Source organism: Saccopteryx leptura, chromosome 1 (assembly GCF_036850995.1).
Source record: "Saccopteryx leptura isolate mSacLep1 chromosome 1, mSacLep1_pri_phased_curated, whole genome shotgun sequence".
Taxonomy (NCBI): Eukaryota; Metazoa; Chordata; class Mammalia; order Chiroptera; family Emballonuridae; genus Saccopteryx; species Saccopteryx leptura.
In genome coordinates, this window is record NC_089503.1 from 131,597,898 (window position 1) to 131,669,986 (window position 72,089).

Below are 72,089 nucleotides of genomic sequence, written 5' to 3' on the forward strand. Positions count from 1 at the left end.
CCTCCCACAGCCATGGCTCTATGTCTATTGGTTCAAGTGCATCAGCCTGGGAGCTGAGGATGGCTCTGTGGACCCTCTGCCTCAGGTGCTAAAAATAGCTTGGTTGTAAGCACTGGCCCCAGATGGGAGGGAGGGGTTGCCAGGTGGATCCCAGTCTGGGCACATGTGGGAATCTGCTTTTCTAGCTCCCCTCTCACTTGGTAAAGAAAAAGATAAGGTGAAACTCTGACCTTAGACATGTGCAATTGTAATTAGGTAAGACTCTTCAGTTTGGGACAAAAACTGGGTGGCGGTTTCAGCAAAATTGTTGATGCCTCAGCCTCAGAAAGCAGCAGAGGACTGAGAATTGAGAATCAGAACTGGCCTGTCACAGGTGATGACACTTTGCCCCAAAGGGGTAACTGTCTTGTATGGTTGTTTTAGGCAAATGGTAAAATGGTGGATATGAGGGTCCTTAGACTACAGTTCCCACTCTGTCACTCAGCACTGAATTTGTCTTCTCGGTTATGCGAGCCATATCCAAGTGTCCTGAATTGCTTTAGAATGTGTATGGGCCTAGTTCAGTTGGCAAACATTTTCTCAAAAGGGCCAGATAGGATAAATCTTTTCCATTTTGGGAACCATATTTGGTCCCTGACACCAACACTTTGCTGTGCTGTATTGTGAGAGCATCCACAGATAGTACACAAACAGGATTACAGCTGAGTTCCAATAAAGCTTTGTTTAAAAATGGGGCTGCAGGCCCTGGCTGATTGGCTCAGCGGTAGAATGTTGGCCTGGTGTGTGGAAGTCCTGGGTTGGATTCCCGGCCAGGGCACACAGGAGAAGCGCCCATCTGCATCTCCACCCCTCCCCCTCTCCTTCCTCTCTGTCTCTCTCTTCCCCTCCCGCAGCCAAGGCTCCATTGGAGCAGAGTTGGCCCGTGTGCTGAGGACAGCTCCATGGCCTCCACTTCAGGTGGTTGAATGGCTCTGGCCGCAATAGAGCAATGCCCCAGATGGGCAGAGTATTGCCCCCTGGTGGGCATGCTCGGTGGACCCCTGTTGGGAGCCTGCGAGAGTCTGTCTGACTGCCTCCCCACTTCTAACTTCAGAAAAATATAAATAAGTAAATGAATGAATAAATAAAGATGGGGCTGCAGCTTGCCCAACTCTGGGTATCAGCGGCAACCCCACCCTCCAGGGTTTCCTCAGAATCTCATTTTCCCACAATCAACCCAAATACTAGTTCCCAGCTTCTCCTCTTGTAGTTAGCTCTCTATTTTGATTGCTAACCCAGTCCATTCCAGAACTTATTTTATTTCCTTCACCAACAGAGCAGTCATCATTACCAATATTCATTTCTTTATTGTTTTAATGTTAAAAAGTGCAGTAGGAGAAGTTTTGTTCTGCTTGCTGTACATCTTGCTTTAAAGGGGCTGTATTCTTAAGAAGCTTCTAATTCAAGAAGTAGAGTCAAGATGTTGACTTGTATGCATAAAATCACATCAGAGGGTGTGTACTAAGTGACAAGGACTACCAGCCCCAGTTCACATGAGGAAATTCCCCTGAGATACAGGGGGTCAGGGTTAATAACACTGTGAGTTATTGTAATAATGCTAATGTTAACACTCTACATAACAGCATGCACCATATACCACAACCTGGTGACTACGTGCTGTGGGATAGGCATGTGCTCCACAGTCCATATACATTCTATCATATACCGGTCACCTGGCAGGTAGGGGGTTGGCTCAACTCTGTCTTTGCTGGTGCTTTGAGTTATTGGTAAGACTTACCAAATGCCAGCAGTGCAAGGAGCTTTGGACACATTTCAGTTCCTGGAACAGACCAGGCAACAATGCCACAGTGGAGATGAGACAGGTGGGTGCATGTGAGCAAGCAGGAAAGGGCGCAGATGTGTAGAACAAGGAAGTGCTGGTCCCAGGGTGAGCTTCGCTTTACCTCTGCCAGTCAATCTTAGAAAAAGTACTTACTTTTGAGGTTCATGATCCAATTCTCTAAGACAGGGATAGGGAACCTATGGCTCACAAGCCAGATGTGGCTCTTTTGATGGCTGCATCTGGCTCACAGACAAATCTTTAATAAAAAAAAAAATGTTAAAAATATAAAACATTCTCATGTATTACAATCCATTCATCTCCTACTGCTCATGTTCATGGTTGTGGGTGGCTGGAGCCAATTACAGCTGTCCTCCGGGACAACACCAAATTTTTATTGGATAATGTGTAACGTATATGGGTCATTGTATGGCTCTCACGGAATTACATTTTAAAATATGTGGCATTCATGGCTCTCTAGCCGAAAAGGTTCCTGACCCCTGCTCTAAAACATTCTAATGTTGTCTGGAGCTTCTACAATCTATGATTTGAATGTTCTTCCAACTCTGAACAATGAAACTCTTTTAGAAATTAAACCATTTCATTGAGGCATTTGGTTAACTATGCATGAGTAACAATGGTTTAAGGGTCTTGTCTGCATATAGCTGACCCCTGCCTGTGCCCAGATCCCAAACTGGCCATGGAGGTCTTGGATGTGTAATTCTTACTCATTCCCTGATTTCAAGCCCATGAGCATCTATTCTCAAAGATCAACAAACATAAGTTACATAAAATAATGTGGGAAAGAAATGGAAGTGATTGCATGAACTAATGAAGAAAAGCACACAGGCCATCATTGGAAATTCCCCACTTGGACATTTATCCTCTCAGGAGAACTGCATTTTGTAATAGAATTTTTCTGTACATCTTCATAACCATTAGCAACAAAATTTTACCAAAACATGGCTCCTTCAAGTGCTAAGTTCTGACATTTAGGATTTAAAGATTGAAGAACTAAGGTATAGAAGAGATAAGAGCAGCCATGGGTCACTGGGGAGATAGACACTAAGTCCTGGCTTATGAAGTTCATGCTTATTGTGTTCTTTAGCATCTGCCATTTGTTACTTCATTCAGAACATAGACTACTGTAGAAAATGGTCTACTTAGAAAATATCTTATAGGGGCAGAAAAGGTGCCTCTCTGTCAAGAAGTGATGGAAGCAATGTCTGAGTTTGGGAGAAACGTTTTACAAACAGGCAAAGGTCCTGGGGCTGGAATGGCCTGAGTGTAAACTTCTGTAGACCAGCAGAGGCAGTGTGGCTGGGACAGAGGGAGAAGTCAGAGAGGGCAAGGCCAGATTCCAAGGCCTTGCAGGCTGCAGTGGGAATTCCAAGGGCCTTGCAAGCTCCCAATATTATGAGGAGATTCTGAGGCCTTCCAGGAGCAGGGGAGAGACATAAATGTGGTGGATATTTCACAAGATTCTTCTGGCTGATGCAAATGGTGATGGAGGTTAGTAGGAGCAGAAAGGTGGGGTGGATTGAAGTTGGAAGGTATGGTAGCAGCAGAGCTCATGAAATGACTCCAATTCTGAAGGCCTTTTGGAAGTGGGTCGATCAGGACCTTCTAAAGTGGACTGCATGGAGCTGGGCAGACAGTGAAGGCAAGTGAGGATTGAGGCTGATTCTTAAATGAGGGGCTTAAATGAACAATTTGGGAGGTAGTTGTTTATATCTACCAGGCACTCCATGAGGGATGAATCTATAAATTAATCATAGCAATAATTCACTGATGGGATGGAGGTCAGACTCTGAGCAAGAGAGAGAAAGAGAGAGATACAGAGAGAGAGAAGTACCTTCTCAATTTTAATATGAAGGGAAAGAAATGCGTGTCAGGAGCCAGAGTGTGAAAGGTGGCTTCTGCAAAGTGAAAAATAAACACCAGGACCACAAAATCAGCTTTCTGCACCCCCTCTGCAATCCTGGAACTGTGTGGCATTCCCACATAACCCTGGTCATGGGGTGTACAGGTGATGTCTTTTGCCTGCGGTTACATTTTGGAGGATCCATATCAGGGGTCCCCAAACTTTTTACACAGGGGGCCAGTTCACTGTCCCTCAGACCGTTGGAGGGCCGGACTATAAAAAAAACTATGAACAAATCCCTATGCACATTGCACATATCTTATTTTAAAGTAAAAAAACAAAACAGGAACAAATACAATATTTAAAATAAAGAACAAGTAAATTTAAATCAACAAACTGACCAGTATTTCAATGGGAACTATGGGCCTGCTTTTGGCTAATGAGATGGTCAATGTCCGGTTCCATATTTGTCACTGCTAGCCGTAACAGGTGATATGACGTGCTTCTGGAGCCATAATGCGTGTGTCCCGCTTCACCGGAAGTAGTACTGTACTTGAGCAACGCTGCGCTTTGCCGCGACGCCACATTCAGTACTCCAGGAGCACAGCATGCGACCCGCGAGCCGTAGTTTGGGGATCCCTGATTTACAGGGTCTTGATGCAAAGAACAGATGCAAAGGAATAGCGCCTGATCACATTTGCCTTTCCCTTGTTGTTATAGATCAGGGGTCCTCAAACTACAGCCCATGGACCACACGTGGCCCCCTGAGGCCATTTTCCGGCCCCCGCCGCACTTTCGGAAGGGGCACCTCTTTCAATGGTGGTCAGTGAGAGGATGCATCCTGTGCTCCTGGAGTACTGTATGTGGCGGCGCTGCAAAGCATGGAGACACTCACGTACAGTACTACTTCTGATGACACGGGATGCACGCGTTATGGCTCCAGAAGCATGTCATATCACTTGTTACAGCTATCAGTGACAAATATGGAACCGGACATTGACCATCTCATTAGCCAAAAGCAGGCCCATAGTTCCCATTGAAATACTGGTCAGTTTGTTGATTTAAATTTACTTGTTCTTTATTTTAAATATTGTATTTGTTCCCATTTTGGTTTTTTACTTTAAAATAAGATATGTGCAGTGTGCATAGGGATTTGTTCATAGTTTTTTTTATAGTCCGGCCCTCCAACGGTCTGAGGGACAGTGAACTGGCCCCCTGTGTAAAAAGTTTGGAGACCCCTGCTGTAAATTCTTGTATATTACTTGTACTTGATGTCAAGTCACATGCTCCACTGAATGCCATGTCCTAAAAAGTTCCTGCTGTATAAAGAGGGGAAGCAAATACCCAGGGCCTTGCCCAGCCATAATAAACCTCCAAGAACCTCACATACCATTAGCAACTGTGAAAAATCCAACGTCAAAGCCAGAGCTAGCCTACCGGATTCGAAGTGGGAGATGTAGAAGTTTTATCCTCCTGTGTGGAGGCAATAACAAAATGACCTTGGAAATTGTGAAGGGGGGCCAAGTGCTACCCATGCCCAATCTAAAGTGCCACCATTGTATGAATAACCATAGAAGCATCCCTAATTGTGATCACCACCGAAACCAAATTCCGGTAAGGCTGAGAATTTTCAAAGCTAAGCGTTGAAGATTCTCTTCTGCACAGAGGGCCCATGGAAACCATGTCCACCCTGCCTGAACAGTTACTTCCCCCAGGCCCCAGCTGAATTTGAGGAAGAGGCTCTTATATTGATTCATAGGTAGGGTGTGGAGAGGAGAGAAAGCTGGCTGGGAAAGGAAACTGCACTTGGAACACTGTGCTTGTCATCGAAGGTTTGTGCTGGGGGGACTTCAGTCTCCATTACTCCACCCTGAAAATTCAGTTGGTGTTACCAGGCCCTGCGGTAATCAGATGTGCCCATCAAGCATGTAGCACAGCCAATCCTGTGACAGGAGAGGCTGTACAGGTATATGAATTAGATTTTCAAGTTGCCTTTCATGACCCATCTACCCTCGTATGACTCTGAGCTGTGTACATGTGATCACATGCCATGAGTTTAACAGAGAGGTACACTTGGCTCTAACAGATCACTGACAGGAGGGACAGGGGTGAATTTTCAGGACCACAGAGTCTTGGTCAGAGACTGATGTAACAGTAATGGCATTTACGGTATTTTGGATGTTGTTGTTTAGAGAGCGATTTTCACATTAAGGTGAAGCACACAACTGTTTGAATGAGGAGCTGATTCATCATTCAGAGTTTTTCATAGGGCGCATTTAGGTGATAAAAATCAACGACAAGGCTGGTAAATTGCCTGGGAGGGTTCAAAACAGATTCAAGATAAAGGAGGGAGAGATTAAGTCAAGACAGCATCTAATGCGTTTGCCAAACACTCCAGCCTCCCGCAGTGGAGGCTGATCTAATGGCCAGCCACTTAATTTCCAGAGCCCAGTGCCAATCTTTTGTCACCTCTGTTGTCCCATATCAAACTTTCAGGAAACAAGACCCAAGAAAGCAGATAATCAATAATGAGATCAGGAGATGTTATCCTAAGAGAAACAGTGCTGCCTGCTTTGTTTGTGGAAGGTGGTTTTGCCTAGGCTGCTGCTTGTCAGTCCTTGACTGTGATGTGCACAGCAGGATTGAGTGTGCAGAGATAAAGCCACAGGAGGAAGGTGCCGGGAAGCAGGCAGAGACACTTAAGGGTGAAATGCAGCCAGAAGGCCACTGCGCCTTCCCCATCCTCGCAGTGGCACCTGGAGTCACGCCCACTTCAATATGGTGTCCATTTCTTAGGTGTCTCTCCTAGGACACTTCTTGGGGAGTTTTCAATGCTGTGGCAACTTGGAGTACCAATGAGGGAAGAGAACGCGGCTCTTCGGGGGACCAGACTCATACGTTTCCCCTGTGATGTAGGCACCATAGGCTCCCACTCCTCTTCCATATGATAACGGCTACATCTACACTTTGTCTATGTTAGGATGGGAACACCCACATATCCTCTATGAGATAGTAGGCACACGTTCCTTCTCTATATAATAATGCAACACCCATAATCTTCTATGAATAACAGGCACACCCACACACATTCCTTGTGGTAATGGAAACCCCCACACCTCTTCTATAGGATGTTAGACATCTATTTCTCTGATATATGACACTAATCCCACCCACATCTCTTGTACTATATGACATTAGGCAGCCTTTGTTCTTCTATAGAATAATGGGTGCACACACACCTCTCCATGATGGCAGGTGCACACATGCCCTCTGCATGGTGTTGAACATGCACACCTGTGCTATGCGATACTATTTGCGTACTCCTCTTCTATGTGATACTAGAACACTCCTCTCCTATATGATAATAGGCTAACCCATGACTCCCCTGAAGGAAAATGGCCACAGTCTCCTCTATGTGAGTGGACATACCCACAACTCCTCTCTGGAATGTAGTCACTCATCTCTCTTGTGTATGACAATACACACACCCACACCTCTGCTCAGTACCAGGTGCAGGCCCACGCAATGGGGCCTTTCTAAGGAGGCAATCAGATGAGATTCAGAAGCATGGCCTCAATTCTTTGTCTAAAATAATGTAGCAAGAAAAATTACTAAAGAACATAGATATTAGTCATATGCATAGTTCAATAGGCTTAAGGATACAATAAATAAAATTGTTCTATTACCACCATGATCAATCTCAAAATTAAAGTACTTTTTACTTTTTCCAAAATAGTAACAGAGATCACACAAAACAGTTGCTCAGAGGATAAAGCCATGTGACAAAAATAATATTGCACTCACTTAGACATCTGTATTTTTTTCAAAACAAAATTTCTAACAAATGAGAGCAGTCCCAGAAATCTGCTGTTGACATTTGAATAGAAATAAACTGACATTTAGGGGGTGACACTTTATTTTTCAAATAACCATGAATTTTGGTCCTCGAAGGTTTTATTCCTAAAATAAGCCAAGTAACATGTGTTTTAATGACTGACAGATCACATGGAGGATACTTTGATGAGAGTGTGTTTCCTGTGGAGCAGACACAGGTCTCCTGACTGCACTGTCTTCTTGGTCCAGGCTCTGCCCAGAACTCCTGTTGGGCAAATGCGGATTTTGCTTTGTGTGATCATGAAACTGTAGTTTCTTATAAGCACCAGAATCAGATCATTTAAAAGCTGGGTTGTTTTTTTTTTGTTGTTGTTGTTTTGTTTTTGGCGGGGGGAGGCAGCTGAAACCTTAGTGGGGAGAGAGTTGGGAAAGCATGAGGTAGGTAGGGGAGAGGGAGGAACAGGAGAGGGTGTGGACTTGGGGTCAGGGCGGATGTGAAGGCTTCCGCCCCAGGATCCCCATTCCCAGGTCGTCTTAGTTATGGTTTCCACAGAGGGGAACCCTCAGCTCATCCTCGGGCCTCTCAAATGTCTCTTTTTGAGGACTGTGTAGTTATTCTGAGCTCCAGGCTGACTTAAGAAGAATGAGTGCCGCGGGGAAAGGCCCCTCTGGCCTGGCAGTCCATTACAATTCCAAAGGCAATCACAAAAGGAGATGGGCTGCCGGAGTTAATGAGATTCCTCGCCAAAAACACTAATCTGGGTTAAAACTAAAAGAATGCTGATAAGGATATTACAGCTCACACTGAGAACAAGGAAGGTGCTTCCCTCAGATCAACGGTGCATATTAGGAGGGAGCCTTTAATAGTGTTTTAAAAAAAATCTGAGAAAATGGATGTTGGAGACAAAGCCTCTTAGATGAGGAACAGCTGAAATAGAATAAAACATCCCACTTCCACTTTTTTATAACGTTCCAGGTATAAATAGTAGCAGAAGTTTAACATCACTTTAAAAGAGAGTGACTGACCCACTGAGAAAGTACATAATAAAATGTGTAGCAATCCACTGATTAGCCCTGTTTCCCCTCCGGCAAATACCTGAGCGTGTGCACTGGAACATTTTGTTTTATTACCTTGTGAGATAAGTGGGGAAAAAAGCCTCCCGTGCCTAGGGAATTCAAATATTCAGCTTTGTCGTATCAGGGCCCAGCTCAATTTCATGCAGGGCGCATAATTATAGCAGTGTTTAAAGGGAGCCCAGAAGGAAGATGGGTTCAAGTGCAAATTAATTTCAGATTATCACAACAAAGGCAATCATATCTCAACAAGCTTGCCAGCAAAACACTTTGCAAAGGTCCCCAGGTCCCTCCCCTCCCCAACTTACAACAAAGACCTTTCAGCTCAAATTAAGCTAATGATCTCCAAGAGCCCTCTGCCTACCTTTTTTTTTTTTTTTTTTTTTGGTTTTGACTATTTGCACAGTAGAATGTGGCAAACTTGCAAAGAGACAAAAAGGAAGGGGGACAGGGCCGGAGGGAGGAGGTGGGGGAAACGAGGTAGCCGGAAAGGTCAGGGCTCCTATCCATCAAGTGACAAAACAAACAGTCAGCGGTTTGATGGGGCCTGCACATCGTCACATCGTCTATTCGGCGGAGACAATCCGAGTGCGATGAGGGTGCTGAGAGAAGCTGCCTTTATCTGGACGTCTCATCCGAGCGGCCTCCGAGCCCAACAGTCCGCTCACCTCCTCCAGCCGGCTCTTCTATTCTTGAAACCCGGCATCTCGGTCCAGCCTGTGGGAACCTGCCGGGAGGGGAGGAGGGGCTTGCGGCTGGAACACTCAGGTCAAGCCTCATTACTTCCTCATTACCTTGGCAGAAGTGGAGGGAGAGGGTTTTCATCTGGGGAGCGAGGTGGCTGTCGCTGTGACTTCTGTCTGGTTACTGCACAGCCGACCGTGGCGCGCGGCCGCGCTGGGACCCTGTTCTTCCCAGGCCTGGCCGGCAATGATCCACTCATTAGAAGCTTTAAGGCAAATGACCGCCGCTCCTCTTTGTGGTCGCGGAGTCAGGTCGGGCTGCTCCAGCTGCCCCCGCGGATGGGGGCAGATGCAGGCCACGCATTTCAGACCTCGCTCCCTTACTCCCTCGCTCCCGTTTTCTCTATTATTGGCCCTTCACTGTTTTTAGTAGGCTCTACCCCAAAAGCAAATGCTTTCGCTACAAACACAAATGCAGACTTGACAAACAGCTGCTCGGCCAGGGCCGGACTGGACCCGGGCCCCAGAGCTCTCTGTCTGTTCATTTGAAGCAAGCCACCTCAGCCCTCCAAGGTGGCCTCTTCTTGTTTGCTTTCTGAGTCCAACAATCTTTAGTGGAATCACTTTCCTTTGACCTTCAGTGTGTCCTCTTAGGAGTCGGTGGTGGGAGCCCCACCCTGCCTCTCTGTCGACGCCGACACCCGGGGCTTCTGGGGTGACATTTAGGGTACAGCCCTGTCAGGGATGGGGCCAGAGCAACCGCAGACACGAATCTATCTTCCAACACAGGCTACTGTGAGCAAAGGGCCCGAGACTTAAGCTGTGCTGCTCGGAGGGGTCGGCTTCACCGTGTGCCCCTCTGGAACCGATTGGGGGACAATAAGCTAAGAAAATTCATCATTTACTGCTTCGAGCCCTTCCGCACTCCTGCCTACTTCCACCCCAGCTTTGCTGGAACTTGGCATCCTACTCTCCCCTCCTCTTTCCCTTTTAGAAAGTATATATATGTATTTACAATACACAGAGGGCCGCCCCCACTGCACTCCCAGGTGGTGCCGGAACTTGATAGGGAAGTCTTCCCCCAGGTGCATCCCTCCCACGGGCTCCTCTCCCCCTCCTCATTCAGGCTGCTTCAAGTCCATTGTATTCAACTTCCAGATCTTCTCCAGGGTGGCCACTTACAGTTCCAGATGCAAACAGAGTGAGGCAGCCCTGTGGAGGGGGAAAGGGAGAAACACATCCATCCCCCCAGCCTCCGGCTGCAACTGCGCAGGAATAGGCCGGAAGCCAGGAGTTGACCAGCATTTCCAGGGAGTGGTCCAGAATCAAACATGAGTCCCCAGCTGGGCAAGTGGGGGTGGGCTTCAGCAGCAGGTGCTGGAGGGAGGGGCTGGGCTGCAGTTCATTCCAGAAGGTGCTAGAACTCCCAGGAGGTACATATGGAGAGAAGGTAGGCATGGTCAGTTATGGGAACACATTTTGACAGAGCGAGCTCAGTGCTTTGGATTTTGTTCTGTGACCAGAGCGCTTCACTAACAGCTTAGATGTTGTTTCTTTTTCTCTCTGTTATCTGCAGGAGCCCGGCATTTGGAGCCTGAGGGTTGGGGGTTAGGGACAGAAGGCTGGCCCCCCTGGGGACTTTGGAGATAGGGGCAGGGTCAGTAGGGACAGTAAAAATGAAAACACTTTCTAAGAGGAAGGGAGCTAACAAGTATAAATTGACATCCTTAGGGATCTGAGCAGGCCTGGAAGGCAAATTTTTAACCCTTGGAGAGGGGCCTTAGGCTCTTTCTAGGGGCTGGGTTCCCTATTTCACATGCGAATGATTGGGTCAAGAGAAGTCCAGGCCCTCCCAGTTGGAGGTGTCTGTGTGACTCAAAAGCAGCTTTTTTACACTTGAAGGTACAATTGAGGGGTAGGGATACATTGTCAAGGGACCAGCTTGCTAGGGGAGGAGAAGGAAGGGGAAGAAGGGAAGTAACAATCAAAAGCCCTGGGCCTGGGGTGCTCCTGCCTTTCTTCCTCCAGTGCTGTTGGTAGGTAAGCCCCTCTCTGCAGGGTCTTCAGCGCCCAGTGCCTTGTGGGCCCTCCTGGGGCCTTTACCTGCACCCCAGGAGCCAAGACAGAGTTGACAAGACCTGTAAGGGTGTTTATACCACTTTGTTCCATCCTTAGGAATTCCTCCCTGAGGACCACAATGACAGCACCCATCTGGGGCAGAGGCACAATGAGGAGGCGTGAGTAACAGAAAGGCAGGAAGCCCCAGGCCCTCACCTAGAGGCAACTACAACCTGGTCCTTGGTCCCCCATTCACTTCTCTGTCCATCTCCCAGAACCAGCCAGTCCCTGGGTTTCAAACAACCCACACAGAGAGAGGTCCCAGGTTCTCCAGGGATCCGCAAGCCGCCTGCTGTTTATCTACCTACTAGTACACACGTGTGCACATGCACACACACACACACACACAGAAAGGAAGGAAGATGGAGAGATAGAAAGAGAATGAGGAGGAGAAGGAGAAGGGGGGTGGGGATGGGGATGATGATAATGGTGAAGAGAGCAAGATGTGTCAAAGTGATGTTACTCAACATTACTGAGATTCTTCTAACACAAGTCATCTTCAGCACTGAAAAATCTACACCAAAATTTCAGATTTCAAAACTCTAATTTAAACCTCTATTTTCTTCTTCTCTTTTGGGTGATCAGTCATGGAATCTTCATTACATTTGACTTCACCTACCCACAGAGACTTTCAAAATCCCCTTTCTTCAGACTCCCCAGCGGGGCCTTCTTGACTCACCTCAATGGAGGTGCAGTCCAGGGAATGACTTCTCCAGGTCACCCATTCACTTCTAGATCCAGTAAGCAAGCAGGTATCTGCTGAGCCATCACCCAATGTGAACTGAAAAGATGGCTTTATAATAATAACCACAATGTCTGTAGAAACAGGGCTGCAGGTTTAATCTGGATAGACACTGTACCTTTGAAACCCAGGTCCAAACGTAGCTAGACTTTGCTAGGCCCAACCAGAACGTAAAGGGTGTGCAGACATGGTCCCACCTTGGGAACACCTGCGGCATTCTGCACGTGTGCTTATTAATCAGCATCCGTCAAGACGAAAAGTATGTATTTTGACTTTGTGTGCTTTATCTAATCATTTTATTAGATTTACTATAAGACAGATGATTGTGTCTTGCAGTCATTTTGATTAATTGTTAACATAATTTAAAGATTAATGACAATTGCCTGCTAACTATGCACATAATAATTAACCAGCATTAAGCTAGTATGCCTTTTCAAAGTTTTTCGTTTACAGAAAATGTTTATTCTGAATTTTCAGAAATAAATATTTGAACACATACCTCTTAATATGCTATCATGGTTAACTTGTCAAAACAATATAAGTTTTATGTGAGGCCAACAGATCTAGTGCTTAGTCCAGCAAAATTTTTTAGTTTTTCCCTGAAAAATATAACAGCCCCGAGGTTATTGCTTATGAATAAAGCCCTTGACACCATGTAGTATATTAGTCTTTATGCTTCAGAAATTAATTTCCAAGAAATTCCAGGCCAGTCATGTCAGGATAAGTGGATATATTTGAAAGACGCCTGAGTATCACAAGTGCTAAGGTAAGTAATTTCAGAGAAAACAAACGGATGGTCAGGGTAAGGGTCTCATTTGACAAACCCATGTTACATTTTCTTCATAGTTTATCACACTTAATTTTGCATAAGAAAATGACTTCTGTTTACTTTGAACCAAGAGAGGAGGGGACTCTGGTCCAGGGTTGCAACGTTACCACTGCCTAGGGCTATCTATGCAGGCTGCCTGTCTGGGGACCCTGGAAGATGCAAACAGGAAATCACAACCCCAGAGCAGGTACATCCTCAGCCTAAGTCCAAGGAGAAGTGAAATTAAGAAGGCCATGGTCATAGAGTAGCAGAGCCGGCGTGTGAGAAGATTCATGTAAGCCCCCAAAAATGGACAGGAAGTGGCCAGGAAGGTACAGATATTGGGAGAGGTCAAATATATATGCCATTCTTTGGTCTATAAAACAATTAAAATAAGCACACTGAAATAAAGGCAAAATTATTATGCTGTCTATTACCATGAGAAACACTACAAATAAAATCAAATAAGGTTTTCATTAATAAATACAATATTTAACTATCTTAGGATTCTGATAAAGGTTTTCTTATATCAGCTACTAACCTTGGCTATGTTTTCTGAGGTTTTAGAAACACTGTGCTGTATTTTGAAAGGTTTCTTTAATAAAAATACTTAAATATTAGTTCAAAATTTTAAAAAGCCACATAATTACACAAAACACAACTTTTTACAGCTAAGTTACAAGCAGAACTGTCAAGAGTGAACATTGATGGAGAAAAAGCAGATTCCTATCACGTGGTTGGAGACACTGTTGCTGTCAGATGGGCACAGAGACTTGGCAGAGGTGCTCAGGAAAACTGCCCTGTGTTCTTAAGCCGGTCCACAGAAATCCCCTTCCACTCTCCACCAAGCCAGCCCATCACTTCTCAGAGCTCTCCATGGTAACAGAAGCAGGGAACCAGTGGACCACTCTCTTTTAATGGCCAGCAGAAGGGGCTCCCCAGTGGCACTCCACCCAAACTGACTCCACTCTATCCATCCATGCGGGGGTGAGCATGAGATGACGCACATCTCCCAGGCCAGGCTGTAGTCAAGGCGCTGTCCCAGAGACACCTGTCCCAATAGGAATGTGATATGCATGAAACCAGAGCCAAAGGTGCAGGCTGTGAGATGCCGCTGGCTCTCAGAGCTTGGCTGCCTCGCTGAGGGGCTGCTGTTGGTGTGGCTCAGATAAACTTATTCTTTGTTTTGCTTGGTTTAATTTTATCAACCCAAATCATGTTCAAGTAAATGGTTGTCTGCCCTCGTGCCACTGCCTGTGTCGCTGTCTCAAGGCTAAGGGTCAAGAGTAAAACACACACATTCTATAAAAACGTAAGAGGTACTGGAAACCAACAGCTCAGTCCAGGGGAACCACAGAATGAATGTCCAGGTACGCGTCTTTTTCAAGTGAAGTGGGGAATGATTTCAAAATGTGCCCAGCCACTGCTTTTCAAGGGAGAAGCAAAGTTTACAAACCTGCTGGCGGTCTGTTTCATCAATAGCCCAGGGTGGCATCTGGCAGAGGAACTGAGGCACAAGAGAGTAGAGAAGGAGCAGGACAACAGGAGGGGAAGAAGGGCCACAACGCCACCGATGAACAGGCCTCTTCCCTGAAGGAGAAGAGGCCCAGCAGAAGGCGGTGTCAGGACTGAGCCTGGTCAGCCCACAGGCAGCCAGGTGGACAGGTCCCACTGTGAACTGGAGGGTGCAGGGCTCCCCAGCTGCCAGCACTCCGAAAAACACTGTTTTATCACCTCACCAAACTCAGTGTGAGCACCTGGCTCTCAGCACATCACCCTGTGGCTCCATCATGTTCATGCACTCAGACCTGAAGAGGAGAGTGACCTATCTCTTTGTCTGTGTGACAGTCCAGTGGCCTTTCCAATGCTTGGCTTCCCAACAAGAATTCAGGACAAGATCTGCCATGTGTGTCACTGCACAGGAATGGTGGAACCAAGCTTTTCTCTCACAGGGAAGTTCTGCGAAGTCCAGTGGATACTTATCAGTGGAAGTCCCTTGTCCCTCCTGCCCAGGCTGGAGACCTTGAGTCTTATGTGACAGTACCTCTGGCTTTGTTGAGAGCTGTCCCTTCATTGCCAGTTTGTGGCAACCAGTTTAATGCTGTGTCTCTAACCCAAAGCTCTTCACACCTGGGCTTTACAAATTTATGCAGTCAGCAGCTCTCAAATTTTGAATGCGTTCTCTTAAGGATTCAACAAAAGAAAAGCAGCTGATAATGGGAAATTATGCATTTGGAGATAGATAACCCAAGGTTAATCTTATATGACAACAAATTGTTATTGAAGTATCAATCACTTGGAGGAATTTGATAGCTGCCAGTTGAGCCTAAAGAAACAGTTGAGGGACATTATTATAGGAATTTTCTGTTGTTCATGGGATGTTTGACACACCCGAAGTCAACAGTTCTGTGAAAATTTTTTTGACTTGTGTGAATTCTCTGGGGACATCAAATTTGAGTGAAATAATCAGGCACGTCCAGTTCACGGACAGCACCCTGCCTCTTCTAACAAGCACTGAGTTCTTCAAGTGAACTGCTTCCTGAGAACTCGGTGTCTCTGTGAACCCTTGACACCTGCACGTGCTTCCTTAACTACTGCGCACAGATGTTGGGGCCAGGGTACACACACAGATAGCACCTTTCAGGAAGCAATTTGGTGAGAGATTTCAAGAGACAGTGACATTTGTACATCTCAACTTAGTACCTCACGTGTAATCTTGAAATCCTGCACTGTAACTCTAAGTCCACAAGAGCTTTAAGCATAAAGACATTCGCGGAAGTGTGATGTATCATCACCACATTTTATATGTCTACCCATTGGAGAATGCCTCTATACATTTTGCTAGAGTTAGGTGAATAAACATTTTTCAAGTGATGAGAATGTTCGATAATGTTGGAAAATGCTTATGTGGTATAAAGTTAAAAATAACACAATGTAAGAAAAATACAAATGCAATATCATTCCAATTATGTAAAATACATAACTAGTAGATGAAAAAAAAGGAAACTCTTAAACTATTAATGCTGAACTCTGGATGTGAGATAAAAAGGTATATATTTTTCTTTATACTTCTTGATGTTTTCTAAATTACATTTAAAATGATAGATATGGAGATAGGGATGGATATAAGTATATTTATGACATATAAAGACATATACATTGGTGGAGGTATAGAGGACATAGATGGAGATGTGGACGTAATCTGAAATAGTAAGTAAAACAGAGCTGGGCAGGCTGAAAGACCACAATGAGGAGCTGTGGAAAACCATCAGGCTGGAAGGAGTTGTGCTGCCCTCTGTGCATTCTGTGTGACTCGTCTCTCTGTTTTCCAAGGCATCTCTTGCCCTAAGTGTCACCATTCAAACTCCATGGGACTTCACAGCTGAAATGTACACTTATGCTCACTTACATTCACATACATGATATGTGTGCTCAGACCTGTGGCCTGGAGCCCAATTCAGCCGGACTTCTGTCTGAAGGCCAGCATCACCTCACCTTGCAGTGTGGTTGGAGTCAGGCTGGGCCTGGCTTTGAGGAAACCCTCTGAGTAGAGGCCAGTCTCCCATAGGTCAGCTTTCAACAGTGTGTCCGTCCCAGGATGACACCCCGTCCTGTGTCCATGCACCCCAGCCCTCGAACCCCACTGCCTCAGTTCTTTTCAGAGGGCAGTGGCTCCCCCGTTGTTTGGGGTCAGGTCTTCCATTTGTGGGAGTGTAATGAGATGGAATTTTCAAGGGATTAAACAAACAAAAACAAAAAAAGTAATTGCAACTTCAAATATGTATCTATGTGTTACATGTTACATGTAATTTGTAGTTAGATGTCCTTATAGTTTTCTGAAGGTAGACATTCTCTTGTCTTTTCTGCTTACTCATTTTCTTTGGTTTGATATAAAAATCCTCAAAGTGAGTCCTGAATATTGTACTGAATCTCAAACTTAGTCGCCAATTCTAAATTTTACTTTTCTGCTTTCCATTTTCTTGCCCTTGTAAGCATGTAGGTGCACACCCACACACACCTGCCTCAGAGCAGATAAGCACAGGGCTCATGGACACACCTTGATGTGGCTATAGAGGAGCGTAATTCAGTGAGAGAAATGAATAGCTTGTCAGCAGGAAAGGCAGTGGTGACCTCTCCCTGCTTGCCTGCCCTGGTAGTGGGTGAGCCGGAGCTTGAGGTCATCCTGATTGGAAGCTGAGTGGAACCACAGTGTGTGCCAGCAAGGGGAGCATGAGGCAAAAGAGCCTGGCTTCTCTGCTTACCTCCATAAGAAAACAAGAATGAAACCAGCTCCATAGCCACCTTCCTGCAGCCCCACACCCCTGTCACTATTGTCCCCTGGGCACTGGGACACCAGGAATGTTAAGCCAAAGCACTAACGAAGGTGTCCTTGGCTCGGGCCAGGTAGAGCTGTGGCATGCACTGAGACTTCAGGAACTTGAGGCCCGTCCATCTCTCACCAACCTGAAGGCTGGCATTGTAGGACGCTGTGCCCTTGTGGCTTCTATTGTGGTCTTTATTTCTCTCCAGTAGCTCCCCACATGGGAATATTCCCCATGAACAGGTTCTGGTACTGGTTGGCCTTCTTCCTTCCTCAGCCATGCTCCCTATCAGCCCCCCCCCTTTGTGCAAATCCTGTCAGGGTGCACTTTTTAAGGTCATCTTCATGGTCAGATGGTCAACCTGCTGCACTCCTCAATCAACAGTCACATGGGACCTCCCACTGCTACAGAACCAGAGGCTGCAGGACAGAACCCAGAGGTGGAGATCCCTCCCCATCAGCCCCACATGAGGGGGGACAGCACAGTCCAAGCATCTGCATAGTCAACCTGGCCTTCAGGACCTGATCAGGCTGCAACAAAACCAATGGGGAAATCACGTTCCTTTGCTTACTTCTGGCATTTGAGGCCATGAGCAAAGCCAGCTTTTACCTCCTAACATTTTAGAAAAGTAAAGCAGGGTATTTTTCATGCAAGGTCACAGCTGGGTTCAGTCTAATGAGCTGGGGCACAGCCTCCAACCTTTTCAAACTCATTCTCCCCGGTGGCGGAAGGACAGATCTTTCCATTTCCCCGCCCTATTCCTTTGAACTTACATCATAAAATGATCTTTTCTGCTGTTTTCTGTATTTTAATTAATGTCATTTCATTTGTACTCGTACCCTCAGGCTGTTTTAGCAATAAACTATAATTTTACAAATTGGGGCAAAAGTTCTCTTTCACGGTGTGCATTTGGAAACAGTATTTTATTTCAATAGAGTTAGTTCATTTTTAAGAATTCAAAGCTGCACAAATATGTCACCTCTCAACACCAGATTCCCCAATGGCAGGCAGGCCCCAAAATCTATGTAAAATTTGTGGTGTCTAGGAAGATGCACATGGCCTGGACCGCTCTTACCAGATGGAAACTCAGCCCCAGCCCACTCCGGCAAATCATGACTACCTCTTCCTGCTCCGATGGGAAACCTGGCCCTACATCTGACTCACTGTCAGAGGCTGTTGTCCACAGCCAGTGAGCAGCACTTGCTCACTTCACACTTTGCCCCCAGCTGGCTTCTTCCAGATAACCTGAGTGTGATGTTGTGAGCGCTGATAACCAGAGGAAGCCACAAGCCTTCCTAAAATAGACAAGACTCCTGAGCCCTCAGCCACAGTGTCCCTTGAGGCAAAATCCAATGCAAAAGTGGGTAATCTCTCTTGCCACCTGACCTGTCAAAGATTGTTGAGAAAGCTGAGCACACTTGCTTCAGAAATACTGCTCAATTAAAGATGTCTAAAGAAAAAAAGTCAGTTGCTTATAATAAGGAAACCAAGGGATTTTGAAGTTGGATCCTGACAAAACAAGCTTTGGAATGTGATTGTGTACTATTGAATTTGAGAAGTTGGCCATTGCCCTTGCTCTGTTGGTGAAAAGAGGAACCAGGAAGGGTAGAGAGTATGACCTACCCGACTTTCCTTACAAACTGTGGTTCTGAACTTTCATTTGAGGTCCACATGGATCTGCTGACCAAGACTTGAGTGGCTTCTCAGAGACCAAAGTCACCAAAGCAAATCTTGACCATTCGTGCTTTTTGAGGTGGGGGCCCTTCCTCTTTCAAAACATCTGCAGATTCTCGAGACCTGAAGCCAAAGCCTCCACATGTTGTCTGTAGAGCAGAGAACAGATTTCACGAGCTTCACAAATAGCCCTGGAAAGTCAATAATCCAACTTCACTCAAAAATGTCACCTTCTCAGTGTAAGGGCCACTGCACTCCCTGGTTTCTGGTGAGAGAGAACAAAGTATGGAAAGTATCTAGGTTAGGATTAAATGCAGAATTCCCTTCATTATCAATCGCTGTTTTTAAAACCATAAGGAACTCCTGTCACTCAACGTCTTTCTTTCCAAATTTCCAAACAGCCTCCAGACAAGCTGAGGTTTTTTATCCTATTGAAGAGTCTTCTTTATAAACTGGGGTGTAAATAAGAACAGTGACAGGTCCCACAGGACGAGCCACTTTGGTCACATCCAAGCACACTTCAGCACATCTCTCTCCTCACAGGCTCTTTAACTGGAATGCTGTTTCTGACTTATGAACACATTATAGGAATATTTCTCTTCACTCTTCTCACATGTCAGTTTTTTTTTCCCTCTCATCCTCTGGTAACTTTGAGATCTAGCTCTGACATCGATTTATAACAAGATAAATAGAGAAAGTTAACCTCCAGACATATGGCTATTTCATAGCATTGAAAAATCTGCTATATAATTGCAATAATTTAAAAAAGTACGTACTTGATCTTCTCTGGTTGAGTGGGGGAGGGCGGGTGGCACAGACATGATAAGCAGCCTAATGTCATATCAATACCCCTGACAGCAAGAGAGTGCAATAAATATTTCCTAAAGTGGTTCCTTCCTGCTAAGAATGACCTTTTGAATAAAGCCATGTGGCTAGAAAGCCCTTTTGAGAAATAAACAATAAATGGTGGGTTTTAGAGGTGAAGATAAGAAAATTCAATTTGTGGACATCTAGCACTCTGAGTAAGGAGAACAGAAATGAGTTGGGCAGTCATGGGAGCCCCTGGGGACTCTGTCTTTTTCCTAGACATACAATTTCAGACTTTTTTTTACTAAGTGAAAAGCTTGCAACATATAATCTACTCTGCCTTCCACTGAAAAAGACCAATCTAATGTATTTCCTAGAGAAAGGGTCCAGTTAGAACATTGGCAAACAAGGCAAACCTGGGGAAGATCCCGGAAATGAAACCTCTCAACAAGTTCAGTTTGGCTTGTGAAAGGTATTCCTAGACAAAATTAAAGGCCCAGAAGTTATAAATGAAAAGATGGATATAATTAACTATAAGAAAGTAATTTAAAGCTTTTTTATAGCAAAAGTCACCATAAACAAATGCAATAGTGGTTTCAGTCAGAATGAACCAAATCATGCTGCATTAACAATCAACAGTCAACTCTCTGTGGCTTTATTTATTTATTTATTTATTTATTTATTTATTTATTTATTCAGTGAGAGGAGGAGAGGCAGAGAGACAGACTCCTGCATCCACCAGGACCAGGATCCACCAGAAAAGCCCACTTAGGGGTGATGCTCTGTCCATCTGGGTGTTGCTCAGTTGCTTAGCAACCGAGCTCTGAAGTGAGGCCATGGAGCCATCCTCAGTGCCTGAATCCTGCTCCAATAGAGCCATGGTTTCAGGATGGGAAGAGAAAGAGAGAGAGAGAGAGAGAAAGAACTGAGAGGGGGAGGGGTAGAGAAACAGATACATGATTCTCCTGTGTGTCCTGACCAGGAATCAAACCCAAGACATTCACACACCAGGCCAATGCTCTACAACTGAGCCAGCTGGCCAGGACCAACTCTGTGGTTTTTTTAAAAGACTTTATTTATTCATTTTAGAGTGAAGAAAGAGCAAGAAAGAGAGGAGGAGCAGGAAACATCAATTTCCACATGTGCCTTGACCAGGCAAACCCAGGGTTTTGAACTGGTGACCTCAGTGTTCCAGATCAACACTTTATCCACTACACCACCACAAGTCAGGCCCAAATCTCTGTGATTTTAAACAACCAAGGTTTATTTCTCACTTATGCCCATGTGAAGTTTATAAGGCGTGTCACCACCTAGAACATCACTGATCATATATCCTGGGAAACAAATGTGACAAACCATTCATTAGTTTTTTTGCTTGCTTGTTTGTTTGTTTGTTTGTTGCTAGAGGGAGAGGGAGGAAGGGACAGAGATAAGAAGCATCAATTTGTAGTTGTATCTCTTTTTAGTTGTTCATTGATTGCTTCTCATACATGCTTCAGCCAAGCCAGCGACCCTTGGGCTCAAGCTAGTGACCATGGAATTATGTTAATGATCCTACACTCAAGCCAGCAACACCACTCTAAAACTGTTAAACCCATGCTTAAGCTGAAGACCTTGGAGTTTCAAAACTGGGACCTCAGCATCCCAGGTTGAGGTTCTATTCACTGCATCACCACTTGTCAAGTACCATTTATCAGTTTTTAAAGGCTCCTTAAAGACTTATCTCAAAGTGCCAATAATGGCTCTGCTTAAATTTTATTGGCCAAACAAGTCATAAGCCTATCCCTGACTTAGGATAAGAACATATGAGCTCAAGAGGAAAATGAGAAATATTGGTAAACAACAGTACAGATCACATATTCTGCCCTCTGATTACTAAGTATTTGGTTATTTTTTATTTACACAAAAGATGTTTATCTTCAAATTCAGTTGTTATATCAAACTGAAAGTTGAGGATCACTGCAGAGAAGTGATAACCTCTATCCCCAGTCATGAATGATTTAATCTAAAGAGAAATTTATGGTGACTCACCACATCCTCATCATCCCCTATTGCCCAAATGCACACATGCCCAGTATATAGTGATGGAACAGGAAGAGGATAGTCACGATAAACACTTCCATTTGGAAAGGGAAAGACTAGGAGATACACAATCAATAATGGACTTTAGGCATTTTGAAATCTCTTCTAGACAGATATTTTGAGATTTTCCTATCCTAGAAAGTGAAGGATTTTTCTTGATTAGATCCTGATTCTGAAATTTAGTAGTAGCTTCCTGTACATTTTCCCCTCTTATCCCCCCCCCCCCAAGTTCCTTTAGCTCCATTCCTTGGGAGATTTTTCTATTTCTATTTTTATCCTTGACCACATTGGCGACTTCATTGTCCTGGAAACTGAGAATCTTCTCATCCACTTGTTGCCCATAACCATCTAGAGCTAAAGATTCTTCTAAATCTCAGCCCAGGCTGGTGGCTCTTTTGACAGTGGAAGTGTTTTACAGACTTGGCGTATTTCCCCTTTATGTAGTTCAGATTCCAGTCAGTTCCATGGGCCAAGAGCCATACCCAGGGATTCTGCAGACACAGGTTTTCAGATTTGCTTTACCTACTCAATCTTCCTCCCTAAGGAAATTTGAGGTGCTTAACGCTTATCAGGCTTGGAGAAAGACTCATACCTTTAGTATCTTTTCTACTTTTCTTATTTTTTTTCCAATTTAAAGTATTTTTTGGCTGCCACATCCTCAATTGTTCCACTGAGGACTTTCTGGAATGTGCATAATGACCATATTTGGAATTTGATCCTTGCCGCAAAGCTGAATTTTAGTTGACCTTGATAACTCCAAGACTTTCTTAATCATATTTCTATGGTGTGTATAATCTCTTTAATGGGCTCTTGAATTATGTTCCCCATCCACTTATTAAGGATTTTTGTATATATAGTAGGGATATTGGTCTAGTTTTCTTGAAGTGTCTGTGTCTGACTTTGTTAATGTCCTCATAGAATATACTTGGAAATATTTCCTCTTCTTCAATTATTTTATTTTATTTTATTTTTTAAAATTAAAATTTTTTTTTTTTTTTTTTTTTTACAGAGACTGAAAGAGAGAGTCAGAGACAGAGACAGACAGACAGGAATGAAGACAGATGAGAAGCATCAATAATCAGTTTTTCATTCTGACACCTTAGTTGTTCATTGATTGCTTTCTCATATGTGCCTTGACCGTGGGGCTACAGCAGACTGAGTAACCCCTTGCTCAAGCCAGCAACCTTGGGTCCAAGCTGGTGAGCTTTTGCTCAAACCAGATGAGATCGCGCTCAAGCTGGCGACCTCAGGGTCTCGAACCTGGGTCCTCCCAGGACCAATCTGACACTCTATCCACTGAGCCACTGCATGGTCAGGCTCTTCTTTAATTTTTGAAAACAGTTTGTAGAGGGTTGGTTTTAGTTCTTTAAATATTGATAAAATTCACCAGTGAAGCCAGATGGTCCTGAACTTTACTTTGTTAAGAGGTTTTACATTAATTCAATTTTCTTATTAACTAGAAATCTGTTTAGATTTTCTATTTCTTCATGATTTGACTTTGGTTGTTTGATTCAGCAAGGTGTTTTGTTTCTAGAAATTGTCCCATTTCATTTAAGTTTTCATAATTTTTTTAGGTACAATTGTGCATGATATTCTCTTATATTCTTTTTTGTTTCTGTAAAATTAGTTGTAATGTCCCACTTTTAATTTCTGATTTCAGTTATTTGAAGCTTTTCTCTTTTTTTCTTGGTTAATCTAGGTAAAGGTGTGCCAATTTTGTTGACTTTTTCCAATAACCAACTCTTGCTTTTGATGATTTTATCTATTGTTTTTCTATTCTCTATTTGTTAAACTTGCTCTAATCTTTTTTAAACCAATTTTTTAAATAGCTGGATTAAAGAATTTTAGAGTAATGAAACAAATGAGGTTGTAGGGGCCAGCAAATATTTTAAATTGGAAAAAGTAACCAAAGTAGAGAAAAGATGAAGAGTGTGGGTTTTTCTACAAGCTTAACAGGCATTAGGCATCCACAATTTCTTTCTTTTTTTTTTCTTTTCTGCACTCTGGTGCTATTCTTCATGACCTTGGCCTCTGAAGCTACTTTTGGTTGATGATTTTCCCTCAAACACAGGACTGGGTCCTTAGAAATGAGGTATCGAAGAGAGACCAATTCTTTTCTGAGATCTTCTTGCTTTTAATAATCTCCAAATGTGAAAAATAGTAACCAAGTCCTGGCTGGCTGGCTCGCTGGTAGAGCATCAGCCTGGCATGCGGTTGTCCCAGGTTCAATTCCCAGCAAGTGCACATAGGAAAAGTGCCCATCTGCTTCTCCACCCTTCCCCCTCTCCTCCCTCTCTATCTCTCTGTTCCCTCCTGCAGGTAAGCTCCATTGGAGAAAAGTTGGCCCAGATGCTGAGGATGGTTCCATGGCCTCCACCTCAGGTGCTAGAATGGCTACAGTTGCAATGGAGCCAACACCCAAGATGGACAGAGCAACACCCCCTGGTGGGCTTGCTGGGTGGATCTTAGTCGGACACATGTGGGGTCTGTCTCTCTGCCTCCCTGCTTCTCACTTCAGAAAAAAAAAAGTAACCAGTATACATGAAAGCATTCTGATTTTGTCTTGTTCCCTTAGAGCTACACAATTGTTATTACCTCACAAATTTCCACAGGGAATAGTTTTCCAAACATCTTATTCATTGGCCAAATAAGTCACAAAGATACAGCCAAACTCAATATGGTGGGTGTACAGTCTGACCATGTGCCCAGATAGGAAGAATGAGAATATGGAACAGCCTGAAAACTGCCACAAAAGTTAGCTAACAGATACAGGGAAGTGTCTACAAAGCAGAGAACACAAGAGGTTATCCATAACTTCAAAGGGTGAAAAAATGACGTCTAGAAATAAAAACGGGGTAACCAACCAATAGAAAAATCGGCAAGGAAAATACAATGTCATTCATAAAGAAGCACTCTATATATCCAGCACACCTGTGAAAAGGTGCTCAAACTCCTTGTGAATTAGAGCAACAGTGAAGCTTCACTCTATGACTATTTGCTGGACAAGATGGAGAAAATAAACCAGAAAACACTCAGTGCTGCCAGAACATGGGGCAAAGGACGTTCGTTGTTACAGCCTTTGGAAAGCTCTCTGGCCCCATCCGTTAACTTTAGAAACCTGCACTTCAATCCAGCATCCCACTCCTGCAGGACAGACATAGAAAGGACAGTTATATAAAGATTTAAGTGCAAAAATGATTACTGCAGTGTTGCTTAATGTCCAATATCAGAAACAAAGTGAGCATCCAAATATAATGAGGACTGGGTGGACATGTTCCAGTGTGTCCACATTATGAAACATTAAAATGGGCTATTAAAAACGAATTAGAATTATGCCACGAGATATAATAAAATAAGAAAGCTAAATAGAGGTACTATATGATTTCTTGTTTCTGTAAAACAAGAAATTGTGTGTGTGTGTGTGTTGTGTGTAAAATGTAGCTTGTATGAATTACATGAGAGGCTGAATACTAGGCAGTTACACAGGACTCCCTGTGATGGACAGATGGGCTGATTTGGGAGAAGGTGAGGAGAGAAATAGGTGTATATCCATGACAAACACAAAAAGAAAAGAAAATCTACAAAATAATAATATTACATTACTATCATATTTATGTTTTGATTTTGAAAAATTATATGTATATGTATTAAAGCTTCTTTTTTAAAGTTAATCTTTAACTTTTTTAGCCTGTGCTACTCTATGCCTTTTGAATTTGAAAAGTCATCTGTTGAATTTGAAAGCAGAGTCTGGACACAGCTGTGTTAGCAAGAGAGTTCATCAGGTTTGCTGCCCCATCTTCTGCAGGCACCCGTGTCTGGTCCCCTGGCTGCTGCTGTGGCTGTCCAGGGTGTCGGAGGATGTATACTGGAGAGAGGCGCCCTTACCAGTAAGGCATGGCCTTCTCCTGAGATCTGCTTTCACAGACAGGCCCTGCACAGCTGATCTTTAACTCAGACAATTATGTTTTGTGTTAAATTTACTATATAAATAGTTTTTGAATGGTATTTTACAAGATGTAACTCTAGATACAAAAATAATAAACATCAATGGCCTCCATTGACCCACTTCACACATAGTTACAATTTCTTTCATTTTCCAATGTTTCTTATTTTCTCTTTTCCTAAAATATTCGGAATTTCAAATCTGACTGATTCATTTCTTATATAATTGCTCTGATTTTGTATTATCACTAAAGTTGGAGGGCAGCCAGGGCTGTAGGGCTGATGATTTATTTTTAAGGAGAGATTCACAAAGCCGAGATATAATGGACATGGCGGTTATTTTAAAAGGAGCAACATTGGCACCAGGCTCCAGTGGCAAGAGCAGTCACTGCTCAGCTGACTCTATCGATGACTGTATCATCGACCTGCCACTCAAAAACACCGAATCAATTGTTCTATGGTCAATTGAGGCCACACAGCTTGGATTACATGCTTGTCACTCACATAGATATGGATTAAGTCCACTTAGATTTGTATGTCTATTGAGATACCTATTATTTAAATAATGCTGAACAATATTCATATCCCTTCAGATGGAGTAAGTATATACTGCTTGGCTTGTCAATACATAACTGAATTATTATTTCATTCTCCGTAGTAAACCATCTTTCCAGGTGCTGAAGACGCAGGGACGGATAATTCATAACATTGGCCCAGAGGTGCAGAGCCATATATTAATGGCCTGTAACAAAAATCAGACACCTGCCAAACTCCTGGCAGAAGAAGAAGCCCTTGTTCTTTACCTGTGTAGCTGCATCTGAAAGTTATATTTTTTCCCAAGTGTGCCTATACTGAGCCTGAAGGAAAACACACTAACGTCCATGTGGCAAAAGCAGCCAATTTGTTTTACTAGAACTTTCATTTCATGACAAACTTGGGCAAGATCCATCTTCACTGTAACTGTAGGTTACAGGATACATTGGAAACAGACACACAGGCTGCCAGACCACTCTGCCCTTTCTTGGAGGAGGGTCTTGGAAGGTCATTGAATCTCCTTATGCAGCAGTTTTCTTATCTGTAAATTATGGGTAAATTTGAAGGTAGGTAGTTAGATAAGTGGGTGAATGGGTGGATGGATGGATGGATGGATGGTAGATAGATAGACAGATAGATATAAAGAAACATATTCAACATCTCTATAAAACAGTCTGTTCTCCCTGGCTCAGTAGTCCTGGACCAGCCACCCCAAAGGGCAGACGGCCCAACGTGGAAGTGCAGAGAGGGAAGATCCCGTAGGGTGAGCACTAGCCAAAGAGTCAGAGTCAGAGGGGCCAGTGGGTATATTTCTGTCTTGTCTCCTCAGTGTAGGCTGTTCTTGGAATTGTGGTTTTACCACACCCACTCAGAAATACTCCTCATGATGGAGCAATTGTCTTTTTCTTATGAGGCTGTCTAGCTCAGGGACACTCTATATAGCCATTTCCTCTGCTCCCTATCCCTCTGTCTATTGCCCTCTCTGCCCATACTCTCTGTGAGGTTGGTTAGCAATGGGGGAAAGTCACATAGAGAACTAGGTCCAGGGACTTTGGTCGAAACTACCCATGCCCATGACCGACAAAAGAAATGGCCCAGGAGTATTTTGAAACTGTCTGTCAACCAATGAAATTTCACTACAACCTATCATACCACCACCACCCTACCAATGCTATAAATGATCCCCGGGTGGCAGAAGCTGTGCAGCTTCCCTGGCCCCTGTCTTGCGGACCAGTGAACCTTGCCCGGGAGTGCTCTAAATAAAGCTTTTGCTTGTCCACACTTGGTGGCTACATCCTTCTTTCTTCCACGGCAGAAAAGATCTTACATTTGGTGCCGAAACCCAAAAGGAGCTTGAGTCTGCAAGGGCCACTCCTCTCCCCTTCTCTTCCAAGGAAGACCAGGGACTTCCGACCTCCCACCCACTTTGGCACATGGTGCGGTAAGTCCCCTGTCTCCGGCCTCCCCTCAATTCTTTCCAACTCCAAGACTCCCTGTCTATAATTGCAGATGCGTCAGGAACCTCCTATCCTTTCTGAGTGCGTGTGTGCCCATGGAGACATCCCGGACACTCTCACTCTGCCTGACACTCCAGTGGCCAGAGATTAAGTTGCCGGATGCCAATTCTCATCTCGGATCACCCCAAGGCTGAGGGTGGCCACAGGAATCTAAACCTGACTCAAAAACACCCCTAAGGTGCCTTATCTGGAATCTCTCAAAAATAGATTCCTCCCTAAAGAAGAAGAAATTGATCTTCTCCACTGTGGCCTGGCCACAGTACCCACTGGAGAACCAGACCAGATGGCCTCCTGAAGGGACTTTCGACTTTAACACACTCACCAATTTGCAGAACTATTGCCAGAGAACTGGGAAATGGTTGGAGATCCCTTACATTCAGGGCTTCTGGTATTTGCACTCCTGTCCTAATCTCTATGCCACCTGCTCTATGGCACAGGTCCTTTTAGCCAGAGAAACCTCAGCTAAACCCTCCTCTCCTAATCTTTCCTCCTTTGCCGACCCCCTTAAGGAACTCTCTTCCCCTCCTGCACAACCCCCTCCATCCTATCAGGATCTTCCTCTCCCTTCACTGGATCCTTTTTCTAATCTGCCTGCAGATACCAGTTTCTCTCTTTCCTCCCCTGTCAGTGCCCACACCAAATCTCACTCGGAGCCACAAGAGGGAGACAACCTTCTCTGCCCTCTCCGCGAGGTGGCCGGAGCGGAAGGAGTTGTTCAGGTTCATGTTCCTTTTTCCCTTTCTGATCTGTCTACAATAGAAAGGCATTTAGGCTCCTACTCTTCTAATCCTACCGCTTATACCAAGGGCCTCCAAACTCCTATCCAAGACCTGATGAACATGGCATTTAAAGTTTTTAATGGTCGGGAGGAAAAGGCCAAGGCTGCTCACCAGGCCCACATGCAGCAGAAGGTAATGCTCCAAACCCAGGCTCTTGTGGCAGCCCTGAGGCTGGCAGAGCAACAGGGGCAAGGCATAGGAGGTGCCTGACCCAAGTCCAGGCTGCAAAGAGGAACCTCACCAGGAGCTTGCTTTAAATGTGGCAAAGAGGGTCACTGCGCCCAGCAGTGCCCCTGCCTGAGGCCACCCACTAAACCCTGCTTGCCTGCAAGCAGCCCCATCACTGGCAGAGCGATTGCCCCCTTCGGGCAACAGCTCTTCCTCAGCATTTCCACATGGAGGACAAGCCACCCAAATGGGAGGCCAAGCCAGCCAGGTGGGCCCATCTCTCGAACTTCTCAGTCTCGTGGACGACTGACACAGCCTGCACTTGGAGACCCCCATCACCCTCACCGAGCCCAGGGTAATGCTACAGGTAGCTGGTAAGTCCATCTCATTTCTTGTAGACACAGGGGCTTCTCTGTTTGACCATCACACTCTAGACCTCTAGTTCCCTCACAGGTCTCAGTTACAGGAGTTGATGGGACCCCTTCTTTTCCCCTTTGCAAGCCACCCCTGACATTTAGTTTGGATGAATTCCCCTTTTCGCACTCCTTCTTAGTTATGTCCTCATGCCCTGTACCCCTCCTGGGTCGGGACATTCTACAAAGTCTCGAAGCCACTATCCAGCTGACAGCATCTTCCCACTTACTTCTAGCACTCCTGACTGAAGGCTCTCCCACTACTACAGATCACCCTAACCTGATCACATCCCCTATTCCACCAAATATTGTCAACCCTCAAGTCTGGGACACTTCTACCCCTGTAGTAGCGACCCACCACCCAGCTGTACACATCTGCTTGAAGGAGCCCTCCTGTTTCCCATCTACACCCCAATTCTCTATTTCTGCAAGTCACCTCCAGGGTCTTAAACCAATAATTACCCACCTCTTGAACAAAGGCTTACTTATCCCCATGGACTCTCCCTGCAATACTCCCATCCTTCCTGTTTGAAAACCTTCAGGGGCTTATTGTCTTTGTACAAGACTTAACGCCTAGTTAACGAGGTGGTTGTCACCCTCCTTCATGTGGTCCCTAATCTATTCATGTTACTGTCACACATTCCCCCTGACACCACTCACTTCACGGTCTTAGACCTCAAGGATGCCTTCTTTACCATTCTCTGCACCCTGACTCTTACTTTCTGTTTGCCTTCACTTGGACAGACCCGGACACTAACGCAGCCCAACAACTTACATGGACCGTCCTGCCCCGGGGCTTTAGGGACAGCCCACACCTGTTTGGGCAGGCACTTGCTTGGGATCTAGCTGCATGCAATCTCAAGACAAGTACTCCCTTGCAATCTGTAGATGAACTACTCCTCTGCAGCTCTTCCCTGTCCACCACAAGGAAACACACCACCACCCTTCTTATCTTCCCCGCTGTGAAGGGGTATTGTGTCTCCTCTACTAAGGCTCAACTTCACTCTCAGTCCATAGTCTATCAGGGCATTGCCTTAACCTGAGGTCTAGATCAAACTCAGACCCTCCGCAGTCTCCAGCTACCTACCACAGATTTGTTCTTTCCTCTGTCTAATAGGCTTCTTTCGACACTGGATTCCCAATTTTGCTCTTTTGACTAATCCCTCAATGAGGCTGCAAAAGAGACTCCTACGGGACCTCTGATATCCCCCAACGCTGGCAAAAGGGCTTTCTCTACCCTTTGAGACACTCTCATCTCCTCTCCCTCTCGCTTTACCTGACCCCAGACGCCTCTTCCACCTTTTCACTGATGAAAAGCATGGTAATGCAGTTGGAGTACTGACTCAACCTGTGAGGCCTACATACCGCCCTGTGGCTTATCTCTCTAAACAATTTTTTTTTTTTTTTACGGAGACAGAGAGAGTCGGAGAGAGTTAGAGAGATACATAGGGACAGACAGACAGGAATGGAGAAAGATGAAAGCATCAATTATCAGTTTTTGTTTTTGTTTTTAAATCATCAGTTTTTTGTTGTGGCACTTTAGTTGTTCATTGATTGCTTTCTCATATGTGCCTTGACCAGGGGGCTACAGCAGACTGAGTAACCCCTTGCTCAAGCCAGTGACTTTGGGTCCAAGCTGGTGAGCTTTGCTCAAACCAGATGAGCCCGTGCTCATGCTGGCGACCTCAAGATCTCGAACCTGGGTTCTTTGCATCCCAGTCCGATGCTCTATCCACTGCGCCACTGCCTGGTCAGGCTCTCTCTGAACAATTAGACACCACCATCAAAGGTTGGCAGCCCTGCGTCCGGGCACTGGGCGCAGCAGCTGAACTCACCAAGAAGGCTAGTAAACTCACCCTTTCCCAACCCATCACTGTCTTCTCCTCCCACAAACTCACTGACCTCCTTTTGCACAAATCTCTTTCTCTATTGGGTCCTTCCCACCTACAAGAATTTCCCCTCCTGTTCATCGAAAACCCTTCAATCACTCTTTTGTCCTCTCCCCGACTCAACCCAGCCACTCTACTGCCAGCTCCAATGACATTTCTGGAACCCACCCACTCTTATACAGAGCTAATAGATTTCCTCAACAGACCCTGAGATGGATTATCAGATTCTCCTTTAAAAGATCCAGATCTAGGCCCTGGCCAGTTGGCTCAGTGGTAGAGCATCGGCCTGGCGTGCAGGAGTCCCAGGTTCGATTCTTGGCCAGGGCACACAGGAGAAGCACCCATCTGCTTCTCCACCCCTCCCCCTTTCCTTCCTCTCTGTCTCTTTCTTCCCCTCCTGCAGCCGAGGCTCCATGGGAGCAAAGTTGGCCCGGGCGCTGGGGATGGCTCTATGGGCTCTGCCTCAGGTGCTAGAATGGCTCTGGTTGCAACAGAGCAATGCCCCAGATGGGCAGAGCATCGCTCCCTGGTGGGCATGCCGGGTGGATCTCAGTTGGGCGCATGCGGGAGTCTGTCTGACTGCCTCACCATTTCCAGCTTCAGAAAAATACAAAAATAAACAAACAAACAAACAAATAAATAAATAAATAAAAGATCCAGATCTAATACTCTTTGTAGATGGGAGCTCTCTATACAGGGACCCCACGAATGATGATGGGTGGCCTACATGGTGGTCACCACCTCCTCCACCCTAGAAGTCCAACAGTTGCCAGAGGGCGCCACCTCTCAGAAAGCAGAGCTAATTGCCCTCACGTGGGCACTCACTCTGGCACAGGGAAAACACGTAACCATATATACTGACTCTTAATATGCTTTTCTTATCATCCACAGCCACTCTGCCCTCTGGAAAGAAAGGGGCTTCTTTACTACTAAGGGCTCCTCCATAATCAATGCTACCCTCATTTCTAAACTTTTGCAGGCATTATGGCTGTGGTACACTGTAGGGGCCATCAAACCTCTCAGGACCTGGTGGCCTTAGGAAATGCTCGGCCTGACTTGGCGGCTCAAAACCTCACCATAGGGACCTCTCTCACTCCTCTCATGTTTCTCTCCACCTCTTTGAAACCCTCCTACACTCCTGAGGAAGAACAGGCCTTCCTTAGAAAAGGTGGAGACATGTGCAACCAGGGATGGATATATCTTGGAGATAGAATTGCCTTACCAAAAGGACAGGCTGAAACTCTCCTTTCTGATATCCACTGTTCCTTACATTTAGGGCCAAAAGCTCTCTATCAGTTCTTATAATCACTCTTTTTCTTCCCAGGCCTCCAGCAGACTATTGAAAAGGTACACGCAGCATGCACAATCTGTTCCAAAACCTCTACGCAAGGTGGACTCCACCCCCACTTTCTTATTCATCAGCTGAGGGGGCACTTACCGGGCCAAGATTGGCAAATTGACTCCACTCATATGCCCCCTCACAAAAAACTCCGCTATCTCCTAACTTTTGTTGATATTTTTTCAGGGTGGATAGAAGCCTTTCCCATCTCTCGAGATACAGCAGACACCGTTGCCTCCATTCTCGTTGAATGTATCATCCCGCAATTTGGACTGCCTACTACCATCAGCCAGACAATGGCCTGGCCTTCACGGCCCAAATAGTCCAGCAAGTCGCCATCTTTCTCAACATCACCTGGAAGCTCCACATACCATATCACCCTCAATTGATGGGTAAGATGGAAAAGGCCCATGGCATCCTGAAGGGTCAGCTAACCAAACTTTCCATTGAGACCAGACTCTCCTGGCCGAACCTCTTCCTCCTGGCACTCACCAGAATCAGGGCAACCCTGCAAACCCCAGTGGACTCAGCCCCTTTGAGCTGGTTTATGATAGACCATTCCTAATCAATCACAGCTTACCTGTCAACCCCCCTCTTCTTGCCACATACCTCCCCTTTCTGTCTTTACTCCACCATCTTCTCAGGGAACATGTGGACTGGACTCTCCCTCCCGTAGGGGGTTCAAGTGAAGCTCATCCAGCGATCCCTCTCCAACCAGGAGACAACGTTCTTCTAAGAGAACTTCAGCCCAGCTCCCTACAGCGCAGGTGGACGGGACCCCACTCAGTACTATTGACTACTCCTACCTCAGCCAAGCTCCTAGGGCAAACACCTTGGTACCATGCCTCTTGCCTCAAGCTTGCCCCCATGCAGGACTGCTGGCAGTCGGAACCACCGGGCCCCACCCGTCTTTGGCTCACCAAAAGGTTGGACCCTGCAGATCCTCCTGTTACTCTTGTCTCTGCCACTGGGAACCTGCCACCAGAGTGAATTAAAGCAGGGAGCAATGCTGTTACTGTATAAATGAGACTGGCCTGGTGGAAGAAAACATCAATGTCCTCAACCGTCTGCAAAAGAAACTGTGCAAGGATCTCTCCTCCTACAACCCACTTAACTCCTGGTGGCAGCCACCCATCCTCACCTGGGTTGCCTCTATCCTAGGTTCTTTTCTAATTATCAGCATATTCCTGCATGTTTGCTCCTCTTTTTCTTAGATTCTTACACGGCCGCATCTGCAAGGTTTCTTAAGTCATGGTTAACCAGATGCTCCTACACCCATATACGCAACTCCTCTCAGAGCGACTCCTCTTCCGACCTCCCTTCCCCACGATGCCTCTAACCAGCAGGAAGTAGCCAGATATATAGCAGTGTCCCTATCTAACACAAAAGGTCGGAATGTGAGGTCCGTTGGCAATGGGGGAAAGTCACATGGAGAATCAGGTCCAAGGACTTTGGCCGAAACCACCACCCACGCCCATGACTGACAAAAGAAATGGCCCAGGAGCATTTTGAAACTGTCTGTCAGCCAATGAAATTTCACCATGACCTATCACACCAGCACCACACTACCAACGCTATAAATTACCCCCAGGTAGGAGAAGCTGCGCCACTTCCCTGGCCCCTGTCTGGCGGACCAGTGAACCTTGCCCGGGAGCACTCTAAATAAAGCTTTTGTTTGTCCACACTTGGTGGCTACGTCCTTCTTTCTTCCTTGGCGGAAAATACTTTACACTCTCCAATCTATTTGCCCATAAGTTTAGTCTTAGCATCTATTTTCTAAGGCACCTGGGTTAAGAAAACCACTACTATGGAAACTCAACTGAGCACGGCCCCATATATATCTTGGAGGCCTAACACATTCTATGAAGAAGTTGAAATGATGCTGTTAAATTCTTTTCTCGTGGCAGTCACATGCCTCAACAATAGTGCCCTCCAATCTATACTGACCTGAGAATGTCATCTCTGAACTCCAAGCTGGGGAAGTTAATGAACAAATAACCTAAAGACTCCCTTACTGGGGGGGGGGGGCAGGGAAGTTTCTCCCTGTTCAGCCTGTCTATATTTGGTGGCACGTGCTTATGGAGACGCGTGTCTTCAGTGCACAGTTATTGGATATGAATCAGTGAGAGCTCCCTTCCAGATTCTGCACGGAAGCGCTTCTCACAGGTCCCTCTCCTTCTCCCCCCTCAGACCTCTTCCCAGGCTTTCCTTCTCCGTGTGCTTTCTCAACATTTCCTCAGCATCGCTCTCCTCTTATGTTTCCTCAGCCATCCTTGGTGAAAACCAGCAATGTGGACTTCCTGTGCCATTGTCCACTTGCTTGTTGTGGAATGTTCCCAGTCTTTCCATAACTGTTTTAAGCAGGAAGCCAATGGCTCTAATGAACTAAGTCATGTGATGTCTCTCTGGGCATGGATGACCCTACCTGGTTAGATTCCTTTATTACAGACTTTGTTTGCTTCAGGACCATCCTGGTGTTTGTTTGCAATGCCACAGAATGTGGAAGAAAGGGATGATGAGCACAACAAGAATAGGATGGTACAGGCCATGGCTGGTTGGCTCAGTGGTAAAGTAGCATGTGGGAGTCCCAGGTTCAATTCCCGGTCAGAGTACACAGGAGAAGCAACCATCTGATTCTCTCTCCCTTTCCCTCCCCCTTCTGTTTTTCTCTCTCTTCGCCTCCCACAGCCATGGTTTGATTGATTTGAGCATATTGGCCCCACTCACTGAGGATGGCTCCATCAAGCCTCCACCACAGGTGCTAAAAATAATTTGGTTGTGAGTGGTTGTCCACAAATTGGTTGTCCCCAGATGAAGAGAACATTGGCCCAAGCCGGGGGTTGCTGGGTGGGTCTCGTCCTGGGTGCACACAGGAGTCTGTCTCTCTATCTTCCTTTCTCTCACTTAAAAAAAAAAAGAAAAAAGAATAAGATAGTATCTTTGAGAAAGTAGGGTGAACAGAAGCCCCAGGACATGTTTTCCTCCAGGACAAGAACTTTAGATAACGGTCCTCTGAAAACATAGCTTCCCAAAGGCTTTACGCTTGAAATAATGTGAATTTTTCTCATGAAACTTTTCTTACCAGAATTTTTTTCACACCCCTTATCCCAAAGCACAGACGTTCTCTCTGGCCTTTTAGGCAGGACTGGTTTCCAGTCCTAACTGTAGCTTCCAGGTTGGTGAAAGATGACTCAGCGATTCTAAGAATAGAACCTGGTCAGAAAGGTCACTAAACAGTAAACAAGGCACTGCCTTTCCTTCATCTACAAAACAAATAGGTCACCTTGGGACCTAAGGCTCCTTTCAAAGGTGGGGAACAATTCTCTCTGAATAGTTTGTTAGTTTATCTTAATTCATCCCAGGTTAAAATATACTGTTTTAGGCAGAGGTCTCAGACTGGCAGCTTGTGGCTGAATCGGACTTCGAATTTTGGAGGCTGTACAGTGTTTTTAAAAATCAAGTTGCTATTATCTTTTTATGAGAAATTTTAAACCAAAATGTGGATTCCAGGCTACCTTGAAATGAGTCAGAGTCACGAAAGGGGTGTCCATCTCCGAGAGGCAGGAACTGCGGGGGGAGCCTGCGTCCTGCTTCCAAGGTGTGGTCTTCTCCACTTTGTCACAGGCCCCACTGCTCCTCAGCGCCCCATGACCTTTGTCGTCCACTCTCTGCACACAGGCACAGCCTGCCTGGCCCTGTGCCCAGCGCTTCTCCGGCCCACAAAGAGCTGTCCCTCTGAGGTCCTCTAACAGAGTGAGACCCAGCACAGGGACACCACGGGGCCAGATGGCAGCCTTGGTAGGTGGGAGTTTGGAACACAGATTACCCTGGACAGATTTCTGTGAATGTGGCTTTTTTGTCTAACTTATTACTTTAGATCATTGGGAATAAAATATTGCTAATTAAAATCTGTACGAATAAACTTTTTATTGTTAAGAAAATATATCAGATAGTGATCACAGTAACCCAAGTCAAGGCACGTTGCTGTTATTGACCGTCATAGAGAGGAAAATGGGTTGTTGTTTTTTTTTGGCTTTCTTAGGTGTTGGGCTGGACCTGAAAATGAAACCAACAGACGGATTAACAAGAGAGAAGCACACAGATACATATGATGCCAGTTTTATGTGACATGAGAGTATTGATCAGGAAAGAGCCATGAAGAAACAGTTATGTGAGGAGTGACGAGGAGGGGAACGTCCCAGAAGCGGGTAGGACGTAGGGAGTTTGAACTAAGGGTAATAAGCTGTGGGCAGCTCAGCGAGGCCATTGAGTTCCAATCCCTCTCGTTTGAGGGTGAGGAAGTTCCTTTCCCCCAGGTATAGGGAGGTCACCTCTAACATGAGGGTCTTGTCACCTGCTTCCAGGAAGAAGGACAGGGGAGGTAGAGTCCTTTCTGTGCTGCCCTTCTTTCAATTTCTTCAGCTCCAAACGTTTAATGTGCTTAGGCCTCATGTTTAGGGGTAACGTCTTAACTTTGCCCCCTTACCACAGTTATGCCCTCTCATGCCCCAGCACTGGACGATGCCCGTGGGCATCTCTGGCTGATTCAGAGAAATGTATGCAGCATGCTCTTTCTGAGCAGCAAAACCAGGGGTCCCCAAACTTTTTACACAGGGGTCCAGTTCACTGTCCCTCAGACCGTTGGAGGGCCAGACTATAAAAAAAAACTATGAACAAATCCCTATGCACATTGCACATATCTTATTTTAAAGTAAAAAACCAAAATGGCAACAAATACAATATTTAAAATAAAGAACAAGTAAATTTAAATCAACAAACTGACCAGTATTTCAATGGGAACTATGGGCCTGCTTTTGGCTAATGAGATGGTCAATGTCTGGTTCCATATTTGTCACTGTTAGCTGTAACAAGTGATATGATGTGCTTCCGGAGCCGTGATATGTCCGTCCCGTGTCACCGGAAGTAGTACTGTACGTGAGCCATGCCACGCTTTGCAGCGCTGCCACATACAGTACTCTAGGAGCACAGGATGCATCCTGTTCTCCTCTTACTGACCACCAATGAAAGATATGCCCCTTCCAGAAGTGCAGTCGGGCCAGATAAATGGCCTCAGGGGGCCGCATGTGACCCGCGGGTTGTAGTTTGGGGACCCCTGAGCAAGATTGACATTAGCTGTGACAGTGCCCCAGTCACAGCCACCACCACCTTTCTGGGTACATATCATCTGTACTGCCAGTTTGGAGAAGGCTGGGAGAGAGTGGGCTAGAGGGATTTAAAGGGAAGGGTCCTCAGTGGGGCCGTAGTTCAAAAAAGCAGAGATCTGGACCTTAACTTCTCTTTAGCCATGAAGCCGCACAAAACTCTTAAGTGGGTCATCATTTATCTAAATGCGTATTTTTAAGCTAATCCTGAGGGTACAGTTAAGAGACAGTGGAAATGCCGGGGGACTGAGCATCAGTGACTAATTGTCAACACTGTTGTCAGCTGTGAATTCCCTTGCAATTTATGACATCCACCTGCTGAGGACATAGTACTGTGCTGAGCAGTGTTCTGTCTCCTTCGCTGAAGAATAAACAACCCACATCTCCGTGGAGCAGAGCACCTCTGCAGGCCCAGTAGCCGGTTTGAGGTGGGGGACAGAGGAGGGCTGTCACAGACCTGGCTTCGGCAGGTCTGAGGCAAGTTGGCAGTTTCCTCATCTGTGTAGATGAGATGACTTGTTCCTCAAATGGACTAAGCAGCAAGTTAGCCCAGCTGGTTCCTGAGGCCTCCAGCTCTGAGAAGCCACAACTATTGAATCTTGATTACTTCCCTTCCTCAACGGACCATTGTAATTCCATGAAGTCCAACTCCAGGGTCCTCCTCCAGTGCTCAAAGCCCCTGGTCTCTCTCCATGACATCCCATGCCCCTCAATCCCTCAGGGCCACATCCAGACCTCCCTCGGCAGAGGACCTAGAGCAGTCATCATGGGCTGCTTCTCTTCTCAGAGACAGTCTCATTTTTCTCTGGTGACATTATCTGACCCTCTTTCCTTATCCCCTCGCCACACCTCATCATCCCTTTTCTCTAGACCCACCCTTCTCTCTCTCTCCCCTCAAAACCTTCATGCATTTATCCTTTGGTTTCTTGCATCTTATCCTTTTCTCCTGTGAGTTCATCTCAGAAAAATCCTCTTGTCCTAAGAGAAGCTTCTCTCTACCCTTAGGCCCCCTCACTCTCTACCACATTGTTGGATGAGTGCCTGCCCATTACTTCCACTTCCTTGCTTACCCCAACATCTTGAACCCCAGGAATATGTATCACAGTTCTCTAGAATTGTCTTGACACTTTCAGGATCAACAGTGGCCTGATGTTCTTTGTTCCCCTGAAGTTGGATGTAGTTCTGCCTACAGTCCCTGTCCCTCAGCCAGACACTCTGCACACCCTGGCTTCCCTCACACCCCAGTCACCTTGTGTCTCCCTTTCTCCATCTTTGACTTTTCTCCCCTTTCTGATCATTTTCTAAGGTCTGTTCCCAGCCTTCCTCCTGTCCCACTGCACAGTCTCCCTGGGAGAGCATATGTTATGTGTTCAAAGTCTGCCTTCCACGCGGGTGCTTCCCAAATCCCATATGCACCCTGGAGAGTCTCTCTAGCATCTGCCCTGCCTTCCCAATTGCTTCCTGAATATTACAACCTACATGCTTTAACCACAAACTCAAGGTTTCTAAAACCAAAATGATTATCTACATCTTCTATGGATTGGCCTGTCCTGGTGTCTTTGCTTTTGTCAACAATTTTGACAAACTTCCTTTGCGCCCAAGTTTAAAAGAGAACGTTTGTCTTTGATTCTTCTCTTTCAAGTCAGTGGCCAAAGAGAAGCCACCCTTACGTGCTATCAATCTGACCTCTGAACATTTGTTTTTTCCTTGCTTCTCTTTCCTCAATGTCGCCAACCTGTGTCCTGCTTTCACTATGTTTGAAGTGTGCTACCAGGGCAGCTTCCCATCATGTGCTCCCTCCTGTTAGGCCCTTCTGTTGTGGGGTCTAGAGTAAAAGGGAAGTGGCTTCAGGAGTCATGATTGACTCGGGCTGGGTGATTCAGTGGATAAAGTGTCAACCCAATGTGCTAGAGGTCACAGGTTTGACTACCCAGGCAAGGCATGTACGAGAAGCAATAAAATTTATTTATTGTGCATTTGCACAAATAAATGAAACAACTAAATGAAACAAATTGATGTGTCTCTCTCTTGCTTTCTCTCTCTCTCTCTCTCTCTCAAATCAATGTAAAAATTTTTTTAAAAAGTCACAACCATGTCAATTATGTGACCTCCTCAATACCTGCTTTCTATTATGGGGCTTAGCACACAGTAGGCACTCAATATTTGCTGCAAGAAATTAATGAATGGTCAGAGCCATAGTATCTACCTGTATGACTAAATCTGTTACATCTCTTTTTTTTTTTTTTTTTTTTTTTTTTTTTTTTTCTTTTTTTTTTTTAATATAATTTTATTTTTTTAATGGGGTGACATCAATAAATCAGGATACATATATTCAAAGATAACAAGTCCAGGTTATCTTGTCATTCAATTATGTTGCATACCCACCACCCAAAGTCAGATTGTCCTCTGTCACCTTCTATCTTGTTTTCTTTGTGCCCCTCCCCACCCCCTATCCCTCTACCATTCCCCCCACCCCCCCGTAAGCACCACACTCTTATAGATGTCTCTTAGTTTCACTATTATGTCCCACCTACGTATGGAATAATACAGTTCCTGTTTTTTTCTGATTTACTTATTTCGCTTCGTATCATGTTATCAAGATCCCACCATTTTGCTGTAAATGTTCCGATGTCATCATTTCTTATGGCTGAGTAGTATTCCATAGTGTATATGTGCCACATCTTCTTTATCCAGTCATCTATTGATGGGCTTTTTGGTTGTTTCCATGTCCTGGCCACTGTGAACAATGCTGCAATAAACATGGGGCTGCATGTGTCTTCACGTATCAATGTTTCTGAGTTTTTGGGATATATACCCAGTAGAGGGATTGCTGGGTCATAAGGTAGTTCTATTTTCAGTTTTTTGAGGAACCACCATACTTTCTTCCATAATGGTTGTACTACTTTACATTCCCACCAACAGTGTATGAGGGTTCCTTTTTCTCCACAGCCTCTCCAACATTTGCTGTTACCTGACTTGCTAATAACAGCTAATCGAACAGGTGTGAGGTGGTATCTCATTGCCGTTTTGATTTGCATTTCTCTAATAGCTAAAGAAGATGAGCATCTTTTCATATATCTGTTGGCCATTTGTATTTCTTCCTGGGAGAAGTGTCTATTCATATCCTCTTCCCATTTTTTTATTGGATTGTTTGTTTGTTTGTTGTTGAGTTTTATGAGTTCTTTGTATATTTTGGATATTAGGCCCTTATCTGAGCTGTCGTTTGGAAAAATCATTTCCCATTTAGTTGGCTTTCTGTTTATTTTGTTATCAGTTTCTCTTGCTGAGCAAAAACTTCTTAGTCTGATGTAGTCCCATTCATTAATTTTTGCCTTCACTTCTCTTGCCATTGGAGTCAAATTCATAAAATGCTCTTTAAAACCCAGGTCCCTGAGTTGAGTACCTATGTCTTCTTCTATGTACTTAATTGTTTCAGGTCTTATGTTTAGATCTTTGATCCATTTTGAGTTAATTTTTGTACAGGGGGAGAGACTGTAGTCCAGTTTCATTCTTTTGCATGTGGCTTTCCAGTTTTCCCAGCACCATTTATTGAAGAGGCTTTCTTTTCTCCATTGTGTGTTGTTGGCCCCTTTATCAAAAATTATTTGACTATATATATGTGGTTTTATTTCTGGACTTTCTATTCTGTTCCATTGGTCTGAGTGTCTATTTTTCTGCCAATACCATGCTGTTTTGATTGTCGTGGCCCTATAATAGAGTTTGAAGTCAGGTATTGAAATGCCCCCAGCTTCATTCTTTTTCTTTAGGATTGCTTTGGCTATTCGGGGTTTTTTATAGTTCCATATAAATCTGATGATTTTTTGCTCTATTTCTTTAAAAAATGTCATTGGAAGTTTGATGGGAATTGCATTAAATTTGTATATTGCTTTGGGTAATATAGCCATCTTGATTATATTTATTCTTCCTAGCCAAGAACAAGGTATATTCTTCCATCTCATTATATCTTTTTCGATTTCCCTTAACAATGGTTTATAGTTTTCATTATATAAGTCCTTTACATTCTTTGTTATGTTTATTCCTAAGTATTTTATTTTTTTTGTTGCAATCGTGAAGGGGATTATTCTTTTGAGTTCCTTCTCAGTTGTTTCATTGTTGGCATATAGAAAGGCTATTGACTTCTGTATGTTAATTTTGTATCCTGCGACCTTACTGTATTGGCTTATTGTTTCTAGTAGTCTTTTTGTAGATTCTTTGGGGTTTTCGATGTATAGTATCATATCATCTGCAAAAAGTGATACCTTTACTTCTTCTTTTCCGATATGGATGCCTTTTATTTCTTTGTCTTGTCTGATTGCTCTGGCTAGAACCTCTAGTACCACATTAAATAAGAGTGGAGAGAGTGGACAACCCTGTCTTGTTCCTGATTTAAGGGGGAAAGCCTTCAGTTTAGTGCCATTTAATATGATGTTAGCTGATGGTTTATCATATATGGCCTTTATCATGTTGAGATATTTTCCTTCTATACCCATTTTGTTGAGAGTCTTAAACATAAAATTGTGTTGTATTTTATCGAAAGCCTTTTCTGCGTCTATTGATAAGATCATGTGGTTTTTGTTCTTTGTTTTGTTGATATGGTGTATTACATTAACCGTTTTACGTATGTTGAACCATCCTTGAGATTCTGGGATGAATCCCACTTGATCATGATGTATTATTTCTTTAATATGTTGTTGTATTCGATTTGCTAGTATTTTGTTTAGTATTTTAGCATCTGTATTCATTAGAGATATTGGTCTGTAGTTTTCTTTTTTTGTGCCATCCTTGCCTGGTTTTGGTATGAGGGTTATATTGGCTTCGTAAAATGTGTTTGGAAGTATTGCTTCTTCTTCAATTTTTTGGAAGACTTTGAGTAGAATAGGAACCAAGTCTTCTTTGAATGTTTGATAAAATTCGCTGGTATAGCCGTCAGGGCCTGGACTTTTATTTTTGGGGAGGTTTTTAATGGTTTTTTCTATTTCTTCTCTACTGATAGGTCTGTTTAGGCTTTCTGCTTCTTCTTGACTCAGTCTAGGAAGGTTGTATTTTTCTAGGAATTTATCCATTTCTTCTAGGTTGTTGAATTTAGTAGCATAAAGTTTTTCATAGTATTCTACAATAATTCTTTGTATATCTACGGTGTCCGTGGTGATTTCTCCTCTTTCATTTTGGATTTTGTTTATATGAGTTCTTTCTCTTTTTTCCTTGGTAAGTCTTGCCAAGGGTTTGTCAATTTTGTTGATCTTTTCAAAGAACCAGCTCCTTGTTCTATTAATTTTTTCTATAGTTTTTCTGTTCTCTAATTCATTTATTTCTGCTCTGATTTTTATTATCTCCTTTCTTCGGCTGGTTTTGGGTTGTCTTTGTTCTTCTTTTTCTAGTTCCTTAAGGTGTGAAGTTAAGTGGTTCACTTGGGCTCTCTCTTGTTTGTTCATATATGCCTGAAGTGATATGAACTTCCCTCTTATCACTGCTTTTGCTGCATCCCATAGATTCTGATATGTCGTATTGTCATTTTCATTAGTCTGTATATATCTTTTGATCTCTGCACTTATTTCTTCTTTGACCCATTCATTTTTTAAAAGTATGTTGTTTAGTTTCCACATTTTTGTGGGATTTTTTTCCTCTTTTTTGCAGTTGAATTCTAGTTTCAAGGCTTTATGATCAGAAAATATGCTTGGTACAACTTCAATTTTTCTGAATTTGCTGATGTTGTTTTTGTGGCCCAACACATGGTCAATTCTTGAGAATGATCCATGTACACTGGAGAAAAATGTATACTCAGTCACTTTGGGATGAAATGTCCTGTAGATGTCTATCATATCCAGGTGCTCTAGTGTTTTGTTTAAGGCCACTATGTCTTTGTTGATTCTCTGTTTGGATGACCGATCTAGAGCCGTCAGCGGTGTATTGAGGTCTCCAAGTATGATTGTATTTTTGTCAGTTTTTGTTTTAAGATCAATAAGTAGCTGTCTTATATATTTTGGTGCTCCTTGGTTTGGTGCATATATATTAAGAATTGTTATGTCTTCTTGATTCAGTGTCCCCTTAGCCATTATGAAATGGCCATTTTTGTCTCTGAGTACTTTTCCTGTCTTGTAGTCAGCATTATCCGATATGAGTATTGCTACACCTGCTTTTTTTTGGATGTTATTTGCTTGGAGTATTGTTTTCCAGCCTTTCACTTTGAATTTGTTTTTATCCTTGTTACTTAGATGAGTTTCCTGTAGGCAGCATACAGTTGGATTTTCTTTTTTAATCCATTCTGCTACTCTGTGCCTTTTTATTGGTGAGTTTAATCCGTTTACATTTAGTGTAATTATTGATACTTGTGAGTTCCCTATTGCCATTTTATATCTTGCTTTCTGTTAGTTTTGTGTCTTGTTTGATCCTTCTCTTTTGTTTTTCTATCTTTTGTTTTTATTTGGTTGTATTCCATACATCTTTCCACTGTTGCTATCTTTTTTATCTCATGTGCTTCTGTGGTGGTTTTTTCAATGGTGGTTACCTTTGAATAATGAAAAGGGTCCCTACCCTGTTCATTGTAGTGAACTATTTTGTGAGTACTTTTGCACTCCATCGTCCTTTGCTACTGTTAATCTCCATCTTCTCCCCCTCTTTCTTTTTGTTGTTGTCACAGTTTAAATTTGGTTTTATTGTGTTCTTCTTGGAGCTTTTACTTGTGGCTCTGTTTTTTTTTTGTTCTTTGTATCTGATTGGAGAACCCCCTTTAGTAATTCCTGGAGTGGGGGTTTTCTGATGATAAATTCCCTCATCTTTTCTGTATCTGTGAATGTTTTTATTTCTCCTTCATATTTGAAGGATAGCTTTGATGGGTATAGTATTCGTGGCTGAAAGTTCCTCTCTTTCAGGACTTTAAATATTGGGGTCCACTCTCTTCTAGCTTGTAGAGTTTCTGCTGAGAAATCTGATGATAATCTAATGGGCCTTCCTTTATATGTTGTATTCTTCTTTTCCCTGGCTGCCTTGAGAATTTTTTCTTTGCTGTTGGTTTGTGTCAATTTCATTATGATATGCCTTGGAGTAGGTTTGTTGGGGTTAAGAAAACTTGGAGTTCTGTTTGCTTCTTGAACTTGAGGCTTTAGTTCTTTCCACAGGCTTGGGAAGTTCTCATCTATTATTTGTTTGAGTATGTTCTCCATTCCATTTTCTCTCTCTTCTCCCTCTGATATACCTATTATTCTTATGTTATTCTTTTTGATGGAGTCAGATAATTCTTGTAGGGCTATCTCATTTTTTTTAATTTTTGAGTCTCTTTCTTCTTCTCTCTGTTGTGCCTCAAGTTGCTTGTCTTCTATTTCACTAATCCTCTCTTCTATCTGACCTGTTCTATTAGCTAAGCTTGTTACTTCGTTTTTCAGCTCGTGAATTGAGTTTTTCATCTCTGTTTGATTTGTTTTTATAGTTTCAATTTCCTTGGACATATATTCTTTGTGTTCATTGAGTTGTTTTCTGAGCTCCCTAAATTGCCTTTCTGTGTTTTCTTGTATATCTCGGAGGATTTTTAGGATTTCTATCTTGAATTCTCTGTCATTTAGCTCCAAGGTTTCCAATATATTAAATTTTTTCTCCATAGATTTTTCCTCATCTAGCTGTGTTACCTCTCTTTCTTTTGTATCCATGATATTCGATTTTCTCTTCCTTAATGGCATCTGAGGGTGGTTTTGTTGATAGTATTAATGAGATTTAATAAAGAATAAAAAGTTTAAAAAAATAATTAAAAAAATCGAAAAGAGTTGTTTTTTTAAAAAAAATGAATAATGAAATAAAGAAAAATAAAATAAAATAAAAATTTAAAAAAAAAAAAAAAAAAAAGGAAATTATTCCCCCCCTCCTTTTTTCCTCTCCTCTCCTCTCCCCTCTTTCTTGATAAAATCTTGTGGTGGACTGTGAATTATAACAAACAATGCCTGTGATGGAGAGCCTGAATTGGGGAAAAGTAATAAAGGGACAAAAAAAAAAAAAAAAAGAAAAAAAGAAAAAAAAAAGAAAAAAGAAGAAAAAAAAAAAAGAGCGTATGGACCCACAAAAAGCAAATAAGGAAAAAATTTGGGTCAAGAATAAAATGATTTGCTTTTAGGTGTTGGTTGTCTAAGAGTTATAATGAGAGGATTAAGAGGAAAACGGAAAAATGGGGGGACAAATTAAAAAATTACTATTGTATTTAGTGGAACAAGAACTAGATAATATGGAGAGCCAGGGATGGGAGCACTGCTAGTGAGTTAAAAAGGTGAAGTAAAAACCCCCCAAAATGCCACAAACATAAGTTTGAGTCCCAGATAAGATAATTTGTTTGTTATTGAGGTTTGAATGAGAGGAGATGTAAAGGAAAAGGAAGAAACTAATATAGAGGGAGAAAAGAAAGAGAGAGAGAGGAAAAAAAAAAGAGGGAACCACTAAAAGAAGAAAATAGAAAGGAGAGAGAGAGAGAGAGAGTTAAGGGTTTTGGAGTGCAACCCTCATAGAGAGAAAGGAAGAGAAGAGAAAAGATAATGGGAGATGTAACACTTATGGGTAGTGTAGTTCAAGGAGAGGAGAGAGTAAGACCGGTAGAGAGTTAATCGGCCAAATTGGAGGAGGAAAAAAAAAGTATCAAGAATGAAGATAAGAGAAACAAACGAACAAATATAATAAAATGGGATAGGTTATAAAGTCTGCAGATTATTCTTGATTTTGAGAGGTTATCTTCTTGCTTTTTCTTTTCTCTCCCTCTTCCTGGTCGGTGACTCTGTACCCCGGGTTTTGCCCCTTTGCCACGCTCAGGTGGAGGTTTGCAGTTGATAAGTCTCTATGGCAATGTCATGTATTGTGCTTTAGTCTCGTTGGCAGTCGAGGCTATTAGCATTTATAGGCTCCGACAGTGAGAGAGTCCGTGTTCCTGGAGCCTTTCTCCTAGTCTTTCCTTCCTCAATAAGTAGCCTGATAATCCAGCTATGGGGTTGCTGCTGCCTCTGCCTGGATAGTAAGAGGCTCAAAGAGCTGGCAACTCCCCACTCTATTTCCACTCAGCACAGGGCTCTGGGTAAGGCTCAGTCAGTCAGAGCTGCTAGCATAATCAGGCGGGCTTTCCACCCACTCACAGACCTCTGGCTCTGCCACTCTGTCCGGTAACACAAGTGGGTGCCCACTTCCGGGGCGCTTGGAGAAAACTCTCACTCACTGGCTGCGCGCGCAGACCAGGATATCCGGCCAGCAGTCTCACGCTCTGAGTGAAACCCCCGACCGCAGGGAAAAGTTGCAGCGTTGGAATTGAGTCTCGCTCCGTCCCCGTGCACGGCTTTTGCAAGGCGCTGGGGCGGCCCGAGATTCCGCTTTGGCCCACACAAAGGCCCCTGACTCTACTCCTCTGTGCGATGACACGGGCGCGCACTGCCGAGGCACTCGGAGGAATCGCTCACTCCTTATCTGCGCGCGCAAACCAGGATATGAGGCCGGCCGCTTTCCCTCTGAGTGAAACACCCTCCGGCACGGAAAATCTCCACCGTTGGAATTAGTTCTCACTCCCTCCCGTGCGTGGCTTTCCCAGGGCGCTGGGGCTGCCCAGAGACTCTGCCCTCGGCCCACAGAAAGGCCTCTGACCCTGCCTCTTCGTGGGGCAACACGGGCACTGACTCCCGGGGCCTAGGAAGAAATCTCTCACCCACTAACTGCTCGCACGCCGACCAGGAGACCGGGTAAAATGGCCGCGCTGCTTGTCTTTCTTTGTTTGGGTTTGGCGCGAGTGTTAGCTTGTATTGCCCGGGTTGCCACAGGATCAGATTTTCCTCGGCTTGGATCTCCGTGCCACAGCCTGGTTCGGCCGTTTGTATTCACCCCCTTTGCCCGCCTCAGTTTCTATATTCACAGTTACCAGAGAAAGCCGCCCTGTTTAGGTTAGTGAGGAAGGCGGAGCATTTCTTACTCCCTATTTCCTTCGGGGTTTGGTTATATATTTAGCCAATTTTTCACTCAATCATACCTTTGGGTGTATTGCGAAGCATCTGGAAGCTCCAAGTATAGGTTTTTCTGTTTCTGGTTGAAGATCTTGTTGAGTTTTGGGGGAGATTTATCGGTATCGCTTCCTACCCCGCCATTACTCTGACGTCATCCGTTTCTGTTACATCTCTTAATTCCATGATGCCATGTCTAAAATTGAGATACAGGATGAGGAGGCAGTCAGATGATGTGTCAGGTTCTTGCCCAGAGGAAGCCACTCACACTGGGCAGGTACTATGAGACACTCTCCACTGCTCTTCTTCTTGTCCACAAGGTGGCTGAGAAGAAAGAGCTCTATTGTGTAACAAGCACTGGGGAGTCAGAGAATACCAGATATGAAAGTTGGCAGACACAGACTTCATAAAGCTTACATAGTTAAAAGCAGAGAGTATTAAACAACTCATACGACATCCCCCTTGGAGGTGTCATGAAGGATGTTGTTGGAGGAGATAGAGATGTGCATTTTCCCACAGTGTCCACTGGGGGGTGTGGTCTTCCCAGGACAGTTTGGTTGCCATCTACACTGGATGAGGTGGAATGGGTTGGGGAGGGTCAAAGCACCTAGAAATGGATAACTGCTGGAATGGGTTCCTCATGGTTTGTGGCTAGGTATTACAATATGAGATGATCCTAAATTGAATGGTTATTAGTTAGGGAGTGTCTGTAGCTATCATCTGCTTTTATGTAGACTATGTGTCATAATGTGTGAAGACAAACATGTATAACAGAAGAGAACTGATTTAAAATAGTGCCTCATTGGGGCAATTCCAAATGTAAAAACTTTCACTTTGTCAATCAATAAGTGATTTGATCAGCAGACACCTTCCTGTTGACAATGAGTGCTTATCATTCAAGGGTAAATAAGCATTCTAAATGGAGTTTATAAAAATGAATACAAAAAAACCTCTGAAAATAATTCATTATGTAAATTAGAATTTTAAAAAAATGAGTGCCTTTAGTAATATCTAGAAAGATATCACTTCTATGAAAATAGAACAGAAAGTCAAAATGAAACAAAAACCATTCTAAAATTAAGAATAAAAGTGATAATTAACACTTTTATAAAGGCTGCTATATACCAAACTCTGGAGTTTATGGTTATTAACATATCAATGTGTGCAACAATTGTGTAAAATAAGAACCAACATTATCTTCACTTCTCAGATGATAACAGGAAGGCTCAGAAAGTAAGTGGCAGAGCTGTCTGCAGTTTTCAACACCACAGTTCTGCTCAGTATGCAGTTGGGTGAAGGTCAACAACACCCTTTCTAAGATCTCCAGCCAGCGATTTGACTCCTAGTCTAGCCCAAGTCTTTATGGAAAACTGTGAGACCCAGGATGCATTGCTGTTGGAGAGCTTAAGGTCTCAGCCTCCAATCCCATCTACAAGACTACAAGGATTTCCTGATGGAGATGATGATACCTCTGAGGATGCTTAGACATGACCAGTGCTTGGTGGGATGTGCAGTTTCTTGTTAGATACAGAGCCTATACAGTCTGAAGAAGTGGGATTTGAGCATGAAGAAGTAGATATGATTATTGTGGACCCTGTGTTTCTTAATCATGGGAAAGAGAGTGCACAAGGCTCACGTAGTTGTCCATCATTTTCAACTTGCTACTGTGACATAAAGCAATAGTTACATATATTTTTCCATGTGATTTGCATTTTCATTCAGTCTGGGTATCTTTATGTGCTTTTTAAATGCTTTGCCTTTATTCTCATGAAATAAAATACACACATGTGTACATAATAAGAGTTGGGGGTCATAAAAGGTTTTTGCTTAATCTTTGGAAATGGTAAGTCTCAGTACCTTATCTTCAATCTAAAGGAAGCTTTCATTGCATGACAGTGGCCATGTGGGCATCAGCAGTTGAGAGGGTATATCAATGTATGAAATTTAGTTTCTTATCGCTTTTATTCCAGAAACTCAATTAAAAGATCTCTTAAAATATTTTTTAAAAATAATAAAATTCAGAACTTAAAGCATTTTGTTTCTCATTTAGAAAAATCTTCCTAAGGATCTCAAGTTTTCAGTGTCACTTTAGATATATTTAAGGCAAAATACCATGATGCATGTCAATTATTTCTCAATAAAATTGGTTAAAAAAAGATAAAATACCCATTAAAATAATAAATACCTAATTTTGAAGCAGTAAATATGTTTTATTTAAAAATTTAAATGAAAAAAGAACAGAAAACCCTCAGGGTCCAAGTAATGGGAAAAAATCAGCAGAATTAATCCAGTTAGACAAGTTCCCAAGCCACGGGCCCTCAGGGCGAAGGGATTCAGAGACTTCTAGAGGCAGATGCTCCTCACTGAATGCTTATTTTGCTAAATCTTTTATTGACTTTATTACGTGATTGTGTATTAACAGAATCCAGATATAAAGTTTGGGATGATCTTGACTCATATACTTGAAAGGAAGAGTCATTCTCTCTTACATTAGCAGGATTGACAACTTCAAGGTCATCTTGTGTGGCTATCACACAAAACTGCATCTCTAAGTTTCTCCTCATTTTTCTTCTATCAGCCCAATACAGGAGGTGTTCACTTGAGCTTTCCAAAGTAATTATAAGCAGATCATTATTTGAAGAGTACGTAAATTTCCAAGTAACTTCAACATTCTATTGTATTTTCTTGTGTCCCCTGACTTGCTTAGGCTTTCTTCTGGGTGTTCTAGACTCTTCACATGTTTTTAGGCTACATAGGGCAGCAGAGGAGGTCATACAGGACACCAAGCATATCCATCTGTACTATCCAGTCAGCAATCCATGGTTAGAGTAAAACTTTCACTTTCAGAAACCTAGAATATTGTTTCCTGGAAGTCATGGGTAGTAAATGATGAACAGCTGTATTTTGACATTAACAATCCATTTGCTTTTTGAACCATTCAAGCATGAGTACATTTAGGGTCTAGGGATAGACTTTCCAAGGTTTGATGTGATAACTCAGAAGTCAGAAGTCTTGACATCAAGGAAAGGGGTGTAATTATACATCAGCGATTCCCAATGGAGAGAATGCATGAAGAATTGTCAGCCTCCTGGTTGTGTGTGGGGGGGTAGCTTTCTTAATTGCATATTTCCTCTTTTCGGTTTCTCTTCCACCTGCTGTGGGGGAGCCGTCCTGGTGGGGCAAAGGTGAGAGCCAGCAATATAAACTCTGACCTGGGACTTGAGGATAGACATACTAGGAAAAATGTTTCTCTCATTCATCCCTGTTGGTCAAATACATCTTTAAATATGACATATATGTTTGCTCGCTTATAGTTTGCATTGTGTGTGGGAGACAGGCTGTAAGCAGGTCGGGTTGTTATAGCCTAAGGCTTAGTTTTAAAACTAAGCTTTCCCCCATAACCTTGACTGATTGCATGATGTGGAGTGGTACATTCTCATGAGGAATCCCATTATGCCTCAGATAAATGACTTTGTATCAGAGACTTCCTTGTTTGTATATTGGATTAAAGGTTTGGATTTCTACCCTATCAAGTGGGGCAGACCGGGAGCTTGCTCTCTCTTGGTTCCTGAGATTAGCATTAGAAGAGAGAGCAGAGAAAGGAGAGCAGAGAAAGGCCATGTGGAGGATTTGAGAGGCAGCCAAGATGGTGGAATGTTGAAGAAAAAGCCAGTTTGTGCAGAGAGAAGGAGATGGGGAACAGAGGTGAATGGGGCTGGTGAGCTAGAAACTTTGATTCTAGGAAACTCAAATAAGTCAGTGGCTTTGGGAGCCCTGAATGGAAAGGGAAGTATTTTCCCACTGTGTGTATTGCTTGCCTGCTAGGTGCAACCTAGGATTAAAGCTGATGGCCCACCAGTTTTTGGCTCTGTTGTTTCATTACCGACTGTCTGAATCAAATGCGAACCTGCATGTGAATGGCCACGATGGTGGCTCCTGGCCCTACAACCCCACTTGCCAAAGATTTTGTTTTAAGGAAATTTAGCAATTATTTTTCTATGGAAATAGGCAAGTTTTTGCTAGAGAGATAGTACACACAGAAAATATATTTTTTCCTCCCATGTGTAGAATAACACAAGTATGTATAATAAATAAAGATTAAAATCAGGTAAAATTTTAAATTGGTTTAATAGTGCCTGGGTTTTGGAGTTACATCCAGAAAGTAATTTTGCTGTTTCCATGTCCCCCTTGTATCCATGGGTGAGTGGTAACACTCCACGACTCCATTTCCTCATCTGTAAACTGTGGAAATTCAAATTTACCCTACAAAACAGTGCTAAACATGCCAACTATGTGCAGAGTGGCCATTGTTCAGGTTATTCTAATGATCACACATTTATTACACTAGATGCAGATGTGCCTTATGAGAAGGGATGTAAGCCATAACAAAAATCATATTCAAATATTTGCTCAGGGAACTCAATCAGGACCCAAGAAAGAGTGTCATGTCCTGAGAGCCTAGTGGACTTACAACACCCCCCAGAACTTCACAGCTGCTTTCAGTCCATTTTTACCTTGGACAAAATTTTATATTTATCCTTGATAGACAGAAAATAAAAACAAACCCAACACATACACAAATATGAAGACATAGTTAGCAGATGGAGCAGTGCCTAAATCCATCTGAAAAGCCCACCCAGCATTTGAAACCCCATCTGCTCACATTCGAGGGACAGAGCCTTAGACCCTGGGAAATGCATTTTGGGGTTTTTACAGAATCTTCTGAAACAAAACCTTTGGTCTTGACATAATTCATCATCCAAAGAATGTACAAACATCATGACCAAGCCACTTTCAGTGACATCAAGAGCAGTGATCCCAAGAAACTGCCCCGTAAAGGGTGAGGTACATAAGGGATACCCCATCAATACTTCCTCAATGGGCCATACTCTTACTGCTAAGGGGAAAACTGTATTAAGGCATTTATTCAAAGTGCTGATTTACTAAAGGTGCATTTTGATTGATAGATGTATTGACTACACCTAGCAATTGAGAGCAAAGCACTTGGCCTTTCTTTAAAGATAGTAGGAGAGAAATCTCTCTTACTGTATGCAGATCCAAGAAGTTGTGACATGTGTGGACAGACCAAACTGTATCCGATTAGGCAGCTTAGGATGCCATAAGAATGTACCACAGACTAAGTGGATTACATAATAGAAACTTATTTTCTCATAGTCTGCAGGCTAGAAGTCCAAAATCAGGGACTGAAATGATCTGCTTCTGGTGATAGCTCTCTTCCAAGTTTGCAGATGGTCACTTTCTCCTTATGTCTTCACTTGGCCTTTCCTTAGTATATATGTGCACAACAGGGAAAAAGGGAGGAAAGGAGAGAGAGAGAGAGAGAGTTCTCTAAAGTCTCTCCTTATAATGACACTCATGTCATTGGATCAGGTCCTACCTTTATGACTTCATTTAATCTTAATTTCTTCCTTACTGCAAAAACAGCCACACTGAAGGTTATGGCTTTGACATATGATGAATTTTGGGTGGATACAAATTGTCAGTCCATTAGCATTAGCACCATCTCAGAAGCCTTCATCATACCAGTAAGCATTTCCAGGTCAATTATGAATGGGAATAAATATGTATTTTCAAAAATATAAATCTTAGTAAAGAATAAAAACCCATTTAAAGTTGGGTCGATTATGAATCTTTCTATGGTCAGCATAGGAAGTTAGAAGTAGATGCTCTCTGTAAGGTCAGTGGCTGTGGCCATGGACATGCAGGTTTACACTGGATTTGAGCAGATGGTAAAGGAACCGTGAAGCCAGAAAATGGTAGGCCATTCCATTTATTAAAATCTCGTAAAGGCAGACAAGCAAATAGGCAGGGAAGACCACTTTTCTCTCATTCAGGGCTCTCAAGCTCTGACCCCCTTCAGACTCATTCTCTGGACTCACAGGCCCCCACCAACCTCACAACTCCCAGCAAAACAGGTTTGGCTGAAATCTCAGGGTTCCCATGTCTCTCAGCACTACCCCCACCCCCTGGACTCTTCAGCAAAACAAGCCCTGGGAAATACCCCTTCTCTGGCAAACAATAGCAAATGATCGCCCCTCCCCACAGCAATTTGCAATCAGCTGCCCTGAGGGCAAATGCCCTCAGCCTTCCATAGACTATGGCGCTGCCCCAATACATGTGAGCAAACCTAAAACAAACTTGTTTACCCAATACCCTCTAACCTTGTTCATTTCTTTGAGACATACAAATCAGACACAGCTCTTTTACAATGCAACAAGTAGTCATAAAACAAAGTTTTCTGGGAACTAGAAAGAACTCTGGCTGCCTTTGCCATGACCAGGCAGACTGTCAGTGTCTCCACACAGGTACTCAATAGGACAAGTGCTTGAGGTCAGTTATGCATATTTTCCTTGCAATCAGGGCATCTTCGGTCTTCAAATCCTTGCACCTATTAGCTTGATGGTATCCCTGACATCATGCTCCCCAAGGGCCTTCTGCACAGAAAGATATGACTGGGAAACCTGTTCCAAGTTCCTGCAGGCAGAGTGCTTGAAATCGAGCTCCTGCTGTGGTGCTTAAATGCTCCCCAGCAGACCTGGAGGTCAGGCTCTGGAATGCTGGTCATCCTTTCTCCAGCAGCAGGCTCAGAGCCCAGGATTTGAACCACTTATCTTCTGCAGACAAGTGGCTACTGGTCCTAACCTAAATAGTAGAGAAAAGGCATCACAGCAACATTGAGGGTCATCATGTTATTGGATACTGACATTACAGAGCAGGGGGTGAAAAGCTCACCAAGTAATTCTGACCTGTGTCCAGTAATCATTGTGAATTAAGAAGGTTTTAAAACAATTTTATGGCAAAAGTAGTGTAACATTTATACAGAAATGTAGGGAAAATATTCTAATTTCCAAGTAGAAGCATCTGAGGTTCATGGAGTGAATGTACTGATCTCAAGGCCACAAAGGGGGAAGAAGTGGGATCTAAACAAGCTGTCATCAGAAAGTGATGACTATGTTGTTCCACAAAATCTTACATTAGTATGTAAGAAACAATATTCAAGTAAACATTTATGGAAAAATAATGTCTACTGAAATATTTTCTATTGAAAATCTTTAATGGAACTTTTAATTTGTTAATAAACCTTAGTAAGTAATTTGAAACATGAGAACTGTGAGTTGGCCAGTTTTATAATGTCTGCCATGTTGATTTTTCTCTAAGATCTGCAATATGATATGCATAGATAGGTATGGTCTATAATCCCGCCACCATGGTAAGGTATAGAATGACTAGAAAACAGATCTGGATTGGGAGTCCATTTAGTTCAACTTATTCACATGGCTCTCACCCAGGGTTTGCGGTTAGGATCAGTGGGCGCCAGCTCTTGCTAGCTTAGGTAAGAAAGGAATGCAGGAGGAGGAAATGGAGACTTCAGAGGTGGGTGAACTGGAGGACCAGGGAGAAACATAAGTAGGAAAAAAGAGAGAAGAGCAGTAGCTCCTGAAAAGAGTTCACATGAAACCCTTGCTGCTGGCCATTCCTTGGTCCCTGAGAGCAACCCCCAAAGGGCCAAGCAGTTTTTGAGATACTCTTTAAAAATGTAAGGTCTTGGTTGAGAGAGTAACATGCCAAACCTCTGGTTTCCAGGAAGCAGTAGAAAAAAATGGCCTCATTTGGCTTCCATTATGGAAAGCATGGGATATTGTGTCCCTTAACACTACATGAAACAAGGAATTCCATGCACACTAGAAAGACTTATGTTTGATGGGTGACAGGAAATAGAAAAAGACAAACATTCCTGGAAGAATTTCATTACAGAGACCTTTGGAAGTACTTTAGTAGAAAAGATTGGCAGAGAAAAACTAAATCTTCATAGGAAACTGTATTATGAACATTCCATGTATTATGTAACTTCTATGTTCAGTTCCTATGATAATATTCAGTTACAATGCCAGGAGACACGTGGTATACCAGATGCCTCTCTTTGGCAAGCTCACTGAACACAGATTGAAAGCTGGAAGGTAGTAGAAACTCTAATAGGGTGTTAAAGCTGGGAAAGAGCCAGATGTGGGCTTCAGGGAATAACTGTTGAAGAAGGGTAGTCTCCTAAGGTGATGGGGCAGAGATTGATACCTGCCAAATAAAAGATTTCAAAAACAAAATAGCACAGACACTGGCTTAAAAACCATGTGCTTATGTGATGAGTATGCTTCATGCAAACCAAACTTGACATGGTGTGGGTGGGAGGTAGAGTTTTTTGGAAAAAGGCGGGCAGGTGTACACAGGGGCTGCAAGGCCCACACACTTGACAAAGGCCTCTCTCCTGGCAGAGACCAAGACGTGGACTCAGGGCTGTAGAGTGGGGAACAGCCCAGCTTGGAAATAGGAGACGACAGTGTTGTTGTCATTCAAGGAAGCACTAAGAGCAGGTTAGTCCTTCCTTAGACTAAGTACTCAACCACAACAAAGAAGGAACATTACAAATTCTTTGGACACAATTCCAGGGAGCTGGAATTCCACTGTACTTGCCTTTTAAAGGCTGAGGTTTGAAGGTGAAAATAAGTTTCAGTGTCATTGTAAAGATTTAAACAGATCAGCTTGTAGTAAAGTTCATCTACCAAAGTGTCTGACACATAGGAAGTGCTAAAAAATTAGCTTTCATTACTTTGGCTGCAGCAGTCATTACTTTTATTTAAAAGATTCGCATTACGTGTGCTCCTATCCCATTGATTTCAAATGTGGTCAATACTCCTAAACAGCAGCCATCCGTCTATCTGTCTATCATGACTTGGATTGGAATTTGTGGAAATTAAATAGATATTATATGATACTATTTAAAAAAGTGACTTGAAAGAGAGATGAAAATTAAAGATAACAAATGATGTCAATTTTTAGGTAAATATTCAGAACCTGGTCTCACTTTATGCATAATCTCCAGGAAATCAAATTTGCCCAGGTAGACAGCTAACAGCCGGAAATGCTGTGGATTGAGTTTTGTCAGGAAAACTTCAAATCAAATAATACCTTTTATAACGTGCCTATATATATATTTTTTTTACTCTCCATTCCAGAATCGTTATTACTAGACATTTTTTGTTCAGTTTTTAGAAATTTTATTATTCTGTTTTTTTAGTAATGAAAAAGCTAGAATGGGTCTTTTTCTTAATCCTAGCATGAATGTGATTGTTGTCCCATCCAGATTTAGAGTGTTTGAGGATCAACAAAAGCAGAGTACCAACCAGAGACTGTCAAAGGCATTTAGTCAAGAGCTAAATGAAACCTATTTGAAAACATTTTGCATTCTGCCCCCACCCCAAATAGATGAGGCTTCTGATGTTAGCCTTACGTATGTTCTCATGGCCCCTGGATTATATTGGAACAACGTCAACAGTGGATAAATCATGGGTATTATTATGAGTAATTAAAGATAAAAAGTTATAAGTAAAAGCTGAGGCAGTGGAGAGCTCAGAAGAAGTAAGAAACAGCTGTGGGTCTATGGTCCTGAGTCCACTGAGCCTGACAGCATGCCTGGCACTGGCTTTAGATCACTGCTGTCTACATTCTCCTTTGCTGATCCAACAGGTGTCCAGGTATAGTTAACACCTTTTCATGCCAAGATCATAGGAGAGCTATGAACTTTGCTATTCTTTCATTAGAAAAGCAAAGAAAATAATGCATAACCAAGTAATTAAATAAAAATTAAATTGGCAGATTGCCACTGTAAGAATCATTTGTTCCCTTGTTATTTTAAATCACTCCATCTCTAGGCACAGATGCAGTCACTAGACCTGTCCTTCCCGTCTCTGACTCCCAGGCATTCTCTCAGGCAAATGCTAACCAGGGAGAAGGCTGGCATTTCAGTCCCTACTTAGCCTCACTCAACCCTGCAGCAGCCAAAGCCTGGCAGATCTGATGGAGGAGAGATTCTGAGTACTGATAACACCTATAGGTTCTATCTGTGTGTGAAGACTGAGACTCCACCTGGACCAAACTGCACTCAGCCTCCTGGGGCTTCTACTCCACTAGGCCTCCTCCCAGGGCCCAATCTTCAATCTGCACCACCCATCCTGGAAGGAATCCTGCTAAGTCAGGTTAGTCAGAACCCCATCCCCAATGTCTCACCACCCAGCTGCCCTCAGCAACGATCTGTCAAGTTTCTTTAGCCACAACTCCCAGAACTTTCCTCCACTGACCCTTACCCTGCTCCTTGGCTATAAGTCACCACTTGCCTTACCCATATTGAGAGTTGAGCCCATTTGAATACAGGGGTCCCTTTTTCTTTATCGCAATAGTTCTTAAAGAAAACCTGATTATAATGTATAATGGTCTAACCACTGTTTGGTTGTGGTTCCCTTTAACAAGATCAGGTCTAAGTACCATGCAACTGTCAGCACCTCTAACCACCCTGTCCACTCTTCCTGCCCTCACTCACCCTGCCCCTTGTTATTAAATTGCAAGAGCCAAATCTTGCCAATACCACCAGGATGCACAGCTCCAGGGAGTGCCATTTCTTGTCTGTCTGGAGCACCTCCTGCCTCGTCCCCAGACTGGACATATGAACTTAAAGCTGCAGCTGAGGAATATGGCTGGTGCAGCCATTGCTTTTGCTTTTATTGTGTTTTGTCTTCTGTTAATGACAGTTAAAGAGCAAAAGAAGAATAAGATTTTGGCTCATGCCCTCCTCACTGGGTATACGTGGCTATTAATCAGGAAGGTAGCCCAGGAGGCTTCCTAAACACCTTCCTGTGTAGCATTTCCACTGTGATCCGACACCCAGCTAGAATATGCTGGTCACCAGGCCCCTAATGCTGCAGCATCAATACACAGCTATGTCACCCAATTTCTCATTGCCTCGCTTGGGTTCCTAACGCCCTCTGCCCTCCTAAGTATTTCCTGACCACCCACACCCCCAGTCATTCTCCTCAGATGCCTGGCATACTGGCCCTCCTGGTTCTAGAATGCTGTTCTCACCCTGTCCGTGCATTCCTCTTAGTACCTGGACTTGAAGATGTCTGGTCTAACAAGCATTTTTGAAAGTATCATTGATTTTGTTAAAAAAAAAAACCTTCCTGAACTGATAGGCAGTCTGATAAATAGAGTCCCACTATTTCTTTGTGGGTTTTTTCCCCACTTGTTATTTTTAATTAATATTAGACTTACAGAGAAATTATGATAGAATCTCATGTCTGTGGCACGTTTGCCAAAAATTCACGCCATTGTTCCAACTATGGGAAAGTATGAGCAAACCTAAATTGAGGGTCATTCTATAAATAATTTACCAGGATTTTCTGGATCTGTCAAGAACGTGAAAGGCGAGTGGCTTAGTATGCTCAGGCCACATAACAAAGTACCCCCTACATGCTGGCTTACACAAAATGTGTTTATTCTCTCACATTTCTGGAGGGCAAAGCCCAGGATCAAGGTGTCAGATGGCAGCCCATTGCTGTGTATTCACACAGTCTTTCCTCTGAGCACAAACATCCCTGGTATCCTTCTATACATTCAAAATATCTTTCTTTGTAAGGACGTCAGCCTGTTGAGCTAGGGCACACCCTGATGACCTCATCTTATTTTATTACCTCTGTAAAGACCCTACCTCCAAAGAAGGTTATATCCTGAGATATTGGGGGTTGGACATTTGGGGGCACATAATTTAACCCATAGCAGAGTCTGATTACCAAATGCAACAAGCAATCCTGGACTAGGTCCCAAGACATAGGAAGGGCATGGGTTGAAACACTGGCAAAATTTATATTCTCATTTGTTAGAGCCAGTAGCACTTTGATATGTCCAATATATGACCTGTGAAAACAACTTATTTATACACACATACACAAAATCAGGTAACATTTTTCTAATATGCCAACCTTACAAAGCTTAAAAGAACTAGTGACCAAAAACTTTTAAGAAGAAAAATTTTTTAAAGGAAGTAAAATATTACAAATACTTAAAAAACTGTTTAGTTGGTTTTAAAGGATGAGTCACTCAAAATAAACTTTCTTCCACAAACTAGAATATATTATTGCTAGTTATAAGAAAGGAAATGCTTTCCACATTCTACTCTGTGGAAGAAAAGAGAAAAATGAAGAGAAGCAGAGAGAAATGGTTTATATTCCTAACTAGATGCTCAAAGCTGACACTGGCTAAGGCTGTGGGAAGCACATCACCGAATTGAAGTGCGTATAGAGAAAGGAGTGGAAGCACTGTTGTAAACAGCTCCCTGGAAAACTAGAAAGAAGCTGCTGCATTGACCAAGAGGCGTAAGTCCGGGTTATCCTCAAATTCCCATGAGCTACAAATAAGCAGCCACCTTTTGTAAGATTAAAATAATGTTTTCATGAAACTAATGGAAAGTAACTTATATCCATTTTAAATGAAGCACACTAGTGAATGCAGGACCTTAAATAAAAAAGATAGCCCCTCTTCTACAACCACAGGTAATCTGTGCAAAGCTCGAAATTTATACCAGGTTTCCTTCAGACTTTTTTGTTTTGCTTCGGTTTGTGTTTACATATTTTATTAAAATGAATCATACTTTTTTTTAAATTTTTATTTATTTATTCATTTTTAGAGAGGAGAGAGAGAGGGAGAGAGAGAGACAGAGAGAGAGAGAGAAGAGAGAGACAGAGAGAGAGAAGGAGGAAGGAGCTGGAAGCATCAATTCCCATATGTGCCTTAGCCAGGCGAGCCCAGGGTTTTTTTTGAACCAGCGACCTCAGCATTTCCAGGTTGACGCTTTATCCACTGCGCCACCACAGGTCAGGTGGATCATACTTTTTATAACTTTTAATATAACAAGTTAATGAACATAGCTCTATGCCAATAAATATATATATATGTATATTTAAAGCTTATATTAAATTTTGTTATAATACTGTAACAAATCTTATCTAACCAAACCCGTTTTGAAGTATCAAAGCTATTTCTAATTAGTCCCCATCACAAACATTGTTAAAATGGCTTCCCTTAAGTAAAAATCTGTGCATATTTTTCCAATAATTTCTTTTTGGGTGAATTCCTGGAAATAGAGTTACTGCCCAGTATGCAAATCATTGCCTTTGGGAAAATTTTGCCAAATTACTCTCCATATAGTTTTTGCCAATTAATATTTTCACCAAGTATATGAACATGGTTTTTCCCCCATCCCTTTCACCGTTATAAATAAGAGAATTTCTCAAACAAACAAATAAACAAACTAAACCCCAGACTATTTCTTAAACCTTTACTAAACTTGAAAGTAAAAACCATTTAAGTGTAATGTGCATAAGACATGTCTTCATATGTTTCAAGGAAGTTTATAAGTTTATATTTCCTTCTTGGAGATTTTCTGTATACATTCTTTGTCTATTTTTCTGTAGAACATTTGCTTTTACTTCTCTACTCTTGAGTTTTTTAATATATTGAGGGTATAACTCTAAGTGTCATATGGTTTGCAAATGCATCTTTTTTTCCTGGTTTGTCAGATGAGCTGACTCAGCCAAATTTCCAATTCATGGAAGTGCAAGTTGTCCTTATTTCCAGTAAATCATGTTGAAAATATGTGATAAACTAAGCAGTTGCTCCAACACTGTGGGAGTGTCCGGAACAGAAGGACCATGTACGGGCTAGAAAGAACCACAGTCTGGAGGCTGGAGACACAGCTTCCAAAGCTGACTCTGGGCTCTCACTTCTTACATATAAGGGTACAAATAGTACCCCAATTCTGAAATTCAGCTCAATGCCCTCAGCTCCTTGGATGCCCAGGTCCTGGCCAGGGCTGGCCATCTCCTTTTGCATGCGGGGCTACTGAACAGGACTGGGGATCTGCAATCTGCAACCTATTAACAAGAATTTCCTTCTCCCACCTCAACTAAGAACAGTAAAACTAAATTGCAAAAACCAGATGAAGAAGCACAAGATTGGGTCAATCCGGTCATAGTGCACATAAAGTAGCAAAAAAGGTCCCCCCCCAAAAAGTCTGGTTTTTTTTTTTAATGCTATGGAATGCTTTTCCCAGAGACCCTGGGACCAATGTTCAAGCCAGTTTTCTGACGAGGTGGCCCAGCAGGCTTAAGACGACCTTCATCCTAGAGAGCCTTGGGGACAAAGGTGGGTCTCTAAAACGGAAGATGCTGGAGGAGGCTCAGTCCCCCTGCCACAGCGCCCAGGGCTGGGGCCCCGGCCCAGACAAGCCGACAGCTGTACATTTCCTGCCCGCAGCATAGTCCGGCGCTGCCTGGGGACACTTGGGACTCTGATGTAAAAGTCTGCATGCTAATTGTCAGAGAAAGGAAACAGGACTCTCGCTGTTCAAAACCAAATAACCATGGAGAATTTGACATTAGAATGTGATCAAAAAAGACTTTCTTCAGGACGAAGTGTGTTTCCTCAAAATAATAAAAGTGTAGAATCCCCAGTGTCTCAAACAGTCTAGACTGAAGGATGTCCACGTCCTCTGGATATCACCATGTTCCTGAGTATAGGTGTCACTTTGCATTATTATTCAAACCCTGTGGATAAGGCCAGTCCACACAGTCAGACAGGGTGTGGGAGGGGGAGCCCTGGCCCCTCTGGTAGACTCCTGCAGGGCCTCTGGGCCCCCAGCTCCCTGTACTTCCCCCTCAAGAGCTGGCCAGGTAACAGTCCACCTGAGCCACCCAGCTTTCTCACACATCCCTAATTTATTGGTCAGGGTTTTTTAATTATCTGTAAATCTATGAGATTATAAATTGTTTTTTCCTGATAAATGAGGTTGAGTATTTTTCATTATTGCATTTTTGGCACTTTGCATATACTTTTCCCCACATTTCTTAGGATGATTACCCTTATAAATCTGTCAGGATATTGACATGATGGGATTGTATGTCTGTCCCCATCAGCATCTAGGTGTCCTGAACCTTGTGTCCTGGGTGTCTGATTAGCCTTTTCCCTGGTCAACCCCCTAAAGAGGGTGTGGGTGGGTGTGTAGTTACATTTTCAGAACATTCCAGGTGCACCAAGAGAAGCCCAACACAGATAGGATGTGCTTGGCTGGCTGTTCTGAGATGCTCAAAGTGGCATCCATGCAAGAGTCTTCCTCTGCCTGTCCTGTGGGTGAGGATCCTGGCCAGATCCTGCTGGGAGCATTCTGCCTTATAGATGTGGCAGTTTGGTTGGAAAATGTTACACCTTGGTCGAGAGCCCCCAGTCAGGACTCTGGCTCAGATGGTCGCTCCAGGCCCGACCTTTAGAGACATGCATTTCAGCTGGGCTCCATTACCCAAAGGCAGCAAGTGAAAGGCTGCTGTTTCACGATAAAACCCCAGACACTGAAAATTTCCCACCTCTGCTCACCAGGGCCATCCAAAACCAGAAAGAAAGAACAGAAGGTCATTATAGATGCTGCCAGATGAGAGGAAAGAGGTGGGGAGGCGGGGACCTAACACTGCCTGGTGCAGAAGGCAGGCAACTAGAGAAAGACCCCAACACATGATTGCCTAGATCCTAAGTCAGGTGGAAAGTCCAGCTTCACCTTCTTCCTGCTGATCCCCCAAGTTCCACATCTATAGCAAAGTCAATTTCCAACATTGTGCAAGTGAGCCCCGCCCTTTAAGGGGTTTTGTCCCATGCACTTCCGCTCACACACACACCCTTCCCAGCTCTGTTTGCTTCACCTTTGCTCAAGTGGTCTCTGGCCTCCACTGGTCTGTGACAACACCACAGTCCCTCTTAGGAACACCACTTCCCACTGAGTCCAGGTATTGAGGATTTAATAGTTTATAACTGTTTGTATAGCTGTAAAAATATACACAATAATCAGGCAACTTGCCTTGGAAGCCACACTTATTAAAATGTTTACGAGGTTATAAAGAGCACATGCCCAAAGTCACCATGTTCCTTTTACAAGGTGGGAAATGTCCACCAGCACTGACCCCTGCAGACCCTGCTGGAGTTCTTCACCCAACAATGCTATCCTTGGAGACATGCCGAGAGGTACCCAGCTTCCTGAAGCAAAAAGCAGAAAACAATAATTGGTGTGGAAGAGAAAGCAATGCCTCTGCAGGCTCATGATACAAGTTCACATGTCTTTGCGACACCCATTAGTCTACTGCAAACATCGTCCCAACAATTATTATTTTATTTTTGTATTTTTCTGAATTGAGAAGCAAGGAGGCAGACAAACAGACTCCTGCATGCACCCAACTGGGATCCACCCGGCATGCCCACCAAGGGGCGCTGCTCTGCCCATCTGGACTGTTGCTCCATTGTAACTGGAGCCATTCTGGCTCCTGAGGTGAGGCCATGGAGCCATTCTCAGCGCCTGGGGCCAACTTTTCTCCACTGGAGCCTTGGTTGCAGGAGGGGAAGAGAGAGGCAAGAGAGGAAGGAGAGGGGGAAAGGTAGAGAAGCAGATGGGAGTTTCTCCTGTGTGCCCTGGCCAGGAATCGAACCCGGGACTTCCACATGCCAGGCTGATGCTTGTTGGCCAGGGCTCCGACATTTTCATCCTGAAGCCAATTGTCATTTTAAGCAACTCTTTCTCTTTGGAGGTAGAACCAGTCTGTTTGACGGCCATTGGTAAGACTCAATTTGTAAATCATTGTCAACTTAGACACAGTAAATAAAAGAGGAGGCACTCTTATTGTTTATGCCCCTCTGCTCTCCCCATGCCAAATCTTCTCCAGATCCAACCTGTCAGAGGGAGGCTCGCTTGAGCAACTTTCCGAGCCGTGAGTGGTCCTCCGATCGGGCAATGAAAAGACATTTCCTGTGTTGTGTGCTGTAATAAGAGCTACAGATTTTACTGGAGCCATGAGCTGCAAGAGAGGAAATTGGAATGCCCAGAGACAGCCCACAGTAATTAATCATCGTAGGACGCAGCCTGTCAAGGCCCTTTCTGGGGCTGATACTGCTGTCAATTACAGCCAGCCCCGCACCATCTGTAATTGTTTAAAATATCACCCGACCGGGATCCGCGTTTTTAACACTTATGCTTCATTTACACCTCCCAAGGAACACTCTGTAAAATACAACGCTTGGCCAGGAGAACGAGGCCATGCCGACCTCTAAACAAAACGTTTCTGGCTGATGTCAACATTCGACAAAACCCTTGAGCTGTTAAAAAAAAAAATTCCATCACATTCCCTCCATTTGGAATTGCCACTCCAGCAGCAGGACTCGACTCTGGTCAAGAGTTAACCGGAAGTCAGAGCAGGTTGTTGCATTTCAGTGAGGGACTGCAGATTAAAACAAGCATTTCAGGACAAAAAGGTCTTTCCCATGCTTTAAAAAAAAATTCCCCACTGAAAATATTGTAATCAGTCATGTTCACTCTAAGCAATGCCAATCTGCTTTTCCTTCAGAAATATGATGTTTGAACGCTGTGTGAGCCTTTGTATTCCAAGTAGAACATTGGGAAGGAAATATGCAAGCAGGAGCTCATTTGTGTGAAAAGTAACTAATGCATTAGTGCTGAAGATTTAGGTTTTTGTAACCTTTTCTAAGTATACATGCGGAGGGGGTTTAGTTTAGTTTATTGATCTATGACATGTATAGAGACTTTCTTAACTAGAACACATTTCACAATTAAAGAAAAGGAGGAACAGACTTTCATAGAAGAATTCCAAATAACACATGTAGATATTCTGTTCTTTAGGGAATGGACCCTCTCCCCTACCCAGTCACCCCCTGAGGGAGTGTTCGACTTTGTGATTCAAGTCCAGAAAATAGTCTGGAAAGGGAAACACAGTGATGTACAGTGAAGTCTGGAGACATCTTCTTCCTGAGCCAGGTGATGGGGGGGGGGTGCACATTACATGGGGCGCTGTGTAGATTCCTGATACTTGATATGTGGATGCCTCACCTCTGGGGTCTATCTCCCCCAAACCTACAACCCCAGCCTAATCATGACAAAACCTCATACAAATTAAAAGTGAGGGTCATTTTACAAAATGCCTGACCACCTTTCTTCAAACTGTCAAAAGTTATGAAAAACAAGGGAAGTCTGAGAGATACTGCCTCAGATTGCAGGAGCCTAGGGAGAGAAGAGAACTAAACACAACAGGGGTTCCTGGAGCGGATCCTGCACTGGGAAACAGACATTAATGGAGACACTGGTGACATCCACACAAAGTTTATGTTTAACTGACAGTGTTACCTTTGCCTTAATTTCTTATTTTTAGGTCAAGTATCCTGATTATTTAAGATGCTAACATCTGGGAAAGCTGGAAACTCTCTTTACAACTTTTCTATAAATCTAAAATTATTCCAAAGTAAAAAAAAAAAAAAGGTTAAAAGCTTAGATACACAGAATCTACTAGAATTCTGAGTCACTATAATGGACAGGGCCTGGGATGTGTATCTTGCCTTTCTGCTTCTTCTCCATGGTGGTGACGGTTGTAACACACGCATGCGACACTGAAACATGTTACATTTCAGCTCACCAAAATATTTCCAAAGGCCATGGTTTCTTTTCCTTCTAGAAAATAGTCTGTATCCCACATCACTTACTACTGTTCATAATCTAAAAAAATGTAAGTCCACTCTACAAGTGCAGAAGTGAACATCTGAAAAAAATGGGTGGTGAAACTTTACTGACTCTACTTTCTCTGTTGTAAAGCTGCACAAGAATCAAAAATATTTTCTTTAAATTATTTTCTTTATTTTGTTTAACAATTATTTAATCAAGGACTATACCATCCTTAGTGGGAAGCCCTGCTATGGTCCAAATAACCACAACATTTGTTTGTGAGTGTGTTGGAGATATTTGGGTTATTTGGTATAAATTGCTCAGGCTCTTGCTTTATTTTATTTTGTATAGATGAGAGCAACCATGTAAGCCCTTTGATGCTGTTTTCTTCATGGCCACACAGGTGTGGTGCCTCCATCCCAAGCATCATCAGAGTTGCACGTTGATGCTGCTGGTTAGTGGGCAGCCCCATCTGTGTGGGGTCGGTCGACTTTCCCCACAGCTGTCCAGAGTCTGTGGGGTGTTGAGAGTTTCTATCCCAAGATGTTAGCTTGGCCAGACCCTCCTTTTAAGCCTACCTTTGTTTCTTCCCAAATTAATATGGAAAAGCTAAATGCTTGAACTTATTCCAGACCATCTAGAGCCAAATTCTTCAACCCAGAGTGTGCATCTCCTAAGAAAGAAGGCTTCTGAGCAACTCAGATGAGGGTAAAGACATGATTTTCTAGACTCAGCTTCTGTGCATATATTTCTTAAAACCCATCTGGCTGAGACCTGTGTAATGAGTGCTTCTCCCTTCCTCTCTGACCCCTTTTTCCTCATTCTTCAAAGGAAGGAGTCTGCCCTAGAGTACCTGACTATGGCACCTTCCCTGCTCCTGGGAGCTCTAAGGAACCGAACAAGACGTGAGGTAGAGAGGGTGAGTGGGTACAAAATCTTATTCAAACTTGGTGGCATTCACCTCTTTATATCTATCAAATGTAAAGAAAGAATAAATTGTATTGTCAGTTGATCATTAAGAACAACTCTTCGTGTTAGATCACTATGCAAATTTTGGTTCCTAACTCAGGATTTTAGAGAACCAAGGACTGTTTTATACCCATTTCTTCTATTCTCATTTAACTAACGTGTACTTTCAATGACCACCACAACAATATGAATAAATTTGAACCATATTTAATTCTAGCAATAAGTCATATGATCATTGTACATTTATTTTAAGATCCATATCTAATAACATTTTATTTTTCTCTTTAATAACTTTTATATCTACGCATGTTCTTCTTATTTTTGTTCTATTTATATCAGATAATATTCCTAAAGCTAACTCAATCTAAAACAAAAGCCCACAAAAAACTTCTGTAAGAAAACAAATTTTCAATGTTATATATATTTCCACTGCAAAGAAGAATGAGTGACAGATCAATACTAGACTTAGGAGCCACAATACTACACTAGTAGGAAAAATAGCATTGTGTATACAATGACACCAGCAGTTTTAAAAAATGAAGATAAGCACTATTCTCCAAGTGGTAAAGCAGAGATTGTTTATGTGCTCTTAAATAGATGAGGGTGAGTATTGATTCAGTATTGCACTCAAGTTTCAAGATGGTTCCTGGGGTTTTAAACAGATGCTGGCGGGTATCCAAATAGTCAAAAAGAATAATGTGACAATTTTGTTTTAAATTGTTAACACTTATAATTCACCAAAATTTACATACTTTGGAACAACTAAAATAAGATAAAAAAAATTTAAATGTGAACATACAGACATCTGAGGGAACATGGAATAATAAAATGTGATTTTAGTGGGTATGTGGTGAGGAGAGTTTGGGGACCATGCTCCTGAGTGACCATTGCTGGTGTGAGAATAGGTTCTCCCAGAGTCTTCTGCCCATCTTGCTGCACTGTCCCTTTCTCCCCCAGGCTCTCAGGAAGACTGTGATGAGCTTGGCAGGGCAAGGCTGCCTGCTGAGACACAGGCCCAACCAAGTCATTGTTTCTAGCCCTTCTTTGTCCACTGTGAAGGGCCAACAGCTGTGCCTGGGCACAGATTGGTTGGTTTTCTCCAGAACTTGTTGTAGAGATACTACCGTATAGACACTGTTAATACAACAACGGCCTTGCCAACAATTACTGTGGAAACACACATACACAAATCACTACCTTAACAATGCATTTGAAATCAAGCTTTAAATAACTCTAAACTCATTGCCTTATTACTTTCTTTTCCAATCCCACGAGCATCCCATGTGTTGTAGAAACAGTCAGAAATGTGGCTTCTGAAAACTTTTCAGTTTGCTTCCTGTTTTTATTTCCCTAGAGATCCTCATCAAGTCATCAATTTTCCTCAACTTTTACATAAAGCATGTGAAAGGTGATTTTTTCTATTCTCACAAGTTCTCTCCTCCTTTTATATATATATATATATATAGAGAGAGAGAGAGAGAGAGAGAAACTTTTATTTTATTGTCATCAGTATTAATAAAATTATTTGGATGGTTGATAAGGATCTGGTATTCTGGGAAGAGGTGAAACCAGAAACCAGAACTAGGGTGTGTTGTTCTCCTGCCCCTGTCCCAGGGGAGGGGCACACAACAAGAACCCCACATGCAGAGCACCTCTGGGATTTGGGGTGTCCTGTGCATACCATTTCCTAAGCGTTGTATCAACCACGTGATGCACCAGTTACTGCTATTAACACCTGACAGGTTAGGATGTGAAGTTTGAGTGCCTGATGGACTAGAGACCCTAACAGAGCTGTCTTGAAATCTTGGTTATAAGTCTGAAGTCCACTGCATGTTCCCCTGGGCTTCCCTGTTGTTATCCTGACTTTTCTTCCTGAGTCAGCTTGGCTATGGGTGTCCCTACACAATGCAGCGTCTTGAAGGTAGCGGCATGGGAAGAGTGCTTCTTCTAACAATTTACCATCATAAACCAAAGAGCCCATCTACCAGGGTGTCTCTGTTGGCTACTCAGGAAGGGTCTCTGGGGAGCTCCTGGCACATGTATTCAGGAAGACACTTGAGGGGGCAGGGGGAACCCAGGTCATTCCCGAAGGGCTGTGGGAATGAAAGCACAGCCCTGCCAGTGAAGGCTGAGCCATGGAGGTGACTCTGGCTGCTGCACAAAGCGGGTAACATGTCTCCCCGGAGCGGCACAACGACCTGGGCTCCTTGCAGTCACCAGAGTACCACACTGAAGAACATACCTGACACAAAGTAATGTGACATGTGACTGCCTGTGGACATGCAGGTCACATGTCCAGATCTGGACATGGCCCGGTACCAGCACTCCCATTCAGGGCAAGGCTAGAGTGCCCTAAACCCAGACTGTCTGCCCTGTCCCCTGCAAACCCTTGATACTATTCCACAGCCTAAACAAAGCAAGTTTTCCAAGTCTGACACATGAACACCATCTGGTGAGAATAGCCCTGGGATAATTGAATGTGATATTATAATTTTGGTGCTTTTATCCCAGCATTGAGGACCCCCAAGGTTCCAGCTGCACTTCACACAGTTGTTCTGGGCTGTAGCTTTTTGGACAGGTTTTATAAACACGGTCCTGGACGGGTAAAGCCATTCACAGGAACACATGCCTGTGGGCTGCTCATAATTGATCATCAAGATCGATTGTTTCCCCCAACATTCCAAGAATTTCCTACAGCAGATGAAAAACACTCTCTCTTAAATGTGGCCAGACGTAGAGTGTAACTCAATTTTATATTTAGTTTTTAAATTTAATTAATTGACAAAGAATCTCTCTCTGTTCCTAATATGAACAGCAGGTACCTACCTATTCATCAGTAAAACATAAACAACCAATAATCACAGAGTATTCACTCTTGAATGATTTGGGAATGAAGGAAACTAAAAGTACATATACAAACTAGCAACAAGCAAAGGGGGTATCTGTAATGTGGACCCTCTGAATGTGTGTAGAATTAAAACTATAATAATACATTTTCTGGACATCACACAATACAACTTTTTAACCTGGTTTCTCATTTGCATAATTCATCCTGTGGCTTTTGTCACAGTTGTCACTGTTGCTCCTAACTCAGATATCACCATGCTCAGTCCTGTCTCCTGTAAGAGAGGTGCTAAAAACTCTGGGTGTAGGTACCTGGGCCTTTAAGCACCAGGAGCTCCAGACCTCACTTTCACTCTTTGAGTTCACCCTCCCAAGACCTTGGCCTCGATTCTTCCAGTCCCACCAAATGAGTGTGGTGATGAGGTGGCTGCTCTGGACACATCACACCCAGCCATTGAGCACTCAGCACTAACACGCACACACACGTGAGCTTGTGTGTGTTTTATGTTTCAGACAACATAGGGACATATTTTTGAACTAAAATAACATAATACAGTGAGAGCCTTTAAAAAACAACACAACACTTTCTAAAAGTGGAAATTGTCCAAGATAACCAATACTATTGATATGCATTTTTGCTCATAACATTGTAAAAGTACTTAGATTGCTCCTGGGGTTGTGGCTCTCCCCCTGTGATGGAGGCCAGCCCCCAGCTTCTCTGGAATGGGGTGGTTTTCCTACTTTCCTCACCCACCATGGGACAAATACATCCGAGGGACATCTTAAGAGACTCAATCGCCAAGAGCGAAGCACACGCCTGCCTGGTGATTTCTCACAGCTCAGAAGATGTATGAAGGAAACTGTGAGTAGGGGCACCCGAGCAAGACCCCAGGGATGCAGGGACCCCTGTTCCGATTTCCCTGCAGACTGGCATGTGACTGTGGGTGTGGCAGAGGTGGTGGCAGCCCCTCTCCCAGCCCTCCTGTAGTTGAGGACCACCACCTGCCACTGACCCATCTCACAGGAATGAACCTCGAGGATGAACACGCAAACATTTAACAACAGCCTTTTGATCTTCATGGAAGATGGTTGCCAGATGGGGAGACGGAGCACCATTTGAATATAACAAATATACACTTAAAATCATCTTCATCTTGTTCAACTTTTCCCTGCAACTCTCTATTAGAGGAGAAATTTATCATAGCTGTGATGCGGGGGGGTGGGGGGGGAGCTTTTAAAGGAAGGAGCATACCTTTGGAAATGTCAGAGGCAGGAGACCGTGCAATTTAAGACTCTTGTCACTCAGTCAAGAGGACTCGCTTATACCAGGGAGCAATAAAACACATAAGGAACAAATTTATAGAAAATATTCACTGATTGATCCGTTTATTACTCAGATATGGAGAAAGGAGAGAAAAGGGTTTTGACAATCCTTCTCCCACATTTTTCATAGGGGCCACCCCGGCCCCTATGCTGACTTTTCTTCTCACAACCTGCAGGCCGAGTCTAAACGAAGTCTCTGAGATGTGCATGATGATAAGAAAAATACATTTAAAATGATATATTTAAATTTTTCCCACCCCACGGTGGAATTTTTATATCTAGAAATAAAGATGAAGGTCTATATATAGGTGTATTTATACAATGTAGACATAATTGAAACAGTGCATGCCTATATGTGCCCTAATTGGTAACATATAAACTCAATCAAAAAGAAACTTCATGACCTTCTAATCAAATATATTAAATTTTTGATGAAAGTGTTTAGGCATAACTTCTAAGTATTAAAACATCTCCCATAAAAAATGTATCCCAACATTAATAACCAGTGTTTGAAATTTATTTTTTGGAGGGTAAACTATTTTGGGGAGGATCCAAAACAATGGAATCTGATGAGCATGCTCTAATGACAATGTCACATGTACACTTCCCTGTCGCACTGAAAAAAACCTTAGCAATTTGCAAGTTGCATGCATTTGTCTGGCATGACATACAGTGCTGACATGTACATTTCTGAATTCTGAGAAGGGTTTCTGCTGGATCAGTGGCCCTGCCTTGGACATACTGGAAATGTTGCCCTTTAGAATGTGCTAAAAATAGAGCCTGACCAACTCTTGCAAGCGCACACGTGCTGGACAGACAGGACCAGCGTTTCCAGGGCCCTTTCTCCTGACCTAGCCCAGCTGCCGTCTGGACCCAACAGGGACATGAGGCTTCTGAGTCAGAAATCAGTATTTTCTCTAATTTGAAATGTGAAGAATAATGATTACTTGGGAGTGATAATTTATAATGTTTAAGTAAAAATTAGGCAAGAGGTTAACTCCATGTCACCACTGTGAGAGCTGATTTAAAGTCACTCTCAGAGTTGTGAATG